Source organism: Anas acuta, chromosome 2 (genome assembly GCF_963932015.1).
Source record: "Anas acuta chromosome 2, bAnaAcu1.1, whole genome shotgun sequence".
In the NCBI taxonomy this organism is placed as follows: Eukaryota; Metazoa; Chordata; class Aves; order Anseriformes; family Anatidae; genus Anas; species Anas acuta.
This window is the reverse complement of record NC_088980.1, coordinates 8920478-8992566: the sequence shown is the minus strand read 5'-3', so window position 1 is coordinate 8992566 and position 72089 is coordinate 8920478. Positions and strand designations below refer to the sequence as shown.

General features: G+C 42.1%; 1 protein-coding gene across 1 annotated transcript; it reads left to right on the top strand.

The window, feature by feature from the left end:
• The first annotated feature begins 52419 nt into the window (after positions 1-52419).
• SHH (sonic hedgehog signaling molecule) lies at positions 52420-67058 on the top strand. The gene is made up of 3 exons (XM_068673443.1): positions 52420-57792; positions 62399-62660; positions 66079-67058. The coding sequence occupies exons 1-3, from the start codon at positions 57484-57486 to the stop codon at positions 66783-66785; spliced, it is 1278 nt and encodes a 425-aa protein (XP_068529544.1). The 5' UTR covers positions 52420-57483; the 3' UTR covers positions 66786-67058.
• The last annotated feature ends 5031 nt before the right edge of the window (positions 67059-72089 follow it).

Sequence of the window (72089 nt, the reverse complement as noted above, 5' to 3'; positions counted from 1 at the left end):
TGCATACTTTATGATCCTAGGCTTCATTTATTTGTCCTTGTATTTTCTTAAATAAAATGCAATCATAAAAATTACCATATAGTTTACATGGCAGAAATACTGTTTTTTAAACCCCAATTGGAACTCTGGTTACTATTATATTGTTGCATACTGTGCTGCAGCCTGTCAGACTGATGCTTTCATGGCATGAAATGGAGGCTGTAGGTATACAGCGTGGTGATGGCAGAGAGCTGTGTAGTGTTGAACCATATCTGCTGAAGTCCTGTCCCTTCAGGTCATCAGGACCTTCAGGACTGCCTTTCAGGTCATCTTTCCCCTGAAACATGCCCAAGAATTGTCTAGAGGAGTGCTACCCGGCACACACAGCAAACCTTTCAGGGACAGCCATTTAAACATATGGATGATGTGACCCATCTTAGATGTCCGGCTTGATGTGTGATCGGTGTTGGTGCCTATTTTTCTCCATTGACTATACAGAGTTTGAAAAGTGACTTATTTGAGTTTAGACTTTGTAGGTTTCAGACAGATAAGGAGAGCAGATGAAGAATGCCCTTTACTGCTTCATTGATACCAAGTGGGTGAGGTCAAGTAAGCAACTGCAATGGATGTGGAATCATGCATTACAAACGATCTGTGTCACAGTAGGTGTTGCTGAGGATTACTAGGCAAAAATGTATGATTCTTACCCTGAACAGCTTGGGATCTAAGTGAACAGCTTATATGCATAGTCCTTGGTACATTTTATGACAATAAATTAGTATACAGTTGTCTGAATGAACTGTTTTTCAATAAAAGAATTAAATTAATATGTGGGAATCCAATCATTTCCCTATAAGAAAGGAATAAAGATCTAAGTAACACATTGATCAGGAAATGTTGATTGCCGCAATTGTTGCAAACCTCGTTCTCAGTGGGCCAAGTTAGTCAGCATAGCAATAAAATTTGCTTTAGCATCAGCAAAGAAGAGCAGGAATCTGATGCTACCACTTTCTGATGCAGCAATCTTTGGGGCCCAACTCCCTCTGGAGTCTTGGACATTGCATCCTCATTTATATGAGTGTGTATTGATTGCACAATGGCACAAAATGGAAAAGTGGTGATTCATACTAGATCTTCATCCATTTGACAAACTGAAGGGCAGTAGCAGACTGTGGTCCATAGATCTCTGGCAGAATTGAAGTACTTCTGCTGGATCCAGGAAAAGTAGCTAAGGAAAATGAGACTGCCTTTTGGGCTTATCTTGCACTTTGAAAGCAAATCTTGAGGAGTCTACACTTTTCACTAGGAGGCATACCGAAGTTGGTAAGTCAAAAAAAGGTGAAACACCACTGCAGTAGGAGTTGGGGACATCTAAGTCTGAGTTACTGGAGGCCTGGAATGCTTTGCCTAGAGCAAAAGCCACTTCACAACAAGCAGACAGGTTGTGCCAATTTATTGATGCTCAAGTGCCCCAAGCCCACGCCCTTGACCAGCACGCTTGAATTTACCAGTTCTTATTCTAGCCACCAAGGGGGCTCACACTTCTTAAGGTCAAAAGGAATATTCTGGGGGATGATGGAAAAGTTCATCCTTTTTTTAAGGATAAAGGCAAAAATATTATCTTAGAGAATGCTCAGATCAGGATTGGCTTGCACAGAAGAATCTGTGATAGGCAGTCCTGATTACCGTTTAATTAATTTATTTGCCATTTATTTGTGCTGAGATGCCCCAGTCACTCAGCACGTGATAAGGAATAAGACCAACAAACTTTCTACCACAATAAAAGCCTTGTTGTTTAAGTTGTCTTGATAAATTCAGGGCATTTTGTGTAACAGGAGCAATGACATACAGGATACATACAAGTGTACATGGACAGAAGGGGAGGAAGATTGTTATCAAGCATATTAATAATAAAGCAACTCCAGCAAAACTTGATCTTATCGCTAGATTATGCAGAGGTGATAAAGGCTGAGTGGGACTTACAGATATTATTTTGGCCACCAGAGGGTTCCCATATTTTTCCATTTGTGCAACTGAAGCATTGAGAGAATGAAGAGGGTAGAAAAGACACTTTAAAGAATGTGTGAAATCAATAAAGATCAAACAAAATACATTCCCAAAGTAATGCCAACAATCTACCTGCAGGCGCAATTTCACTACTGAAAAATTCAATGACTGCGTTTTGCAGAAGGAAAATAGACATTTTCTGTACTGGTTGCAGCACCTTCATTCTTATTTGCACCATTGCAAATGAGATCAGGATTCAAGCAGCTGACAATAAATTCCATGTATGTAGGACACCTATTAAAGGTTTCATGTGATGTTAGAGTGAGTAGGTTAGTACAAAAGAAACCCCACAAAGTAAATAAGATTTCAAACGTTGTGGTATTGTCAGGGCAAAACCCCAGATTCCAAGTCAAGTTCAATCCTGCAGAGCTAGTAATGGCAGTGCTATTTTCCTAACTTGGCTTCAGTCACTACCGTGACTCTCGATTCTCAAATAATAGGTGATTCATCTTAATGTTATTTAGGGAAGGAGTCACAATGGCTTTGATAAGTCAAATGATGGTCAGATATTTTTCTTACAGCTCATTAATTTTCCCAAGAAACAATGGGCCAAATCCTGCTGTCAGTTATGCTGCTGAAGTCAGTGTACTGGAGATGCTTTTTAATCTATGCTAGATCTTGATCCCCCTCTGACACACATAGGATTGGCTCTTGGGTTTGCGCTTTCTGACATGCTTCATCAGACCTCTTGAGGCTCTCCTGAAAATGTCAACCAGAAATTACATTAGCTGCAGCAATTTGATGAAATCTCAGTCTGGACAGTGTGATCAGGGGCAAGCCTCAGTCTGAGTGGGCACATGGGAAAGCTTTTTATAGTTTCATGGTTCTACCACAAACCCAGAGCCCCAGGGAGGGGAAAAGGTTCCTTGATGCCTGAAATGGTGTTGGTGGAGCTCGTAGAACTGCAACATCTTCCCTTTGGGTGTCAGACATCATTGCTCACCCCTCAGCTTATTGGTAAACACAATGACCAGAGGAGGCAGTCCTTCAAGCTGTTCTTTCAGCTTTCCTTTAATTTGCCACCAGAAGGAGGAGTTTGAATGGCCCAAAGAGCAACTGTTGAAAGGGACTGACCATTCTCCTTCTCAAGATAACTCTGAAGTCTTCTTTGTTATGTAGGTTTCTCCTTTGTCAGCATTACCAGAAACTTGTCTGGCTTGTGCAATATGGTCCAAAGGTTCAGTAAATCAAAATCTCTTTCCTTATTTGAGGTCAGAGCCTTGTGCCTTCCGTCATGGCAAGGAAAGACATACTGCACAGTCCACTGACTTCAAGGAAGCTTCTCATGAAGAAATGTATTTATTCAGCTTGAATAATGGGCACAAGAGTCTAGCTTTTGATAACATGGGCATGGCAGCTTTGCAGGTGTTACAGTGTTCGGTATTATTCCAAAGTTTCCATTTTTATTTCTAATAAGATTCTGACCTTCTACACTTTGTATGATGCATTATAATTAGAAGACTTATTGAGAAGCCTAATATAATATTATACCCACTGGGGAGTCAAAAGTGCAAACGGTAAAAATATCAAATCTTAATATTTAATTAATTGAAACAAATTAAATTTCAAGCTATTTCTCATTTCTGTCATACAAACCTTAAAATATATGTAGATTTCCCCACAGAGTGGGGATTTCAAACAAGTTTGCCATAAGCCACAATTATAGCCACAATTCTCACCTTTTGTAAGACCTCCTTAACCAAGAGTTTCCCAGGCTCTTTGTGGGAGTAGTTCTTTGCATATAGTTGCTCTAGTTGGGTGCCTAAATGACTTAGACACTTGAAAAAATCTGGCCTTTCTTCTTGGTGCAGAAGACTTCTGAAGTGCTATCCTTTAAAGCTCCTCAATAAGGCCATTCTCAAATGTCATCTTTGCCCCAAAACATAGACAGAAGACAGAAGGAATAAAAAACAGGCTGTTCAGATGAGCCAGTTGAAGGGTGAAAGGCAAGAAGAATCAACTTTGACAAAAACCTGGGTGATTTCAATTTCTGTGTCATATCCAACCTTTACTCAGTGTACATAACGCCTTTCCTGTAGAGAAATGGAGTACTGTAAAAATGACTGAAGAGTTATTGCAGGTAAATTACCAAATCGCAGCAACAGTCTACTTGTCTTCATGCCTTGCTGTTATCACTACTGGGACTACATTCATTTTGCTCACTACTTGGTATTGGTTTGCTAAAAATAAATAAGTAAATGAAAACAGACATTCGGTAAATGAATTACCAGTGATAGACCTGAAGCTCCTCTGAGAAGTTTATTACTGCTAGATAGTCAGCACGGCTGCAGCTCATCTAAGGAACTGCCATTCTACAATTGCATTTCTCCACAGTAAAGAAAATTTACAGTGCTCAATCATGTGCCACAGGTCCTTTGATTAAATGTGGATTTACAGTACATGACAGCCCACAGCAGCTTAAGTACTGTACAGTGTGCTACATAAATGCACGTTCAGGATTATTACACATACCGAAATAGACATGTACTTGATAGAGGTTATTATGGTTTACAGTTCCCTTTTCACTTTCCTCTCTGTGGTAATAACTATACATGTATTGGCCTTAAACACCTACGTGTTTTAAGCACAGGTTAAATTATAAAAGAGATTGCAACATCTTCTTTGTCCATCATCATCTAATAAATCAACAGGTCCATTTCTGTGGATTGATGTAATGGCATTTATGAGCATTGGCAAAGTCATATCCACTTAACTGATGCAATTAAGTAGTGCCATGCTCTTATTATAATAATAATGGATTGACTGATGAGTAATTTATTTCTTTCCAATGTAACTGACAAAAATAGATTATATTCATAGACAACGCAATGTATTTGGATCATAAAACTGCTGCCTTCTCAAATCCACCATTAGCTTAGATTTATCCCCACCAGAGAGCGGTGGAAAACATTTTAAACCAAGTACCACACTTAACGAGGAATCCCAGCCCCAATGCCAGCAGCTTAAGTGTTAAGTCCCACAGAGAAGGTGAATATTTCACTAGCTGTTTCTCATAAGAGAAGCACTGCTAAACACTGTCATAAAGAACCAACTTTTAGAGCTGCCAGCTGAGCTATCTCCTTCAGGGAAGGAGATAGTTGTGTTTGGTTTAATTTTAATTGGGTTTCCAGAAAAAAATATTTCCTTATTGCCACTTGTTACTCCACACATTCTCTCTGCCACTCCTTTCCTATCAATATTGCCTAGAGACCCGTGCAAGTCAGTGCTTTCATCACCCTCAACGTGACCTTTTGGACTATCTTGTTATTTCCCATGTTTACGACTGTCATTTACGCATGTGAAGATTAAGGGCCAAATTATCTGCTGGCTGTGAATTGGCATGGTTTCACCAACTGCAGCAGAGCTGTTCCAATTTACAAGCTGCAGGGGGGCTGGAGATGGGCCAGAACCAAAACCCTACCTCCAGAAACCCCAGAGTTTCTGCACGGCAGCTTGTCTCTGCTCATTGCCCTTACTCTATCATCCGTTTGGGGCTTAAGATCTCAAGGGCATATCACATCCATTTTTCCTTTACATTATGGCAGCAACAGCTCTGTCTTCCATTGAGTACAAGCCAAATATTCTAAATTCTTATTTCACAGTTTCACAGAGTTCAAGGACAAAAGGAACCACCACGTTATCTCATCTGACTTTTTGTATGACACTCAAAGAATAGAAAATAGAACCTGAGACTCCTGCATTAGGAGGGAACTGATTCATTGGGATAAAACCAAATGATCCCAGCAAGATTTCAACTTTTGGATGAAGAATGGAAGAGGAAGGATCCTGCCTTTTGCAATCTGACTTCATGGAAAACCTGGAAATCAGTATGACCTTAGCCCATGAGCAAGGCATGCCAGTCAAGACTCAGTCAAGGACGATTCAGCGTGTAACCTGGGAACACTGTGCTGTCCCATCCAGAGGTCTTTCTTTACCTGTGGAGCATATTCTTTATGTTCCAGAGTGTCCTTATGTGTGTGTATACGTGCATGCAATTTGTCACAAAGGAGAAATGTATTTCTCAGTCCCTGAAGCCTGAGGTCCGATATTTGTCATTGTTTGAAAGCAGTTGTATTTGTTAGAAATAACACAAGGAACATTGCAGAGCTTTCTGTCCTCTGCATAGGTTATGGATGGAAAGCAGATTTCACAGCCTCCAACACCAGCAGAGATCTCCACAACCACCCCATATTTCTGACCAAGATGTCTGTGACACCCTGGTGAGGGGTGAACAGCTCTGTTGGTGAGGACAAAAGCCTTCATTGTTCACCCCTTTCCACCACCACCACCACCACTAGCACCTCCGAAAAAAAAAAAAAAAAGAAAAAAAAAATGAGATGGATCTCAATGGATGATGACAAAGACCCTAAGTTTCCCCAACACTGACAATCTCATCCTAATTACTATGCTAGGAAGTTAATGAGCTCTTTTGAATGCACAGCATGATCACTGACATAAAAGTAGAAGATGTGGTTAATAGTATTGGCTGGCCTAAGAGGGAGCGAGAGAGATCTACAGAGGTTTATTTACTGCTGTGTTAAGAAATTTTGAAATCAAGGTGTTTTATGACTAAAGGCAACAAATAGGCTAGTTTCTGCTCACTGTATCCAAATTTCTAATGCAAGGTTAACTCACTGCCCTCACCCTCAAGGCAATATGTATTTAATTTTCAGTCACAACTGCACGTTACATGATGACCAAGAAGATCACCAGTGCTGGCTTTTATTTCTGCTCTGAAACCTCTAAAAGAAGAGAAACATCTTATCTCTGAGAAGGTGTGATCTATGCCTGCAGTCATGCACTCATATATTATTTATCTTGATCTACAAGTGATGTCTTATAAAGGGGTCCATGGAGGAAAATAAGAGCCATTTGTGCTACCTTTCATCAGAAATGTTTATGTAGAGTCCTCTCTCTCTGACCACAGAGCAGACATCTCATTCCTGAAACTACACCTCCTCACAGGAAGAAACACTAATTGTTCTCACCACTGCAGAATGTCTGATTCTTGTTGTGGACCTAAACTTGCTGCTTTAAATGCACCTTCCTCCTCGCAGATTGAGTAGTCAAATAACCTTGTCAGACCACTGATGTTGGATCTCAAAGCATGAACCTCCTAAGTCCTTTCTTTGGATTGATCCATTTGAACAGAACACAAAATCTTTGTTATCAGATAGCTGTTAAAACTGGTTACATTTCTGTGATAAAGCTCTTTGGCACAGGAGAAAAACAAATGTGAAGGAACACTGCAGTGTTAAAGGCACAGTGCTAAATGCTGAGTTGTGAGAAATTCCCAGGTAACAAACATCCAAGCATGCATCTTGTAGGTGCAGTGCCAAGATGTCGGCCTCTGAAAGTTCAGTGGAGTGGATCCACTCTACTGACATGAAGCAGGAAAATGATAAGAAGGACAGAAATCCTGAAGTCTGTGGGCATGTATTTGATCCAATGAAGAGAAGATTACAGTTTCTGGCTCATTTATGGCCCAGCATTTTCCCCTGTGCTTCCTGGAACCTGAAGATCTGTTGTGACACTGCAGTCACCATACAGTTAAGGTCTGGAATGTGATGTGCTGGTGAGTTAAGGAAAAACTTTTTGATTACCCATGCTTTGCATGTGGAATTTAAACCAGAAACTGGATATGAAACAGTGCTGGATGTGCTTTGGAGATAAGAACTCACTCACCATGTTAATAGGGTTAATTTTTTGTTGTTTATTTTTCTTGTGGCATTTATTCTGATTCCATTACAATAATTGAAGTTAATTTTAAAAACATATTTAGCTTATTAAAACTTGAGACATAAAGATACTTGGCAATGTGTTTAAGGTTTTTCTGAAAGAAGGAGGACCAGTCAGTGTACTGTAATCAAGCAGTTTCTTACTATATGGTCAAAGGGAAGACAAGAATGGCCATTCCTGAGAAAGAAAGGTTCATTTCTATTTGAGCAGAAAAAAAAATGAGAATGATATGGGGAAATGCAGCATAATTATTTCCATGATCAGCTAATAGTATCACAAGGAGAACCGTGTTCCTAGCCTGTGAAAAAATAATGTTTTGTTGGTTTTTTATTTGTTTGTTTGGTTCGTTGGTTACTTCACCTGGATAAGCTTCTGTGTCCCAGAAAACTTCATAAGCTGGAGATATAGGAGAAAAAAAGGGAAAATTCCTGATTCTCTGTCCACTTTTAAAATTCCGTCCCTGCTCTTTCAGTTTAGTAATCATCTCTAAGAAGGCCTCAGGGATCAAAAACCAAGGCAGCCGTTGCCTAGATCTGTGCTCAGAAACAGGTCAGGCTTGAAGGATCAGTAAAAGAAGTTTACTGCTGCAAGATGCTGCTCCTCTACATATGGGTCCTGGAGATGAAGGCAAGCCAGACAAGCATGAATACATTGTAGCACCCAGAAGAAGGCAAGGAATTTAGAGGGATTTTGCTCTTCATATTTGAGGAACTGTGTTGAGATAAACCCTGCAGGTTTTGTCTATTATGTCTATAGCTGGAGCAAATTAATACAGGAAATACAAACTAGTTCTACATTGCCTTTTTAGCCATGCCCAAAAGGACCTCTGTATTTTCCAAGTCAAGTAATGTGGGTTCTCTCCTGCTCTGTCAGAGATCAGAGTCTTTCAGGTTAGACATGTTGCATCCATACAATATCATGTACCACAGAACAATGCTACACAGATTCATGGATCTGTGTCCATGGTCTGTTCTGGTTCATCCCACTACCAGAAAATTATGCTAGATATCAGGGCTATGACCCAACTCCTCCTTTTGCTGTCTGAACAGTCCGTGTACTCCTCCTGTTATTTCTGCTGCTGTAACTGGTCATTCTCACAAGAGCCAGACTACCAAGGATGTAGGTAATGAGCATCCCTGTTGGATGAAAAAAATCTGTCCTACAGTGGAAATCACAGTAAATCCTTTAGTCTGGTATTAAGGACAGGTGGGAGATTTTTACTTACAGTCTTGGTTCAGATACTGGCTGGGGTCCCTCATCTCTCTGTGTTTGCTAGTTTTGGCAGAAAGAGACAAGTAGCTATGTGTTGTGCTACCTGGTCCTGAAGTGCAAGGTCCAAGAGCAGCGGGCAAAGTTTTCCCATGAAGAAGCACATACTTCACAGTCCTGTGTGAAGAGTTAGTATCCTATTGCTAGCATCTACACATTACCTCATGACTCAACATCCCTGTGAATAAGAAAACAGTCTTCATCCTATGCAGTCTGAATGTCTGAAATGCTGCAAATTAGTAGGCAGTTTGGGATTAGAAAATCCAGTGGTTTAATTGTAGCTGAGATAAGCAAGAGCATCCTCCATATCCTTTATCACTACATCTCATCAGCAACACAGTGATTGACAGGGGATTTTGGAGGTACAGATTCAAGAACAGAAGTTCAAGAGAGAAAGGGATATTTAATTTATAACATCATTTCAAAGAGGTATCACTTTCTGGTCCTCGTAAGCCCCAGCCAGTTGTTAAGTAAGATGTCACCATAACCAATCTACACGGACTAAGGCCCAATGTCCATGTGCAGCTGGCACTTTTCCCTGCAAGAGACAGCATCATCAACAGTGCTAGGAAAACACCTGGACTGTGGCTATGCTGTATATTCCCTGTCCTCTTGAAGCCCAGAACGAATAACCAAGACTCCATCAATGTTTTTAGCCAAGCCCAGAATTCCTTTAGACTAGAGGTGAAGTACAGCCTTTGATTCATTCCAAATGAGCTGCTGGAGACTCAAGAAAAGGCTAAGCGGCAAAGTCTCCAGTACCATCATCATCACTGTAGCCTGCTGAATCTGCCACAGCTTGTGGGGTCTCTCCATCAGTAGCACATACAAGAGGACACAGTCCTGCAGGTCACTTTCCTGCAGCCTGATACTGACAGTCCTCATGCCCAGAATGCAGAAGAAACCTAGGAAGGTTTCACTTCACACCCAAACAAAAGCAGAAGAGAGAAAACAGCATTATACACACACACAGAAGCTAATGCTTGGGCCCAGATAGTCTCTGCAGTACTCCCCTCCCTTGTTCTTTGAAGAATTCTCTTTCTTTGCCTCCTGATCCATACCTCACACCCTCTTTCTTCCAGTTAATTTTTCTTCTGCACCATCATAAAGTGTCTGAGAAACAACGTACTGCTGTCTGGCATGTTTTTAGGAGGCCCCTTTCAACCCTATCTTGTTCTTATCACAAAGACACAGCCTATCTGGCAACAGTCCCTTTTCATGGATATTGCCTTTCCAGAACTGTTTCTCACTAAATGGTGTGGACCTGAGAACACTTTCCGTAGAAGGAAAAGCCTGTTGGGAGATGAAGAAGAACACAATTTGATTATAAAATGTATTTATTTCACACTGAAAATAAAACAACCTTGGTTGGGTCAACAAACCAGAAATTCCAAACAAGCATGTAATACTTACACTAATAAAAAGGAAAAAAAAAAAAAAAAAAAAAAAAGAATAACACAAAGACCTAACGTCCAGCAAAAATACCTTCAGAGTGAGACAAGGAATCAGAAGTCCTACATGTCTTGCCTAATCCCCACTGGTGCAGTTGTCCATAAAGGATGGTTAGAAATCTAAGGTATCGGGGTATTGGGGAATCTGTAGTCAACAGCCTCTGCTGCCAGAGATCCTGGCTCAAATCAGGCATTGGGAAAGCTACTGCATAAATAACGACTAGCTGAGACGAAGCTTGAGAAGAGTGTTCATGCGCTTCTGAAAGTCTCATCCTTTTCCCAGTGCCTCTCTGCTTCAAGATAACTAAAATGGAGAATGTCCATGATATCATCCTGCATGAGACATGAGCTTGGTGGAACAGTGCCCAGTAACAGTAATAGAGACCACGCTGAGATGTAGCTGGGGTTATTTTCTGGTCTTTCCAAGTTCCTCTGAAGGACTTGCTGAGCACTGTGCTTTTGTTCAGGTGTGAAGATCAGAGATAGCTTGGGAGCACCCAAGTCTGAGATCTCCCTACTAAAAATGCCAGTTTGCCCCTACCTCTTGCATCCTAAGGCCAAACTTCACATGTGGATGGCCAAGTTAGACCCCAGATGTGAAATGAGTTGCCTGCAGTGTGGATTCTCAAGAGACCAACAAGAGACCACTGCAACATCACACTATGGCTTTTTCTGTACTGCGCTTAGATTCCTACTGTTTTCAGCAAGGTCCTTCACTAACACCATTTAGTGAAACTGAGCACAGGTGGATTAGGAAATGTTCATCTTGTACAGATGAATAACTATATATAGAGAAAACTATAATAGATACAAACTATAATATATATAAGCTATATATATATATGTAATCTATTATATAACTATAATAGAGAAAACAAGTGTAAGAATGGATGGACAGGTTTCACAATAGTAGAGATTATTACTGGAATTTCACAGGGATCTGTCCTGGGACCTATGCTATTAAAAATATTCATAAATCATCTGGAGAAGGAGATGAGCAGCAAGTTAACATTATTTTTTTTTGTAAAAAAAAATAATAATAATAATAATAATCAACAAAAGCAATACAAAACAAAAAGCAAAAAGAACACCAAAAGCAAAAGTAAAAGTGAAAGATGACTGTGACATGCTGCAGAAGGATCTCATATTACTGACTGAGCAGCTGATAAAAACTGTCAGATGAATTTAGTGTTGATACGTGTAGGATAGTACATATGAAGAGAAAACACCCTTAATATAAGAAAACAATAATAGATTCAAAATTAGTGATTACTACTCAAGAAAGTGTGTATCAAGAGAGTGTATCAAATAAAGTTATCAAGCCGCAGATTTAAAATGAAAAAAAAAAAAAGATTTTTTTTTTCACACAATGCATAATTAAACTGCGGAACTCATTGCCACAGGATGTTGTAGAGGCCAGAAGTATAAATGGGCTCAAAAAGCAATTAGAGAAATTCCTGGCTGAAAAATTCATCGAGCGTTACAAAACGCAAAGATGCAGATACAATCTCTGGCTCACGGTGCCCCAAAGGCACAGACTGCTGGGAGGGTGTGCCAGAATAAAGTATTGCTCTATGGCTGCTCTGCTTGCATACTCCTTCCCTAAATACCTGCTACTGGCCATTGTCAGAGACACAACAGTGAGCTGAAGGACTTCTGCAGTCGCCCTCATGGGAATATGCAGTTATGCACGGATATGGGAGTTTGTTTTATGGTGCACCTCTGATCAAATGGATGTAGTTTGATCCTTAGACCACTCTTTGCAACCGCATGCAGTGCACAATAACCAGATTTCAAAGTTTCCCATTCAACACAGACTAAGAGACAAAATAAATGTGCAAACTGGATCCGTGTAGGTGCTGCAGTATCTATGATTGCTGGAAAATGAAATGAGAGGATTTGACAGCTGTAAAGTGAAAGGGGAAAGCTGTCATACTGAAAAGCAATAGAAGGAGAATATCAGTTTCAGCATACAGGCTGACCTGCATGAAATAAAAGGGTATCAGCAGTCTTGGGCTGCTGGGTGGAGAAGAGGCTATCTGCTAAATAGCTTGTTAGGATTAAGGAGCCATAAACAATGTTAACAAACAAATTTTTGACACAATTGGTCTGTAAGACAGTGTTTGGTGACAGACATCAAACAATTCTGTGGAGTTAGAAATGGCACTAATTAAATTTATATAATTATTGAAACTTATTTTTCACCAGAATCCATAAGAAATCATTCACACATAAATGGCTGTAGAAATGATGAATTCTTTGATTTTTGGAGGTGAAAGAATGGCTTGCCCCAGTTTGCTACAGTGTTTACTAATTTTATCTGACCAGCCACGTAAATTTGCTGGAGAAGCTCAGATAGCAGGAGGCTGGCTGGGCACTGAAATTCCAGCAGAAGCCCGAAGTTAAAGAACTTCCATCCATGCCCAGACACGTGGGGCAGGGAGAGGTCCAGCCAGCAGCACCCAGCTGGCTTCCTCTGAGCCAAGCATGCTGACTGCATGACAAAGTGCCTCTGCACCCGTGGTCGCACCCCCAGGAGGTGCACAGGCTGGTAAGGAGCTGCCTATATCCATCCCTGTCTGAGCATGGTTCTGGAGGTTTTTCAGACCATCTCCCAAAGCATTATGACACTGGAAATGGTGTGGCATTTCTTCTTCCTGATGCAATCAATCCAAACTGAAAGCATTTGGTTAGTTCCTGGGTTTTAAAGCATCTCCTAGAGATTTTCAGCAACAAGGTATCTTCTTTTTACAGGTCACAAATCCATTACTCCCTTTACATTACTTAACTCTTCCCAAAGTTAGTAGATTTGAAGGCAGAAATACACCCTGAAGTGCTTGCCAATTCCGGTAAAACAGATAGTCTGTGCTCTGCAAATCAATGCATTAAAATCTGGTCAAACCTACAGCCAGACAGGCTGAGAAGAAAAAAAAAAATCCAGCAGAGGTTTGAAATTCTTTCATACATCTTAATAGGGATATTATGTTTAAACCCCTTTGGGGCCATTTAAGTGATGATACTATTAAAACAAGTAGCACAAACACTCCTCATCATTAAAATGTATTTCAAGTGCAAATGGATACAGTGTTAATGTTATCAACACCCTTGCACCAAAATTCACAAAATCAGAACAAAATGCATTGCAGGTTGTAGCTCATTGTCTAGGGACAATGTATGTGTATTGTTTTGTGTGTGGTTGCTTTTTTTTTTTTTTTTTTTTTTTCCCCGAGTTAGTTTTGATTAATGCAAAAACTTCTACACAGATAAGAATCTTGTGTTTACAGAGAAATGGAATATAACAGATTTTTTTTTTTTTTTCCTTTTTCCTCCTGCGTATTTGGATTTCTCCTGCTCACAGACTATGATTTTCAGCTACAGGCTATGACTGATCCCTTGACAACTCTAGTCTCTGCGATAAATTGTTCAAAGTCAGACCTGGGGCTGTGTCAGTTCCTAGAATATCTGGGTTTTATATCTTCTCTAGCCTCATTTTAAATTTAAATGATAACAAATGCAGTCTGACCCCAGATGGAACAGAACATATTTTTACATCAGGTTGGTGTTTCTACTAATACCACTTTGGTAAGCTTCTGAAACCCCACAATCATTTAATCTGAACCCCTACATGCTTTCTAAAAGGAAAACAGACCATGTGCCATCCTGGAAATGATGCTCAATGCCAATTACAGGCTGGCATTGCCTTGCAGGGATGTGGTGGCATGGTCTTCTGGGCACATCTATTCCCACTTTTGTCCCCATTTCATCTGCTTCTTTCTAAGTCGGTTTTAGCAAATGATTTATTTGTTTCTTGTACAAAAGGGGTGGGGGGTGTTTAAATATTTTGTTTTGTTTTGTTTTTGTTTTCTTTTATTTGCAGATGTATCTGTTGAATTTACCAGTGCTTTTGGAAATTTGCTGAATAACCTATGTTCTTCCTTGAATTGCACTGTAACAACCCAAAAGAAAAAGATAACCTAAAAAAGATAGGTTATTCCCCTTTCCTTCTCCTATATATATATATTTTTTTTTCCCTTAATTCTCTAAAATACTTTATAACAGACTTGCCCCACACCTCTGTGTTTTGGAAGAGGTGGCTATGGACAGCCTGAGGCTGGAGAGGACAAGCCGTGCACTGAGAGAACAAACCTTACCATGTTGTCTCTCAGGGGTTCCTCTGGTTTTGTGGGCAAAAGGAAAAGGTTTGTGGCTTGGGTTTTTTGGTAGCTGAGCACAGAACAGATGGTCTGAACTCCCATGAGCACTTTTTCTTCCAATACTGGTTGAATTTCCAAACCCTTTGCCCTGTTCTCTAAGTCTAGTTCTCACCTGTCAGTAATCCCTTTCCTGTTTTCAACCAAAGGAAAAACTTGTGCCATGAACAAAGGGGAAGGAGATGCCACATATTAGCAGCCAAGATAAGGTACCAGTATTTAAACAACACCAAATGCTCAGTTCAGACAAAGTGGGATATCTCTGATGAGTCCAGTGCAAATACACGCCTCCACATCAACTGTGGTCACCTACAGCACCCATTTTGGTTAGATTTTTTTTTCCCTCTTTGACCCCTCATCACCTCTTTACTCAGCCTCCCCTTGGAGCATGATGTCTGAGTCAAGCTTTTGAACTCTCTACATGTAAGTAGGTTTCAAAGTAAGCAAACAAGCTCATACATCCCTTGCCTGTGTAGGTGTGTTCACATATTTTTATTTATTAAAAACAAAATAAAAACATAATCTGATACAATTAAAGATGTATTTCAGAGAGTGGTCTGTGCTGAGAAATGCTTGCACCTGGTATTGTAATTTATAATGTTTAAGAAACAAGTTGGCGTTAAAAAGAATCAAATGACAATACAGACGGTAGGATCCAAAAGTCCCTCCCAAGTTACCAAACCCTAGAGAATTGGATAACATCACTCATGCTATGTTTTCTAATATTTTAGAGTAGTGGTTGCTTGCTATATTCAGGCCTTTGATCTCATAACTTTGGCAGCTGACAGTGAGATAATAAGTGTTAAGGACAATCCAGCAAGAATAAAAATCAGAGCATTTTCTAGGGAGGCACTGAGATGTGACGTGATTGGAGAAGCAAAGTGTACGTGAAGGGCAAACTTTGCTCTCAATTGTCTGATGTAAATGCAGAGTTCTGAGTATGGCCCCATTGCAGGAGGATCAGTTTGAAATGTTAATTCAGCAAATAAGCAAAAAAATATTTTTCAAGCTTTTTTTATTCCCTGAGCTGATAGGACATTTACTATGCACAGCCCCACACACCTCTTGATGTATCTGCTTGTTAATTGCATAATGCAGTTAATACTGCCAAAGGAGGACAGAAACTGTGTAACAAAGCAACTGAAAAACAGTCCCAGAAGAAAAAGTGTCAGAAACACTACACAGCCACAGCTGGAACAAATGTGAGTGGGCTTGTAGCAGGCCACAGAGAACTGGGTGGTCTCATCCAGAGAGGTTTGGTTGCCCTTTGCAGCACCTGGTGGAACAGGGATGTCCCCAGCTGTGGGGTGGAAAGGTCCCCATGTCATTGCACAGACAATACATGTAGCCTTTGCCTGCATCTGCTCTCAGTGCTTGCATGCAATTCAGAGGGAGAATTTGGATCACAACCTGTTTGTAGGCCTGAGAGGTGCAGAAATGCCAATAGTCAAGGTCACCCGTCTGGTGCTGCCTGGACATGTTCCTGTCTCAAATGATGCCACATAGATGAGAATGTGGATCTGCTAAGAGGGTATCCTTCCTTCTGCCCCTTCAGCTCTAGATCAAGGCAGAGATCATCTCACAAAGCCACTCAGTTCATCTGCTGCTCTTCTGTTGTTCAGGTCCACCAGACTTGTGTAGTGAAAAGAGAGATGCGAATCAGCAGGAAAAGAGCTGCTAAAACCAACTCTGCTCTCCTGCTTCACCGGTTGGTATACTAACTGGAGGCAACTGGCTAAATTAAATGGATAATATTGGACCCTTGATGTGATCTGTGGAGGAATATATTCTTCTGACCTACACCCTCAAACACGGACTCATCTTCTATACATAGAACTTTACAAGTTAAGATGAAATAGAATAGGCTGGAACAAATTCATACATACATTTTCAGTTGTATTATAAGGAAAACAAACTTTCCTTTTTGTCCCACCAGACAAACACCACTGACATTCAAAGACAATATCCAACCAGAGCAAAATGAGCTCCAAACACTGAAGTCCTAAGACCTCATTTTGCCACCTCTGTGGGATTTTCCAATGGTGTGTGATTGAACTTCAGCCTCAAACTTGGCTCTGGACCAAACCCAAGGCCAGCGGAGCCTGAGCTCGTAGTTTTTTAAAAGATCCAGTCCTGCCATATGTTTACCAGCGATATCCTAATTGTCTGTGCAATACTCAGTCTGCTATGGATTTTGCAGCAGCTGTCAATAGTGCTCATTCATCACAGGCCCAAGATAATTGAAGCGCTCCATCTGCTGCAGGGCCACTATTATCAACAGTGATACTTGTGTCAGTAACTTACTGAAGAAGGGCCTGAACTTGCTCCGAGTGAAAAATCAATGGGAGAATTCCTGTTGGCAGCAGTGGAAGCAGCCCTAACCCTTTCAGTACTGCTCAGCACCCATCTCCGCTGGGAGGAGGTGAGTGCAGGCACAGCTCTGCATCACTTACCAGGATGGATGGTTCTGCTAATGGGTCCCACAAAGCATGCTGGAGCACAGATCCCCACCAAGGCAGAGCACAAGCAGAAGAATTAGGACTGATCTGAAGAAAAAAGTGATGTCAGCTCACATAGACGAGAGGCAGAATTCAAGTTATGCGCCCAGTGTAAGGCCCCTGACTGTACAAACAGCCAGGCATGTTTACGGGAAAGTGCTAAAGGAATTAATCTGTTACTCAGCAACACTAATCAAGGCTCCTACCCCATGCAGTTCATAAAGTCCTACATCCATGCATACCTTTATGCTCATGTTCACAGTCCATTCCATCTTCTGTCTCCTGTACAAAGGAAAGGAAAAAAAAAAAAAGAAAGAAAAAAAAAAAGCAAGGTCTGTGCAGTAAAACTAGTTATTATAATAAAGCATTATTTTTTTCTCAGATAAAACATTTTTTTTTCTCATTTGCAGTTCACTTTCCTCCTATTTTTGTCTACTTAAAAAAAAAATAAATAAAAATAAACTTTCTTTTTACATTTTCTTCTAGAAAAAGAACAAACTTTTGAAAACCAAGGCAAGTTATGACCTCCTTAACAAAGAGGGGAAAACAGAAGTTGTTGTCCTGCTGTTGCGAGTGCAGATGAGATCAAGCCAGAACTTTAAATCAGAACACCCTTGAACTTTCAAGGTCAGGTTCACGTCTAAACTTTACTGCTAAGGCGAGTCAAAGCCTGTGCTCAGATGGATGTGGATAGCTCCTACTGAGTTCAGTCAGCATTCGTTGATTGTAGCGGTAATATTTTTGTTGCATTTGTTTACTTCAGTGCAGATTCTCAAGGATCTGACTCCATTTTCATTCTTTCTTGTTCCTACACTTTGTAAGAAAGGCTACTTGTTTGAATACGTTTGGGTGCTCCTTATGCACTGAACTATGTGAGATTATGAAAACCAGAACTTTAGTGAGAGCAGCCGTCCTTGCAGTGTCACTTTGACAATGAAAAACAAAGAGTGCCGAAGGTTCACAGAAGATAACGCTGCGTGGTCTCAAAATACAAAGCAAAAGCATGATTCCACTTTTATTAGAGGGGGACAGAAAGCACGACACACTTGTACTGGGCAATGATTTAGATGTTTTTTAAAATATTTTGTTGCTTAGTATGTTGTAGATATGAATGATTTTAAGGAGTAGGTAACACCTTTTATTGGAGCAATAGAAATAGCTGGAATGGGCTGTACATGTTTGAATTCCATCAGTGAGGGACTGATTCCCCCCAATTATCTGACAGCACAAGATGGAGGAAAGTCATGGGACACCTCTGGATTGAGGTGACAGGGAAAACTGCAACGGGAGTTCCCCATGTTGTTGTCTTTACCTTCTGTGTAAAGACAATACACAAGGAGTCAAGATAGCTTTTTTTAAAAATATGTGAATCAAATTGGTAAGGAGGAAAGGAAAGAAGAGAAGGCAAGGGTGAGGCGTGGTTTGAGTGAATGGCCAGAGTCAAAATAGAGATGACCCCAAGAAGCACAGATGTATGCCTACACTAAAGAGAAGCAGTTCATACCAGAAGGAAGAGATGAGTATTTTTTGATAATTTTTGATTTTTAGAGGGAATTAAATATCCTACCTAAAAAGATACATTTCTTTTCAATATTTAATGAGCCTTTACTTTTGTCCATCTACTTTTAGTACATGAAAACAAGCCTATAACACAGGAACACTCTCTCTAATCGTAGTGTAACAGATGTGCAAACCATTAGTATCTGCTACCCATTCCAAGTCATTAAATCTAAAACCCTGCAGGAGGAGTCAAAGGTGCCACCAGGGGACCTGTGTCAGTTATGGTGTTTCTACTTAGCTGATTTCACTGGGAGAGCCATTGCTTTACCTTGAGGCATACCGGAGAGAGAGATCTATATTAACTGTGGACAAAGTCGCTATGAAAATGTGCATGTTGAGTCATAAGATCTTTTTCCTGAGGCCTTCACCACAGTGTTGGGGAAATTAATGGTGCCTCACTGACAAGGGAAGGTGTAAATAGAATCCAATGAACTTAAAAATTGAGTTAAAATAGAGAAGATAATTGGCTAAAATGCTTAAGTGTTTGGGGAAAAAGGCAATACCAGGATTTTGATTCATGAGAGGCCAGCTTCAATGGTGAGATAAAAAGCTCAGGTTGGGCACTTCAACAGAGCAACAATGGAAAGCAATACAGAAAGAGGTTAGGGTCCATGTAGGGTCTTCATCCCCAGCATGACAGGTGTGTAGATCCAGGACTTGGGAACTGCCTTGTCATTGCATTCAGTGCTCCTGAAATGACCAGCCCATCTCAATATAACCAGCATTGCAAGGGGACAGTCCAAGGGCAGGAGAGAAACTTGAACCTTCAAATAAAGTCAATGAAAATATAGGCTGGGGAGATGAGGTGTCTTCTCCTTCAGAAGTCCTCCTGCCCCCTGCCCACTGTGAACACAGGTGGCCCTGGTAGGGGCTGAAACTGGGCCTTGGCAGAATAGAACTGGCTGAACAAGAGCAGAAACCTTATGCATCTTCTAGAAACCCAGGCATCACAACGTGCCTCAGGCACACAGATTCCTCTTCCCTGTTCAAAAGATGCTGATCCTCCTAGGAGAGGATTTGAAGGCCTTATACGCCCCAGATTCACAGCATTTTTGTAGCCTGCATGGCATTCCAGCACCCAGCTGACTTTCTGATGTTGCATGTGGGTGAGCTTTTGCTCACTCTCTTGCCATCTCTCCATGAGCAGCACGAGCCGAAGCAGGGCAAGTGTCACGGGCAATACGCAGAAGCAGTTCCGGAAACTTTATTGCTCAGAAGTGGCACTCGGCCAGCAGAGCAGAAAGAGAAGAGCTCATAGTTGTGTGCTTGCACACACTGACAAAACTGCTACTGATGAATCAGAAAGAGAAATCTGGAGAGGTGACCTTGGGAGGTCACAGAAGACTAGTTTTTGCCAACAAATATGAACATTTGCAATCAGACTGTGGCCTGGTGCCAGTCACTGTTTTATGTGCTATCTCATCAAAACATATGAATTTTCAATAGCTGGTTTGGAGGCCTACTTGCTGCAGCATTATATCTCTCTAACTCCTACAGGTTTTGAATTGTACAGATACAAAAGCAGGGTATTGAGGAAAGCTGGCGCTTGGATTTTCATTGTTCTCAACGAACATTTTCCTGCATTCTGAAAATCGCCGAGTGGTCAAGTGCCGGAAGGTCACTAAGCAACGTGGCAAAACTGATGACAGAAGGGAGGCAAAAAAATCTCTAGAAAATGAAACTCCTCCATTGTCCGGTCTGGAAGGTCAAAAATTGCCATTTTAGATTGCTCGTGCTAATGGAGGCTCACCCACCCTAGGTGTCAGCCCTTCAGAGAGAACTACTGTAAATATCGCCATCTGTGATGTTCCTGGTGAAGGACTCTGCTGATGTAAAGGTTATTACTCATTTATAAACATATGGCTATTATAATCATTCAGTTCTCTATTCATAGTGGGATTTTTGATTTGATGGAGATCAGTTTCAAACCAAAAATATTTTGGTTTCTTTTTTCTACGATTCAGCACTAAGGGGACATTATCAATATGATTTATATTAATAAAACAACATCCCACTGTGGCAAATTCTTAAATCAATAGATGTGATTTGACATCCAAAAAAAATCCCATTGAAAGCAGTCAGTCTGAGTGAGCACCACCCAGTGCAGTCTGAAATCAAATTCTGCAGCAACCGTGAAAAAGAGTGTGAACAAAAAGAAACTGTCCCAGCTAAACAATAAACTAAATAATAAAACTGAATAATAAAAGTTAACAGAGAATGTATGTTTGCCTTTTTGGCATTATTTCCGTTTTGCAAATCTAGTGAGATAAAATACTGAAGTTTACAGTGCTTGAGCTGACAGCACCTTTTTAGCGATGTGAGATGGCTCTGAAAGTGGGTTTTTAAACTATGGATTTTATTGCTTGTGTGTGTGATGTGTGAATATTTGAGCATGTGCGTTTGTGCATATACATGCCTTTCAAGTGAGCCCTTTAGATCTAAGATCCCATTTCCTCCATATAGTCAACAAAGACCATAAAGCAATTTCTGTAGGAGCAAGAGTTCACCTAGAAGACCTGAAAGCTAAAAATTCCCACCAAACCAGTTCAGACACAATGCATAGCTTACCTGTTGTCTGTCTGCTTCCAGAAGCAAAGGGACCGGTTCATCGGACTTATTGTAAATGCCTAGCTCAGGCTGAGATGAATTGCTTCCTAAACTCCATTGACTTTGTTGAGAGTTTTTATTAGGCCCTTGATTAAGAGTTTTGATGACAGTAGAGCCTGTGTTTGTACGGTTGTCCCTAATATTATGCAAACTCTGGGGAAAAAAAGTATTTTATCTTTTGCTCTATTGAGATATCTTGCAGTAAACCACACCCCCATCCACAAATAGGCATGGTTGGATTCCACATACAAAACCATCTCTCTCCCTACTTTTCACCAGCACATCAAATAAAGTAAGAATTACCAATACATCATCCTGTTTCCTGAGAAGCATTTTTCCTGGGAGGAGAATCTCATATGCCATATTTTAAATAATGTGGGAAAAAAAAAAATTGTTACTGGTATTGCCTTGGATTACTCTAACAAAGTACTCTAACACCCAGCCCTCATTTCATCTCTAATAATGTTTACGTAATGCAGCTGCAAAGCCAAGCAGCATATTAGGTCATCTCAGCTGAATGAAGAGCAAGTTGCACTTTCTAGGTCTTATGCCAGACATAGCAGGCATAGTGCTGCAATGTTTGAATTACAAATGTTAAAATGCAGTAATGAAAATATAAAGGTAAGAGCAAGGTTGGCTTTGGTATTTGTTAAATTAGGCTTGGGGAATGAAGATGATGTACTTCAGTATCAGCTGCTGATTTTTTAAAAACTTTTCTTTGTGTTTAAATCAACCTTAAAATCCTTTCATTTCCTAGTAGTTATTTCTATATGCATATTTAAAGTAGAACTGACATTATAGCCCCTGAAGAGAATCCACTGGAGAATACTCATGTTCATGAGAAACCTTCAAATAAGGAGATATGATTTTTTGTGAAAGTGGGTGAATATCCCTGTTTTATGACATATACCACAGAGGATTCTGAACACCGAACCACAATGGTTCTCCATAGTGAACCGAGGCCAACGTTTGCTCTACTATAGAACTGCCTGCACTTTCTTTTAGCAAATCTAAACATAGTAGTGATGCAATTACACTTCAATTTCTAACAGAATGTGTATACATTCCAAGATCTGGATTTTATATTTTTAATGATAGAAACTAGCATGTTGGAAAACATCACCTGTACATGTTTAAATTTTCCTTCTAATACAAAACTATGAGTTCAGTCTCTGAGCAAATATTATGTTTTCACCTTTGCTACTAGCCTAGCAGATATATATTAATAATGTGTATTTGAATGAAAAGGAATAGAAGCACAGAGTGGATAAATGACTTGACAGAGCCAGAAATAGAATCAAAATTTCCTAAAATCCATTCTACTGCCTCTACCACAAGTCTGTTTCTGGGAAGAGACCAGGAAGTTTACCATACATTGTTTTTTTCCCCAATTTATTCCATTAGGTCACTGCAAAAGGTCTGTGGACATTCTTGCTACAGTTTAAATAGTAGCTTAATTAAGTTTATCTTGAACCTGTTCCCAATAGGCTTGAGATAAACTAAAGCATCTGTGCAATGCAGCTATAAGTTTTACTTTTAAGCCTATTGTTTAACTGTTGTTGGTGTTTCCTCATAGAGCATAGACTTGAGATATGAATCTGAACAGAAGAAATACTCTTCAGATTTTGTGAAATTCAGAAATAGTTGGATTTAGGCAATTTTGTTCAATTAATAGTTTCAAGCTAGTATATATATATAGTTACACTTGCTACAGATCTCCTTCCTTTCAAATTTTTAATTTTAAGTTTCTAGATCCAAATACTCTTCCAAAAGCCCAGAAAATTTTTTATTGCTTAAAAAACTGTTTAGAGTCATTGTTTAAGTTTTTACAAAACATTTCCAGAGGGAGTTTCACCATCCTTCAGTGCTGGTTCAGGGCACCATGACTGAGGGAAATACCTGCAGCACTTATTTTACTTTTCCCCAGAAAAATTCCATAATAAACACTACAAGTGAGTTTGCAGAGTCTGTACTTACAGGCGTAATCTCCTATTGACACATGTATAAACTACAAGGGGAGAAGCACTATCCAGTCACAGCGTAATGCTCTATCAGCCAGATTTCTGGGATTTTTGAGCAGTGTACTCTGTGTATGGCAACTGTGGGCTAGTGTTTGCCTATTCTTCACTGCTTAAAGCCTCTGGTTTTGTCTTGAGGGTCCACGTAAGGTCAACTTCCCACCCCCCAACAGTGGCATAGAAAACTGCACTGAAGGTGGAAGAAAATGCCTCTCCTTACTAAGCAGCCAGTGTTGATAAAACAGCTCTCTGTTAGAATAGCTTTAAGGGCAAACAGTGAGGAGGTTTACCCATTCAAACAAAGTTAAGAGCAAGCAAATTCTCTTAAAGATGTACCTATGTCTGAGATCTTTGTTTTGTTTTCAGTTACTTGATAGAAAATAAAGATAAGAGCAGGCTGCATTGAAAAATCCTCTGTGCTCCTGAAAATGTTTCTTTTGTGCTCAACTGAGAAACATAAGAGAAGGCCACTTTAGCCAAATGGGAATATTATTTTTAAAATTCTATATAAGAATAACCTCTTAAAGCATTTTCTTTTTCTTTCTTTCTCTCTTCCTTTCCTTTCCTTTCCTTTCCTTTCCTTTCCTTTCCTTTCCTTTCCTTTCCTTTCCTTTCCTTTCCTTTCCTTTCCTTTCCTTTCCTTTCCTTTCCTTTCCTTTCCTTTCCTTTCCTTTCCTTTCCTTTCCTTTCCTTTCCTTTCCTTTCCTTTCCTTTCCTTTCCTTTCCTTTCCTTTCCCCCTCTTTTTGTTTTGAAACCCTTTTTAATTTCTGGTTTCTCATTCTTTCTGGAAAAGAAGAAGCATGGAGAATGCACATGTTTTGCCCTGTCTAATCGACTTGTTTTTATGTACTCAGGGCTTAAGAGAAAGCGATCAAAGGTGAGGCTGTGTGGTTTGTAAACACCAGGCTGTGGTTATATTGCGGAATTTGCATATAATTCTGTCACTAACTTCCGCTTGCTCGTCCTCTCGTGGAGCTTCAGATGGCATCTTGACAATGGCTTCCCTAAAAACTTGTTCATTAGTAAAGTAGGACTGTGGGGTTTTGCTACTGTTGTCTGGCTTGGGGATGGGATTTGAGTGGCTGGTCCAGTTTCAGATTTAGACAAGGGCTGAACTGGAAATTCAAGATGCTGTTAGGACAGGACCACAAACGAGGAAGGAATTCAGCCCGAAATGTGGGGGCAGCCCAGAACTCTCTTTGCCATGCTGACCAGGATCAAACAATGACTCAGAGCTCCCTGAAAGAGATGCAAGCTGGGAGCCTGCACCACACGAAACATACCTCCTCCTCCTTCCAGGGGCACATCCTTTGAAGTAGATGTCCTGAAAGAAATGCATATGTCATCAGGGATGCAGACAAGGGATTCACATGCAGATCCTGCTTAAAGGGACGAAAGAGGAAGAGAAATCTCATTTCTCCTTCAGGTGTAACTTCAGCTGTTTTCACCTTTCATGGTCCTTGGAAGTGGAGGGCTCTTCACAACTGCCCATATTATCACTTCCATAAGCCCTGTCTTTCCTGGAGGCTTTGCTCTCCTCCTGGGACAAAGCCTACCCTAAGCTAACACAGAGACAAGTGGTGCTCGGCAGGACCACACTGTAGACTCTTCATCCTGTTATCTGCTGGCTAAATGCTCAAACAGGTGGAGAGGTGGGATTTTCTGTGGTGTGGAGCTCCCAAGCACTGCCCTGCTCCATGAGAGCAGGATCACATCAGAAAAGGCAGCCCAGACAGAGAACTTCACCTTCTCAAGAGCTATGAGATCATCTGCACAGATAGAGCACTTAAAATGAATTAGTGTATTCCACCACAGCAAAAACTATAAATAGAGTGCTTATAAATAAACCAGTTTTGTCCCTCGCTCAGGCACCAATTCAGCATTCTCTCCTTCTGTGTCTAACACAGACTTCCACTTACATACCACTGATGATTTCCATGGAATACGGTTGCTTGCTTTCAGTTATGCCATGTTTTGCTGAATTTAAGCCATAGTGCTAAATTAACCAAGGTATGAATCCCTCTTTTCTTCTAAATCAACAGTGTTTGGTAGCCTAAACCTCTCTGTGAATCCAGATCTTACATTTCAGGACCACTTTGAATGCTTTATGAATGAGAAGTTGGTATTTCCTCTTCCCAAAGCTTCTGTTCACCATTTTGAAGTGACTACTGCTCCTTGCATAAGGAAGCTACAGTTTGCATAGGACATCTTGCTTATTCCAACACATAAGCAGCCTCCTTATGTTGTGAAAGGGAAAACACCACAACTGTTACAAATTTTCTGAAACACAGTTTAATTTGAAAGGAAATGTGTGCAGTTTTCGCGTGTAAGCAACACTAAACAGACAGCATTATTATATCAAACACAGTTTGATTCACCAAGCCAAAACCCCTGAACCTTCCAGAGATGTGCATTTCTGGATTGGCTAAAAGAGCTAGATTATATGGTTCAAACACATCTGCTCAATCAAATGTCCTGAGGACAGTGGCGGTATAGTCAAGGGAGTGATCAAAAACTTGATATTACCATGGGCAACTTGATACAAGTTCATGCTGCCAGTTTGCACCAGTATGTGAAATCGCCACTGACCATGATGATGTTTAAGATTTCCATATTGATCTTTCTGAGCCTATGAGCAGGTTTTTTTGTTTTTTTGTTTGTTTGTTTGTTTCTACAGCTGACAAGACTGCAGTGACTCAGGGAGTGTAGCATAAGTGGACAGCATTTGTATGGTTTCTGTTCTAATATACCAGCTCTGCCAGCAGTGTCTGAGCTCACAGACTAAACCTAGCTCAAACACTTACACTGACACACAGAAATACCTCAGGTAATAGATTAGCTTAAATGCAGCCTTTCCTTACCTGCAAATTGCAGCATGATTTTGCCCTGGCAGTGTTTGCTAGCTCAAGAAATGTTGTGTGGATATGTGAGATGCCGCTGTGTGCCTGCCACCAGGTCACCAGCCTCTCTGATGAGCCTCGCTGCCTCTTTAACCATTTTCTCCTTGGATGATCTTTACATCTGAGTGCAAAACTTCTTTCCTTGCAGAAGTGGTATATGTTCTTCTTATTACCCTGTATGCATTTCAGTTTATTCAAATTTAGCTGCTGGTTTATTTTCTTTGCTTATTTTTACATGTTTTCTGCACATGCACACAAGTGCTTTGTTTTGTTTTTAAATGCAGCATCTAGTTTCAGTATAAGTTGAAAAACATACCCCATTTACATCAGCAGGCCCAGAGACTGAAGAAAAAGTGATACCCAATACCTAGATAAGATACCGGTTTATGAAATTTGAGTCTTTTTACTCGACCTTCAAAGTTAGCTCCTCTACTTGAACCATAGCACTGGGAAAATTCTGTTTCTTTAAGAATTCTGGCATAATTAATGCCATATATTAAGCTTAATGGAGGGGCTGACATTATGTATTACGAAGCCATGCATTTAAAAAAAATTCACTTCCTCTATTGAGATGCTAGAATATGTTGGTCTTTAGGATGAAGAGCAAGATTTTTGTCTCTTAACCTAGCCTCTAAGCACAGAAGACTTTGTGGAGCCCTTTTGTTTTCAGTATGATTTGAAGCAGCCATTAGGCCCAGCTGTGCACCCCACCACGGGAAACTGAGTACATCTCTTGTGATCGATGCTGAAGGTGGTTCCTATCCCTGATTAAAAACTGAGGCACGGCTGTGGTGTTCACATCTATGAGTCTTGTGAGATATATCTGGTCTGCAGCAGTGGTATAAAGTATTTCATGCACTTGGAGTCCTTGTTGATAGTGTCCCAGGATCTTGTTCTGTGCTCATATTCTTTCTGATAACACATAGTCTTCTAATTTCTCCTCAAAAGTTTGTGGTTTTTTTGTGTGTGTTAACTTCGGGGGGGGGAGGGAGGGCGGGGGGGAGGGGGGATTGTGATTTTGTTTGTTTATTTTTGTTTGTTTGTTTTTAAAGAAAAACAGTAAGAGTATTGAAAATAGTAAAACATTTCACTTGGTCTTAGTCAATGTTAAAAATCTAATGCTTTAAAACAAATTTATATTTTCATCCAGCTGCTGTGTCTGGAGCTGCTAAAAGAATCTACCTGGACCTTAAGAACAATAAATACGCTCATCTTGAAAGAAGACAGATTAAAATAAAGGGCCCACAGAAATTCATCCAACAGAAATATTTCTAAGGCACTGAACAAACCCTGCAGTGGCTGAGTCCTCAAATATTCTGTATTAAGTACTGTCTCTGGAGAGGTGCTTAAAAATTCATAATACGGTGTATCTATTGATGTATTTAACGGAACTCTGGAGTAAGAAAGTAGAACTCTCCAGCACTGTCAAGATAACACTGCCAAATTTTTCTTTGGATCTGTACACCTCCAGATGAAAACCTGAGCTCCCTTGGGGCCCAGATATTATAGTTGGAGCTGACAGCTTGGATCTCTATTGTGAGAAATTATTCATGATATTAGCAGTTCTTTCCTCTTAAGGTAAGCATGTGAAATATTACATCTTCACTCAGATTTCCTGCAATAACCTGATACATAACTCAATATTAGGGGATGTTCATCAGCAAGAACAAATGTGTAAGTGTCAGTGTGGCAGTATAATATAACAAAACTCAATACCAGGATGTAGCCGTTGAAGTGAACTTGCAAAGAATAGCAACTGTGTAGACAGTACATCAAGTTGGGAACCTTTTAGAGAAGGCAGCTAGACACACGCAGAGTGAGGCTTTCCCACTATATATCAAGCCTTTCTTCTGCGTGAGAGGAGTTCAGCTTCACAACAGAGCTACGCTCTCTACTGCATTGTGAAAATATTTACCCTTTTTATCTGCTACCCTAGCCTAACATTGTCAATAACCTATTTGTTGAATATATGGGAGTAAGCCATGTATTGCTATTGACATGCTCCATCTGAGAACTCTGATATCAAACATACAAGAAAAGAGGGAGGTTAAGCCCTGCTATGGAACAGGGCAGAGCTTCCCAATGAGTGTAGCTCCTTGGTTCATGGTTTTTAGCTTATGTGACTCCCAGTTCAGGGTTACACCTTTAAGGAACATTGATATACAGGGAGAGGACACATGCAAGAGACGTACATTATGCATGTCATAATGAATCCAAATTTAAGTCACATCAACTTGCATTATTCTCTATAAATTGACCAAAAACTGACATTGCCTTAAATACTCTGAATCTTGCATTTTTTTTTTTGTTTGTTTGTTTGTTTGTTTATAGTCAACTCCATGTTCTTGACATATAATCTCACTTTCTCCTGAGCAAATAAACAAGGATGTAGCTGATGATTTGATTACCAAACTTCTGTTTCAGGTTTCACTGTGTCATTAGCTTGCAGAGGGAAGGCTTTCTGCTCACTCAGAGCCAGGTTATGCAGACTATGAAACATAAAGACCAGAAACAACCAAGTGCAAAGCATTCTAAATTCAACACCTGAGTAACCTCTTTCTCCTTCTGATAATGAGGTGGAGGTACAAAAACAAATATTACCCTGTGGTCCATGTAATTTTAAGTAATCATAAGCACCTGTAATGAGCAGCTTTAAAATACTAACAATGAAACATTATTTTGCACCCAAAGCTGAACAGTTCTATAGTGCTATTTAATTTATATTTATTTATTTAATTAATTTATATTTTTATTTTCTGGACCAGCTTGAAAATGGGAGTTATAGTCCATTGCTCATAGCTGAACTGGATAGCTTTATATCCCATCCATATTTCTGGAATGCATTAATCCTTCAAGCACTGGAGCAAGTCTAAGTTCTCAAGAGATCTACAAGTGCAAAAGAGTTTGACCAAAACCAATCCAAAGTTTCTCAGCACCATCTTCAAAATCAAGTATTGCCAGACAAAGGGTGAAGGGCAAGAGCACGACAGAGGTTGGGATGCTTTTGCATGGGAAATAATTGTAAAGAAGAGGTGATGTACCAAAGATGGGAGAAGATCTGAGCTTGTTGATCTGCAGTGGTGGAAGGAGTTGGGGCAGTTGTGTCTGCTGCTTCTTGAGCAGGAAGGCTGTTACAGCCCAACCCCCTGTCCTGCCATCAGCAGTGGCAGCCAGCCTTTCCAGCACACTGGCACATGCAAAATGAGAAGTGAGGCCTTGGCAGTCCCGCTGTAGGCAAATGAATGCTTTGCTGACCCCAGATTAATTCACAATACAGTTCGGAAGAGAGTAACATTTTTTCTCTCTTTTTCACAAAATTACAAATGGAAATATTAAAGAAATTGCTTATGATTTATCTTGTGGCAAGTGGCAAGAATAAAATGTGCACTTCCTGCCTGAAAGCCATGCCTTTACCCACAAGGCCACCCTTGCGTCCCACTGACATAGCTGAAGAATTACATTGAATGAGTCACCAGTAACTATTTATATTTGGGGGCTTGGAGTACATGGTGTGAACTAGAACACAAAAGTTACACTGGGCTGCTGCAAAGAACAACTTGCAGATGCCCAAGGAAGGTCTCACTTGCATTTCCAATCCATCCTCCCACACTATCTTTGTCATAGGGCAACAAGTAGCACAGTGGCATTTTTATGTTTGGTTTTTTTCCCAGCCCACTCTGATTTCCGCCTCCATTTTGACCTTTTGTCTGCTGCAGATGTCCACTGCAAAGCCAACTAGGTTGCCACATGGAATAAGACCAGCCCTGACCCATTTCAATGGGCAGAATCTAGTCATCTCCAGGACACTTTTCTGCATCTTTTCTACTACAGCTCATAGATACAAAGAGGAGAGCTGGAAGGTTTACATGGCCCATTTCATACAAAAATGTCCAATGGACTCATGCAACTTCATGGTCCACAAAGAATGAATTTGGCAGGTTTCTGTTCTTCATACAACATACAACTTCATTAAGTGGTTTAAACAAGAACATGAGAAGCAATATATACATGTATATAAATATATAAGCATTGGCAAGACCTTTGGGTGGTATAAACAAGCATAATGTTTTGAAATTCCCACCACTGGAAATCCAGCTCTCTCCCAGTGTGGAATTTAGTGTGGCCTATTCATATAAGGTTAAAAAGTCCAGATTCAGATGGAGAAAAAATAATTGAGCATTATGTTAAAAGCTATAATAAGGCTATGATCGATTATTAAGATATGTTTAATAAATGGTGATTCAGTTGTTAGAGTCCAACAGGTTTCTTGTAACCAGAGCTTACAAACATCTATTACATTTCCCTTTTGATGTGCTTATAACCATCTATAATAATTATGCATGTAGCATACTCATAAATCCAATGACTCTGTATTAAACCTCTCTGAACCCTTCCTAAGTGGAATCTTAATACAAAGAGTGAAAAAGGTACTCCATTATGAAAATAGAGCCAGAAAGCTAGAAATCTGTCATTAACAATTTCAAGTACATGTGAGGGATACAGTAGTTTGATAGCTGCCTGCATAAAACATCGTAATCTTATCTGATAAAAAATAAGTTCAATAGTATTAGATATCTAAATGCTGCTCTATTAACATGTACCTCATTATCTATTCCTATTAATATATACCTCAGATTTGTTCATTTAAGGGAATGACATTTTCTGTTTCTCCTTCAAAGACCATATTGAAGTCCTTAAATCCATAAAATGAAATGTGCATTTCTAAACGGAAGTCAACAATTAGGCCAAATTCTTTACTGTAGTCTTTTTCCTGAAAATGAAATTTGAGTACATCATAGAAAAAATACAGTATCATTTTGTAGAGAAGTTAGCATGATAGTAGCCATGCAGCTTTAATAAAACACAAGTTTTGTCTCTCCCACATGCAAATTCATTCTTATCGACTTCAGTGGCCAGAAGCTGTATCACAAATTGAGTATGTTAAAAAGAAATGAATAGATGGATTAATGCAAAAGTGAAATGCTTAGACGCTGTTGCATGTGTGTTTTTTGTTTTTGTTTTTTACTGTACTGGACTGTCTACAGATGCATTTCACAATGTTTCTTAGTCCCTGACTGTTAGCAAGAAAGGAGACATTTTCATTTTTCAAAGATGCATTTATTCTGTGCAATCCTGTCCAAGATCACCTAAACTTGATTGTTTAATCATTTCTTTAAAACAATGCAAATGGAAGCCAAAGTTATTTTGATCACCACCACAGGCTGAAAGGCCTTGGCTGAGATTTCATACCAGACAATAGAAGAAAGACTGCAAAGAGATAACAAGGAAAACATGATTAAATCACAGAAGTGACATAAAATCAATAGAAGCAGGCAAGGATCAATAATTCTTTGCTCTGAGTAGCAGAGTAGCGCTTGTACTCATTTTCAGATTTTTCCAAGATTATTTCCTATTTGATTCATGCAGAGACAGGGACTTTCTTTAGAATATTGCTCTTTTATCATTTTCATTAAGATTATTCTTCTGTAGGTATTTATTGTTTAATTCAATATTTAATTTAATATTGTTTAATTGGCTTCATTTGTGCTGGCTTATAGAGAAGCCTATGACTAATCATGAAATAACAGTGTACTGCAGCTATTTAAGAAAAGTTGATATGAATTCACAGCCATAGTAAAGAGGAATTGTCAGTTTTTCATATCTGCATAGCTGGTTTCATATAGTTCTTAATTTAGTGTGTCATTTCTCATGTATTTTTATTTGTTACTAAAAATCCAGATGCCAGCAACAAATTTTTAAACCAAGACATTCTAAAACAGAGTAGCAAAAGCAGAGAGATTCACTACCATGGAGTCAGAGGGATCTATTGCATTTATGCTGGGTCAAAAGAGGAAAAGCAGCAGACAAATTGCATTTTGCAAATTGCCTGAATTGTACTAACAAAATACAAATAAGCGTTTGAGTCTTTTTTTAAAGTTATCCTTAAAATGTCTATTACAAAGCAGCCCAACCCCATACAATACTCCACAAGTAACCACAGCATGGATACAGACCCATAACACAATTCTAAACCTCAGCCCCTGAGAAATGTTCATGTAGCTGACTGCCATTGGATCTAAGGGTGAAACTGCCACCTATATTATGCCCTGCACTGTGGGGACACTGCAAAGAAGTCTCAAGGTGGTTGTCTGACATTTACAAACCCTAAACTGGGCTTGTTCTCCCACTGATGTGTATTGTCACAACTATCCTTGGAGATATAGAATCATGGAATGGTTTGAGTTGAAAATTACCTTAAAGCCCATGTAATTCTAACCCCCCTGCCACAAGCAGGGACACCTCCCACCAGACCAGGTTGTCCAAAACCTGGCCTTGAACACTTCCAGGGATGGGTCAACCATAGCTTCTCTGGGCAGCCTGTTCCAGAGCTTCATCACCTTCATAGTAAAGAATTTCTTCCTACTATCTAACCTAAATCTACTCCTTATTAGTTTAAAGCCATTACTCCTTGTTCTATCACTGCATTCCCTGACAAAGAGTCCCTTCCTAGCTTTCCAGTAGCCCCCTTCAGGTACTGGAACTACAATCCTGCTGTATTAGCAGTTATGAGTGTTTAAAAAAAATCACAGGTCAGGCTACAGAAAACATAACTCTGGCTTGTAATCCTCAGGAGGTTAAGAAAAAGTTCTTTTCTTATGCAATCTGATGTTTGTAATGGTAGGTTTCATTCCAGTTTTGTTCCTCTCTGCATCATCAAAGTTAATTATTTTTTCCTCTTAAAGGGAGGAAAAGATTAAGCTTTACACTTTAATGAATCTCTTGTGGATGATATTTAAAATACCATCAAGCCCTGCTGTCACATGTTTCAGTATTTTAATCCCAGTGGGGTGAGGACTTTGTCCCAAACACTTTAAGGCTTGGTAAAAATCATGAGAGCTGGCAACATCAGTCTGCTTTATATCTTAGGAGGATTTTGCCTCTTACATTTAAGACCAGTGAAGAGACCCCTCCAATCTTCTTGATAGCTCTCTCACATGACTGCAGAGTAATTGAGAGGGCTTCACATCAGTTACAGCAGTATGAGGCTGGTATGGCACCATTGCAAAGAAGGTTCCCACAAAGGAACGTAGTGGGTACAGAGGTTTTACATCATACATCTATCTCCAGGCATACTCTATCTGTACTAATCTACAGCTTTTAGTTCAGTTTTTTTTCCTCAGGTGCTTTGATTTTAACTACTTCCAAATACACCTGATAGATTAGCAATAAACTTACTTGAATTGAAAATTAATAGAGCTCATGACAGTTTGGACTTGATCTTCCAACCAGGTGAAACAGGTGCCTGTTGCCTCTTGTCCTGACACTGGGCACCACAAAGACCTTTGTTCCACCTTCCTTGCAGCATCCCTTCAGGTATTTATAAACAATAATAAAATACCCCCCAGAGCCTTCTCTTCTCCATGTTGAAGAGGCCCAGCTCTCTCAGCCACTCCTCATAATAGAGATGCTCCAGACACCTTCATAGCCCTTCATTGGACTCCTTCACTCTCCAGTATGTCCATAATTTTCTTTTACTGGGAAGGGAAGCCCAGAATTGGACACAGTTAGCATGGTAGCATACAAGCTGCACCTCTCATTTTTGTGTCATCTGCCGCCTTGCTGAAGGTATACTCTGCTCCATCATCCAGCTCATTATTTAAGATGTTAAACAGAACTGGAGAAAGAACTGACCCCTAGGATACACCATTAGTTACTGGCCTCCAACTATACTTTGCAACCCTGTTCACCACTCTCTGGGCTGTGCTGTTCAGAATGTTTTCAATCTACCTCACCGTCCACCCACCCACTCGATACATCAACAGCTTATGGGAGACAATGTCCAAAGCCTTACTGAAGTCAAGGCAGGCAATATTCACTGCTCTCCTCTCATCTACCACACCAGTCATTTCACTACAAAACCTTATCAAGTTGGTCGAGTGTGACTTCCGCTTGGTGAATCCATGCTGACTATTGATGATTTTCTTGTCCTTCATGTGCCTGGAAAAGGTTTCCAAAGTCAGCTGCGCCATCACCTTCCCAAGGATCACGGTGAGGTTGACCATCCTGTAGTTCCTTTAGTCATCCTTCTTGAAGACAGAAGTGACATTTGCTTTCCTCCATTATTTGGGCACTTCTCCAAGCCACCATGATTGTTCAAAGATTATTTAGGTTAGCCTCACAATGACATCTGCCAACTCCCTCAGCACTCATGGATGCATCCCAGTAGGGTCCATAGACTTACAAATGTCCAGTTTGCTTAAGTCTTACCTGACCTAATCCTCCTCTACCAAGGATATGTTTTCTTTGCTCCAGTTTTCCCCCACTTTCTGGGACCTGGGATTCCTAATGACCAGTCTTGCTGGTAAACACCAAGGCAAAGAAGACTTTCAGTACCTCAGTCTTTTCCCTATCCTGTGTAACCAGATTACCCATCTAGTTCAGCAGTGGGCCCGTGTTTTACCCAGTCTTCCTTTTGTCATGGAAGTACGTGTAGAAACCCTTCCTGTTTTCTTTGACATCCTTAGCCAAATTCAATTCTACCTGAAGTTTAGCTTTCCTAATTGATTCCTGGATGCTCAGACAATGTCTCTGTATTCCTTCCACATTACGTGTACCTGTTTCCACCCTCTGCGTGCTTCCTTTTTGAGTTTGAGTTTTGCCAAGAGCTCCTTGTTTATCCACACAGATCTTTTGACATTTTTTCCTGGTTTTCTGTTCACTGAGACGGACTGCTCTTGAGTGTCAAGAAGGTCATCTTTGAATATCAGCCACTTTTAGTGATCTCCTCTTCCCTCCAGGGCTTTATTTCATAGGGTTCTTCCAAGCAGAATCTAGGAAAGGCCAAAGTCTACTCTGATGAAGTTCAGGTGAACTGGACTCATTTTTTACCCTCCTCCCTCCCTTCAGGTCCCTGAGTTCCACCAGAATCACTGCAGCCAAGGCTGCCTTCCCAAGAAATCCCTTGTTGGTATGAGGTCCTGCAGAGTACCTCTCCTCATTGACTTTTCTGTCTCTTGGATAAAAATTTATCATCAATGTATTCCAGGAACCTCCAGGATTGCTTATGTCCTTCTGTGTTTTCTGTCCAGCAGAATCTGGGGGCTGAGTGTGGTGGTTGAAGTCCCCCACGAGGACCAGGGCCTGCCAATACATGAGTCTGCTCCTGTCTGTCTGTAGAGAAACTCCTTCACTTGTTCTTCCTGGTCAGGTGGCCTTTAGCAGACCTCATACACAGACATACTCATATACCTTTATGTACTCATGAAGAAAACACATGCTTAAATGGCATTCCTGGACTCTCTGCACCTGATTGCACTGCAAAACTCAACATAAAATTGTTTATGTATCGGTCAATGCAATCACATAATAACATACTCAGAAGCGTTTTGAAGGTAATATTTTTCATATACAGATGGTAACATCTCCAGCTAATGCCACACTGGGAAATACTACTAAAAGATAGAAATGAAAATATAGAGTTTAAAGAAATTAGCTTGGAGAACCCAAAAATAGAAGAAGACTGCTTCACTGTTTGTTTTCTTTTAAAAGATTTTCTTTCATTGCTTATTTAGCAAGGAACACACAGAGAAGGATTCTAGGTTCTTTTGTAGGTCCATGGTTCTTCTGAAAACAAAACAAAACAAAACAAAACAAAAAACCTTTCTTCTGGGCTGAGCACACACTGGGCCTGTAAATAATGAAAAAAAAAAAATTTGTAGCTGTTCAAGAGTAGTAGGATATGTTTTTAAAATTCTCCTCCTGAAAAATCAGCTTAAAATATGGATTTCTGGAAGTTTCATTTGCCTTGTAGTATGAAAACAGGATAAACAAAGAACTATTTCTTCTTTTTTTTTTTTCTTTTTTTTTTTTTTCTTTTCAGAATGCCAGATTCAGTCCTTTGCATTTTGCTGTGATGAAGACATTACCTTCAAGATGAAAGTTTTCATTTAACTGCTTTTTAATTGCAATCTGAAGTTTATAGTCCAACTATATATAACCCTGTATATCACCATTAAAATGCCTCTACTCATGGAACAATGACACAAACAATAATCAATGTGTATATATCAAAAGTGAGAGATTTACACTCCACCGAGACAATAGCACAACAAAGCAAATGTTTGCAGTCTTCGAGAATATCAATGTCATTTATAAAGTATGAGTAATAAAATTAATACTGTTGATACTAATCAATATCTGGGTGGACCTTGCACTTGGACTTAAGACAGGTTTTCAGATAAGATAGTTAGCTATTCATATCCCTTTTTAGTAAATAATAACATATTTCCTTGAAGATACGACTTTTCAGCTGTAATAATATGCTGGTATGCTGATGATTTATAAACATAAAATACAGCAATACAACAGCTGTGGTAATACAATAATCAGCCTTCCACCTCTCTGTTACATTAGGTTGAACCTTTTATTTGCCTGTAATGACAATAAAGAATAAATAAATACCCCAGTACCTGATGAGGGGGGTGAGGCTGGCTATTCCCAAGTATGTGATTTGCATTGCAATCAATGATGTGGAGGGAGGGAGCCAAACGACACATTTAACAACTCACTATTTATAGAAGATGTAGAGGATGTCTATTCCAGAGACTCTTACCTAAGCTGAACTAGAAAGGCACTTATAAAATTGAATCTGTTACCCAGAGCTTGGACTCTGCTGTAAATTACAAACTATAGCTCTGCCTGACTGCTGAGCCATGATGAGCTCACCAAGCTGCTTGAATCCTCGCTGAGGCTGTGGTTTCAGTTTGCATTTTATGCAACTATCCCTCTCTGCCAGATGCACACACATACAAGAAATAATATTCAGGAGGCAGAGGACTACGTCACCAGAAAAATAAAATAAAATAAAAAGTATTTTGCAAGAACAGCTTCTAAAAGGACATGTTACTTTGCCTTTACAACAGAGTCCTGTCTCAGCAGTCCTGCTGCAATCTTATAGTAATGCTGGTGGAATTAATCCAAACTGGTACCAGAGTTATGAAGAAAAGTGAGGAACTGTTCCTTTGCAGATCACAATCTTCCTCTCTGTTTTCCCTCTCATTTGTGCCTCTTTTATGGGGCTCTGTCACACTGTGGCATTTGCAGGTCACAGTAGCATTCACTGGGTGTAACACCTATTTAAGCTTATCTGCAGAAAAGAACCTGGCAATGATCTACCTGGAGCTCTTTTACTGCTGGAGAAGATCCAGGTTTTCCTTTCCTTCCTTACCCCCTCCCTTCTCATCGCACGAAGCAAATACTAACCCTGCCTTGCTGAGCCTGTATTTTACAGGAAGGGGATTGAAGGTCCAAGGTCAACAGAACATAACTTCCTTCGAGACAATGGAAATATTTGGGATTTTACTTTGAATTACAGAGAGCAAGTTTCATTCCCTTTGCTAGCACTGGAAATAAATCAGACTCATTCAGGTGTACAGCGAGAGACATAACAAAACAGGTAATTCAGCTGATTAGCAAGCTGCCGTGAATCACACAATGTGCGCCCCAAATCAAATTTGCATTTTTTGCTATTAAAATCTGTCAGAGAATGGTTTATTCAATTAAATTTGAAGTCTCATCGTGGTACTTGCATGCTTCCTACTTTCTGATTAAAGTAACTAAGAATTACCCACATTGTGTGGAGACTAGCTAAGCAAAACCAAAACATTAAAAACTGTTTTGTCTGCCAAGCACAAATAAGTGTTAAGTTGGCACAGCTTGGAGCCTGCCAGAACCTCATGATTTCAGTGCTTCTGTTTGTCCAATAAAAAGGATTCTGAACATTTTAGATCTCAACACAGCAACACACAGCATAAAAATAGAATGTTTTGGGATATCAATTTTGCAGGCAGATATGCACTTTCACAGAAACCAGCTAGATCCAGCAGAGCTGGGACTGCTTGTGCAAAAAGTTCATGCTCATCTGAGTCCAGCAATCCAGAACACATGCTTTGAAAGCAATAATCTCAGTAGCAAGCTTTTTGTCTTATCTCACCCCACTGAAATGGGAAATACTGAAAATAAAGAAAATTGCTGATTGAAAGTGTAAGTAGGCTGATTTAGAAAGAAGTGACACAGGTCAGACTTTTTTATTGATGTACACTTAGAAAAACATGATATGAGGTATGTGTATCTCTATACACATATGTACACACGCATGCGTAATGCTTCTTATAACCTTAAAGGTACATTACTGATCATATGTCCAAAGTCTTTTCGATACAGAACTGTCTTACAGCTAGCTAGATTTATTATTGTCGTTGTTATTCCTATGAAGACAAGTACATGCTTATCTTGTACTTCATTTTCCCTTATCCAGGAGAGATGATAAAAAATAGCGCTTAAGATCAAAAGGACAAGAAGTTATAAGCCAGGTGGAAAATTAGGTATGACAAATCCAGCACTATGTCCATGAGCTGGCAGGAAAGCGACCTCTGAGGATTTTCCACCACAATTACCTTCTCTTGAATAATTCTGCAGCATGAACTCCATTATCTCAGTGAGACGGACAGGTTTCTTCCTAGCTCCCCCTAGTGAACCCAGTGACTGGCTCCTGTTTTATCCCACAGAGACACCATCAGTGTAGGCCATGATTTTGATATTTTCCTTAAGTGTAGGTATTTCTTGCATGTAGACATGGATTATATCTTTTTTACCTGACTCACTGAGGGAAGAAATTGAGACTTTGGAAATTGAGGGTGGAATTGACTTATCTCTAACTATAGCTCATGAGAAGTCAGACATTTACTCTAAACCAGTTATCTGGGCTCCACCTATAGTCAGTGCAGAGAGACAAACACCTCCAGAAGGCTATTCATTGCACTTTATCTCTTTTCTCTGACAATAGCAGGACCCTAGACAACACATTTAGATTAGATTGCTAAGTGTCAAGTGGATAAATTTAGGTGAGATGAATCCCTTGTAATCTGACTTCTTAGCCTTGACAGTATCTTCAAGACCTATAAGTTTGGAAAATGTATATATTTAACTTGACATGTTGAAGACTGGCCTTCTGTTACTCTTCTTGTTAAAACATATTCTTCTGAACAAAGCTTATTCCTTGTGTCAGTCCAGAATCATGAACAATTTGATTGAACACAGCAGAAAGAGGGAAGCCCTCTCTGATGAGACCAGCACCATCACAAAGCAAGTGATAGGGTACCAGCATCTCTCTCTCTCACAGAATATAATTACTGGGTGAAAATACAGAATGGTTGAGTCCAGTGCACGTTCAGACAGACTCTGAACCATTGACGCAGAAGCGTGAATTGCCAAGAACTAAGCAAGCAGTTGCTGGGATGAGCTCATCCTTTTTTCTTCTGTGAAATAGCCATACAGAAACATTTTCTTGAATATCTTCTCGCTTTCAAAGATTGGGTTTCTACATGTACCTAATAGACTATTCATAAAAAAATTTCACTCCGAGAATTGAAACAAACCAACAAATTATTAAAGGCTGCAATGCAGCAGCACCCAAAGGCACTGACCGAAACCAAGGTACCACTGAGTGAGGAGGTGTGTAAGCACCTTGGGGCCAGACTCACGTACTTTTGCTCCCATTGGACAGTCTGACAGAAGCCAATGGGATTGCTCAAGGAGTATGTTACTCAATGGGAATAGATGTACCAAGATTTGGTTTACCCTCAGGATCCTGCAAGACTAAAGAATACGGATGAAATATTTGGTCCCATTAAAAAGAATGGCAAAGAAAACAAAACAAAACAATTAATTTCAAAGCGAAATATTTCACCCAAAGAATAAGCAGAAAGAGGACACATCATCTGCATGATGCAGTCAGAGTGGTAACAAGCATAGTTTAACTACCTGGTTTCCATTCCCAAGGAGATAAATACAGAAACATAAAAAAAATGTGTGGAGAAACAAGCAACCAAAATAGCTAATAATATTAATAATATTAATATACCATACATATGCACATTCATAACTCACATTATATACTTGTTTTGCTTGTTTTCTAATTTGAGAATATGGATTATGTTGGTTAATCAGGTTGCGTGGCATGGCCTTATTCCTTTTTCCCAACTGCATAAACCTACTCATAGTCAGAGGTGGTTTTGATCAAAATATTTTTCCATTGGAAATTTCCAGATAGTTGAAACCAGTACTTTTGAGGGAAACAAACAAACAAACAAACAATATAAAAAAACTTCATTTGGTGACAATTCAAGTCTGGAGCAGAAGTTCTAGTCAAAATAAAATGTTTATGTGCATGAGAAAGACAGAGGAATAATCTTAACTGACTAATGGCTAGGACATAATGATTATTTAAAGGATTATTTATTAAAAAAAAAAAGTGGGATATTATCATTATGGTGTTGAATTATTTATACAAATGATCAAGTTCTCACAAGAAAGACTGAGAAAATCTACTTCCAAAACAGCTAAAGGATTAGGACATACACTGGAAACATGGGAAAGCCATGTCTCTGCTCTCCAAAATGGAAAGCAAGGCTGTCCTGCAGTCTTCTATATCCTTGGTGCAAATGGAAACTACTATTGAGTGTGATTTTGTCTGTTTTTCATAAAAAATCTAGTGGCTCTTGCTTTCAACCTGGTGCAAAAAGAACAGAAGTTCTTGCCATGTTTTATGGTGAGAAAAATTCAGGTTATATTCTGCCACTGAGGACTCACATCACTGAGGCAATTGGGCTGACATCTGTTTGGGGAGCCAGCAGAAAAGCAAAATGACTGAATCTGGGGAAGAAATTGTACCACTCTTAGTATCATACCTTTTAGAAAAAAAAAAAAAACAACCCTAAACTCAACCACATAATGGCTATTTCCTCATTTAAACTTTCATCGGGGCAGGTAGGAGCAGGGCCCGGGAGTGAGCAATACACACTCTGGGTCATAGGGTGGGGAAAGGACAGAGGTGCACTATTCCAGGAAATACCTGGAAATTATGGGGCTCCTTTGAATATGAGCACTGTCTGATTGCACCATTTCATCTGCCAAAAACCACCCTGGCTCTCAAACAGAGTGATGCAATTTTCTGTGTGAGTGCTACAAAGGTACCCTCAAATCCTTGCCTGGGTTAAGCACCTTCACATCAGGACTCTTAAAAGAATATCATCACCCTAACAGATTTCTGCCACATGTAACATATTCCACTTACAGTGGAAGTTAGCATGGGTGGGAAGAACATAACTTTCTTCAACAATGGCTATATGAAATCCCGGTCCCTGAAAATCAACCAAATATTTGCAACTGAACATAAAAGGGACACACAGAACATAGCTGTTCTTACGCTTTGAATCTTGGTGTGTTGTTTTGTTTTTCAGCATTCACCCAAAGTCCCGCAGTTCATTAAGATGAAGGTGCTTGATCTCAATTTACCAAGCAGCTGGGAACACGTTGTGAATGAAATTGTCAGTTTCACCTCTGCGTGTGTCATGCAGCAAAATCTTCTGAACTTTTCAATATCTAGTTTTATTACAGAGAAATATTTTCTGTTAATGGTAGCATTAAAAATATATATCAGATTGCAGATTTTGATTCATAAACTGCAAAGCTAATGGAAACTTTAATCAGAAGCACAGTAAGGGAACACCTAGAAAGCTATTGTTTAATTAAAGATAGTTGACGTAACTACAGAGAAGTCACATGTAAGCAAATCAGAAATCTTGACTTTAGGATATATCACTGTGCAAAAGCACAACCTATTAAGTATTGGTTGGAGGGCATGCCACAATAAAGAATTGACCTGTAGATGTAGGATGCAATGCAGTCCATATACATATAAGGCAGGTCAGGATAGGAGTGCAAAATTCAAACAGCTTAGCATGCAGATGAGAGTTGTTCATATAGGTATGTCAGTGATCTTAAAGAATCAGTGAATCAGACAGTTAAATTATCCAGACCACGGCTGCTTTGGAAGATGCTCATTAGAGAGTGCTCCAGACCTGGGTTTCACTTTTTGAATTAATAACATGAGATTAATAAAACCAAATGTTATAAAATATTTATATGCTATGTAATAGAAACTAATACTAAAGACAAGAAAGAAGTATTAAATAGAAGTTACTAAGTTTTGAAAAATATTCCTGTTGGTCTAAGTCTTCCTTTTCAGCCCAGGGTGAATCTTACCACTACCTTCAGTGGCAGCAGCCATCAGTGCAATGCCACATTAGACAAAGCAGGACCAGACTGCTGTTGGTGGCTCCAGACTGAAGTTTAAAGACTGAGTTCTGCAGGAAATTGGACAAATGAAAAATAAGAAATAAAATCCACATAGCTCCAAGCCCTGAAGTCAAAGGATATAGGATTCAAGAAGAACAAAATGATCTACAGTAGAGGCCACAGAGATATATACAAGCTACAAAACCTTGCCAGCCTGGGACACAGTCACAGCAGTAACCACTAAAGGGGACAGTAAAGTCCCAAAGCAAAGGGAATATCACCTCTACCATTGCACAAATCACTTCTGCACTTGAGTTGTGTTGACAGCCTTTTCCTGTTTTATATGTTTAAATAACTAGGTAGAGAGTTGTTTGTCATTTCACATTTAAACATAGGCTATAATTTCATTGATGGTTTGTGGTTGTAAGTGTAATAATAGTAATAATAATATTCATTTAGTTTTAAAATAATGTGGTAGAGGCAATCAAGGGCACTCATCAATAAGTTCATCTACATCACGCACTCAGAAGACAGAAAAAAATGAGAAGAAATGCTGGAGACACCCTCACCTAGACTTCTTTTGACAGAGCAGTTGTAAACAGGAGCTATAACTCAGAAAGCATGGATCCAGATGGGTCCTTTGGCTTCCTTCCATACTAAAATCTTTAATTTTCCTAAAGAAAATAGTTACTTCATGAAGCTGCTGCTTACTTCAGAGCAAAACTTGGTTTACAAACTCAAGTAGTTTAAGGATTAAAAAGTTTAGTCTATTTCTGCAAATGAACTTTATCAAAGTGCAGGCAAAAATCGAGCCTTCAGGTAAACAGGAGCATTTGCCAAGTGGAAATCCCAGCTCTTTGTATATTTAGTAATGAGTGAAGATAAGATTTCTTTTTTTGACAGCATGATGGATACAATCATAAAAGGAATCATGCTGCTGTAACAGAGTATACTTGAAGAGTGAATTTGATGGCTACGGCTTTATTCCCAAACATGTCTTACCTTTCTTTTATTTAAAGTACATGAAAGCCAGTTTCTCTGGCATGTGAAAATGTTAAGGTTTTGGTGTGTCTCTTTTTTTTTTTTTTTTTTCACCCTCTTTACATTCCCCTCTCCGTCCCCCAACATAGATGCATTACTTGTAGTTGTCAAACTCAAATCTGCTTCCCAGTTCAATATTCGCTGGCTCATTTAAGCATTTATATTTATATATTAATAAGTAAGCAAAGTAACACAAACTCTTGTGAGGACACTGGCCAAAATCATTGTATGTGCTTCTGCTGCAGTGGGTTAAAGGTAGGAGACAGCACTAATGTGAAGCCAGCCAGTTTGAACCCTGGTCTTTCAGTATAAATGCCAAGTTCAAATGTGCCATACATGAAAAATGAAATGAGTTTACTGGTCTCAGCCCGCTATGTTTGTGACGCCTAACCACATTTAAAAAAAAAAAAAAAGTCTCAAATCTGATGACCCCATTCTAGTGGAAAGCTCATGCAAAGATCAATTCCGATGTACCTCATTCTAGAAGTATATCATCAAGATCTTAAACTATCTTTAATTAATTTTATCATTCACCCAAAACTTGAAGGTGCTTGAAGCACTCAGACAGAGGAAGTAGCAAAGCATAGGTTCCAAAAGCACAGTGAACTTTTGTCATAAAGTATGCTTACTGATTTGTGTGAGACTCTCCTTCCCCTCAAACACATGCTGAAAGTCCAGGGCACATCACTTTGTAACACGAAGCTCACAAATTGCCCAGGTAACAAGGGCACCTTCCAGCCTCCTCCATGCAGCCTCAGCACATCGCGAGGCCTCTGCAGAAGATAAAGCATGAGAACAGCTTACCCCCAATACAATCTCAGTAATAGTCTCTTGTTCCAAGGTTGTCCTCAAACTGAGGTGGTGAAGATGAAGCTAAAACTCTAGCTGATGCCAACAGGCTGAGAGCTCAACTTACCTACAAGCCTAATTTCCACAAAATCCTACAAGCCAGCACTTACTAGACACTGCAAGGATCAGCATCTGACCTTGTGTTCACCACATAACTTGCTTATGAGACAGACCACCACAAAAGTTTACACTTAGCAGTCTGATTATTTTTACTTAATTATTTGAGTAAGCAAAAAGATCCCACGGGACACTGCCACCTGTGTCTTGTTCTCTGCTCACAGAGGGAAGGGAGCCTCTTCCAAGCCAAGCCATCCTTGTGTGGCACAAATTATGCCAAAGGCATGTTAAAGGTTGAACAGCTCTGTGTTTAACCTCTGACTAAAAGTAGTTCAGGGTCCCAATATAAAAATTAAGCCTATTGGCTTAATAGTACCAAACTCAGTCCCAGCTGAGGTCTGTCACAGCCTGGCAAATGATGGTTTTCAAATGAAAGAAGGGTTCTCATATAGCAGACAAAAATGACCCTTTCATTCTTCAGCAGAGAGGTAACAAGTAAAATTTTCTGTCGTGAAGTGAAATACTGTGTGTGTCATATTTTACTATATATTTTTTAAATATCTTGAGGTTCACATTCTGTGCATTTCTCAGTGAGAAAGATTGTAATAGAGTTCTCAGACAAATGATCCACAGAGGAACCTGACACAAAGGCTGGTATCTACAAGCCTCTGTTGCTTCAGAAACAGTGGTGGAGGGCAGACTGGCATCAAAAGGAGCACTAGTAGCAGCACCCCAAGTACCAGGGAGAAGTTGGACTCTCCTCTCCTAGTAGGAACAACTCAGGAGATCCAGGGGAGAGAGAGAGAAAAAAAGATGAGTGCCCCAAAAGCCAGTTTAGAAGACATCCCTAATATTTTCTAGCCAAAAAATAATAATAATTAATTAAGTTTCTCAGCTTCTCTGCTGTCAACATATTGCTAAGTTGCCTCAATTGAGGATAGCAGCAACCTCCTCGTAAGAGAAAGTCCATGATGAGAGACCAAGCAGACACCTCCTGGTAGACACAGCTGATGGAAAGAAGCCAGAAGAGCTAGCAATTACCTAGTAACTAATTACAGCTACCATGAAGTCCTGATTGCCTATTTAAGCCAAGGGTGAAGTAACAACACCAGATGATTTTTGATGACTTCCTAGGGTGGTAGATTTGGTTAAACTGATCCATGTTGTGTATTATTTGAGAGGTTTTTGTATTTTGGGGAGGGGATGAAGTAGAGAAGATCTCAGATATTGCCTCTAAGAAGCAATAACACTGAGAGGATGAATTTGTCCTCATATATTAAACATTAATAAATATTTATTCCACTGACCACCTTATAATGCTGGCCTGAGCATGTGCACAAGACCTCAGAAGTGTAGCTTCTGCAAAATGCAGACCCCTCTGGCAATACAGGTGGAGCCAATTGACTAGCCTAAAATGCAGTGGCTCAGGAGATAAAAAATCATGAGGGGAAGGGTTGGAGATGAAGTTGTTGTTAATTTATATATATATATATATATATATATATATGTATGTATATTCTCTTCAGATCCATATGTCCTACTTTAAATGTTTATTTTAAACTGAGCAGTTAGAAATTCTGGATTTTTATATCATGAAAAAAAAATGTAGATTTTGATTTTTTTTTTTTTTTAAAAAAAAAAAAAAAGGTTATGCTTTTACTGTTTAGAAATAAGGCTTTTGAGTTGATGATCTCTCGTAAACAATGTTAGTCTCCTGTAACATTCATGGGGGTATTCTGTGGGCTGTTCATATACAGAAAATTTGGTCTAACAGAGTCCTAAACAGGTACTTGTATAGAGAAGTTTCCATAAGTTTCAGTAGACATCTGTCCTACAGAGCACTTCCCTCACAGAGCGTGAAGAAAACACTACGTTTTCTCTCCAGTCTGTAGAGAAACAGGTTCCCTGACAGTTTTTCATTCATCTCCCTTGATCTCAATCCCTAACACTTTTGTACATATTTTATAGAAAATCAAGAGTAAACATAACATGACACATCTAATATACCTTAACACAGCTCTTTGACACTACATATTTTTTAAGAGAACCTCTCCAAAGCCACTGTGATATATTACGGAAATACACAGCATAGATAATTTGTCAAGAAGAACTCTGTCTTCCTAGAGCCTGTCAATGAATTACACTAACGTAATCAGAGGCAAACCTTTGAAATTATATATTATGTGAATATGCCAGGTTAGGATATTACTCTTCGAATTATTGACAGTGTATGAACTGAACATGAGTTCTAAAGAGTCATTCCCATGAACTCTGCCAAAGCAGATCAGGAATAGTGTTTGCAATGCATTCTTATGAAAAATATATGAATGTATAATCCTCAACTGGAGGTTGCATGGAAAAAAAAAAAAAACCTCCTTAAATTCAAGGTGTGAAAACCGGTTCATTTATTCAAAGAGCTACAGTTAGAAGTAGCAACAGAGGGCATTCCAGTATCCTAGCCAGCTGAACCTTGCTTTGCAGGTCTCAGACTGCACGAATCCCAGCAGAAGTACATAGGTATAAACAAAGACAGAATTTAATTACAAGTGCATACTGTATTGCACAATACTCTCTCAAAAATACCTGCATGGTGTAGAAACTTGATGCTTAGTTTGATCATTTGTTCAAGGCTCTTTGTTGAACAGAATGAGTGCAGTGTAATACTCTGACATTTTATGGGTCTGACATTTACTAAGGTAATAAATTAAAGTAATTATGTTAATGCATAATAAATGCATTCAACAGGAAATAAAAAGTGTGCAGTGCAAGAACAAAAAAATCTTGTTTTCTAAATGACTGTCATATAGAAGGCCAAGGTCTTAGTAAAGGGCTTTTGGAGGCTGATAATGTCTTATAAGCATAACTTGAAATAATCCTTAATTCTAGTAAAAATATAATTTCACGTATTGAACTTTATGATATCAGATTTGAAAATGCCATTATAATTTAAAGGTATCCATTCTCTGTTTGGTGTTTGGAAACAGAAGAAAGCAAGCTGCGGGTTCTTTTTTTTCTTTCCTCTGTAGACTTGTCATCCACAGTCTGATTCCTGGTTTAATAAACAACTTGAACAACACTTTCATACCTAAGTGACATTTTCAAAACTGTTAAGACACCTGTGGATCTACAGGATTTGAAGAAGTACTCAGGTGACGAGGCTAAATTAGTAACCATGCTGAAGCTTACCTCACATAAATAACCACACATGCTCTCCCAACTACACCTACCAAGCACCATGAGCTTGCTTAGGCTGTCCCACAAACTCATTGAAGGCAAGCACCACAACCAAGAGTGCACCCTTGGATACTCACCATGACTTGTGAAACTGCTGTAATTGGACCTTGTTTGTGAGCCCACAGATGCACAATTCACTTCTTAAAAACAGCATCCGTGCTACTAAATCACCACGTGTCTTTAAAAACTTTTCCCCCTTGGCTCCAGCTAGGACTAGTGACTACTCTTGGCTGACCATCGGAATGGGTATTTACACAACAAGGTGTTTAAAGAGAGAGTTTCCTCTTGGCACCAGATAATTAATAGAACTTTCTGTCCAAACTTACTAAAGCTCCCACATCATTTAAAACTGTCTACTCAGCTTAGCTACTCTAATTATATAAGCATACAGTCCTTTCTGAAACACTGCAGAGATTTGTCTCAGCAATTTCTAGAGATGTGGTTGGCCAGAGAGCTTGGAAATGTATATATTAGACCCTCAGCCAAAGCAAACGAAGTATTTTTCACTCTGCATCCTATTAACAGCAGATAAGGACTTTTATGAAGTTTCATTTTGCTGCATCACTTTGGAAAAATTAATATGCCTCATTCTGTAAATTGCTCTATTACTTCAATGGGTCTTCACACGAATAAGGTGAAGTACACATAGTACAAATAAAAGGGTAGGTTCTTTGAAGAAGAGACCTTCTTGGATTTGTTTGGATAGAGCCAGGCAAAATGGTACTTGTTCTCTTCTGGCTTCTAAGCTCTGCCACAATAGACAGAAATGAATAAAAATAGAAATACCAAGCTGCACCAGTGTCTACAGCCTATTTGACTTGCCCCTGGATTTAACTGGATAATAATAGCTAAAAAATACTGATTAAGGCTGACTAATTTTGCCCCAAATTGAATTCATTTTAACAGTATAAAGGAAAGAGAAATATTATCCTGCTCTTTGCTCAGCAGATTTAGATATAATGACATAATATGAACGCATTCCAAAAATTGCCTGTCTTCAGGTAGTGCATTTTGGAGTGATTTCAAAATTCCCTTAGGTTATATCAGTGAAATGTTTTACCCTGTCTCAAAAATCACTAAGCTCTCAGTGCCCAATTGCCTGTGTCACTTACGTTGTTTACGTGCTGGGTTATTTTCTAGCCTACAGTCTGTGCCTTATTTTGTCAGGCTGCCCTTACACTACTTCGTAACTATTTTGATTTTCAGGCTTCCATGCATAAATTATGATTTATTTTGCTTTCTGAACGTAAGGCTGAGTGAAGTAATAGAGTGAGGTGGGGTTTTTTTGTTTATTTATTTTATTTTTATTATGAATATTGTAAGAGTGTGGATCTTTTTTCTTATGAAGAAAACTCCACGCTTAATTTTTCCTCCTAGAAAAACATACAGAGAAGAGTTGAAATAAACAGAAAAAAGGTTATCTTTTCTTCAAACTATAAGAAATTCTACATTCTAATAGCTTCAGCATTGGAGAGAGATCATACTCCTCTAAGGCTGATGTTCTTGGTCACTAATGTTATTTTGCCTATAGGTGAGGGTACCTTGCCCTCATCAGTGTGCTGTCACTCCATGCTCGGAGAGAAGCCATGTGTAAGACACCACAGTTATATGGATAAAATATGCAACTGCATCACCACTGCCTGATTTTGAACATGAAGGTAGCAAGCCTTATTACTCTTCAAAACTTATTCAGATGTCTTTTTGATAGCGAGAGCCAAAAGATGAGGGCATCATTGAACTATTGCCCAAAGGCAATTACTGATTAAAATTGATTAATTCTACAAACAAATTTGACCAATAGATTAGTTGTCACGTTACAGCAGATTTGGGCAGTACTGCCACAATTGCTAAGGAGACATAACTGTCTAGCATGAATAGTTAATAGTTTGTTACACTGTAGAGTTTCTTGTGGAGTTACCCAAAGAAATCTCACCAGGGAGCTGAGCAGGGCATGCTACTTTGATGCTGTAAAACCATTGTGTTACCTCTCTGCTTTTATGTATGAATCTGAGGAATTGTTAACAGCACCAAGAGCAGTTTGCTCTGAGCAACACAAATGTAACGGACTTAACATCAAAGCGATTCAAAATCCACTGAAAACAACAGAAAGACTCCAGCTGAATCCAGAGGACTTTGAATCAAGGCCTACCAGGGTCAAGTCAGCTGTCCTAATGGGTTTTCTAAGGGGATCCTATGGGAAATTGGAAAAAGGATTCCAGTTTCTTGAACCCCGGGATTACTGAGGTTTGAAGCTACTGCTTTTTCAAATTCATTGGTTCAGCTTCAGCTTCTTTGCTGTCCCAGCCCAGGCCACACTGGCACAAGAGCAAAGGACCTCGTGCGCCCATGTACCCTCCCTCCCTCTGTTCCCCCAGGAAAGATGCTTCAGAAAGCAGTTTGAGGTAAAAATGATCAATGCTGTTACTGCGTGCCCAGAAAGAAGCAGCACTAAAGCAGCGCTCCATCATCAGCCAACAGAGGACTGTAATATTTAGATATGAATCTTTCTACAATAATCCAGACCTTCCATGCATGGAGATTAAGATGCTGAAATGGTCATTTTATTAATCTTAAAGCAATATAGAGGATGAAGATGGTCCAGAGTGTGGCAGCCTGCTTCTCGTCCTGGTTTTGCACTAACTTCACAACTGCTGTTGGTGACTCGCTCTGGTTTGCCTGGGTTTCTGCATAAATTCAGGCTTTGGTTTCTGCTTAGAAAGCCTCATAAGGGTTGAGACCAGTGTCCAGAAGACTTGCTGAGCTGTCATACAATTTGGCTCCAGATGAATTTCATGAAAGATGCACTTCTGAGAACTTCTGGTATTGACACAAGTAACTTCAGTGGTTGACTCTGCAGGGATTGGGCCCTTCTCAGTTGGTGAGGATGTATTAGCCGATGGAGCATCCCCACAGAATTTACTGAGCTCTCACATCTGCTTCTTCTCTTGGAAAGGATGGTGTTTTGTTAAGCTTTCAGGAACATTTCAGAGCCCTTTTTTCCGCTATCAAGGTGTTTTAGAGGGAAAGGACATAAATGAGCAATATGATAGATATAGGGAGCTCTTATTTTGGTTGGGCAACTGACGAGGCATATGGGAAATTTATTGCACTATAATTGTGTTATGTGATATCGATGCTGCAGTATTAATGACTGCAAAGTGCCCAGATTGATTCAGATGGCCATTTACTGTCATTATTACAAATCTAAATAAATAAATAAGAGCAATTGAATTGATGTATCTAAGGAGTGTTTCAAAGTCACCCGGTGACATATATGTAGGCGCTTGTGAACAGAGAGCGACTCAAACAGTATCGGGGACATTTTTTATTGGGGTCAGAAAGAAATAGAACAATTAAGTCATTTTCAGTCATATACAATATATTAGGAACTGTTTTAACAAGCACATTGCTAAACTGACTGGCATGAACAAAGCGTTTTAAAAAGCTGGGGTGTAAATATGCCAGGAAAAAAGAAAGAAAACATGTAAACTATGCTCAAAAATAGTCTGCAAATGTAAGGAAACAAGAAAAACTAAGACAATCATGCACATACCTCTCCTGCTGCCATGGCCCAGTGAATACAGTGGTTACCATGGCTGGATCTGGCTATGAGGTGGACTTTAGAGGGCAAGCTTTGTTTCTGATCTCTGCCCAAACAGAAAGCCTTGATCCAGTCTGTTGGTTTGTGTACTTTGGGCAAGCCAACCTCACACTGCAAGAGCCAGCAAGTTAAGTTTGAATTTATCTCATGCCTTCAGGTTTCTCTTAGCATCCCCTGTCTGGCTGTCATATCACACGAACTGGGAGATGTATTAATATTTGGTATTCTGAAATATGACTCGGCACTTTTTCCTAAACTGCAGTAGCAGTACAAGGCAGACAGCTAGCATTACTTGCATTTTGCAATGCTATTCATGTATCAGCCTTTTTTTTTTTTCCCCTAAACAGAAATCAATATCTTAAGATGTAGGTCTTACTAAAAAAAGTATGTCTTCCATTAGCCTTTTGTGGACAATAATTATATATATCAAGCATAGACTCCCTTTTTATGTTAAACTTACACAATTTATTAGCAGATAGTATCCTCAGAAGAGAAAGCCATGAGAGCAAACCTACTATATATAAAATAAATAGCTTCTTCAAACTCAGAGATACATTAGAGAATAGGTGGGACCCCAAGACAGCCAAGTAAGAACCTGCTAGTATTGATCTGCATGGAAAAAATCTATTTTGGCTCTTCATACACCCACATCCTCTAATGATCATTGACTCAGTTGCCCAGATAAATTCCACAGATAAACAGCCAACACCCAAATTAACATACTAACCATTAATACTCCAGTTAACAATTTTTATAACAACAAATATATAGAGATAGATAATTTCCTTTGAAGGTTTATTCCTAGCAATGTTTATATGATGCAAATATTGGTTCTAAGTAACTTGCCAATGACCAAGAAAGCAAGTCAACATAACAAGTGGGACTAAAAATTAAATATTCTTGTACTCATGGGTGGTGTTTAAGAAGCTATATTTCAATATCTCTTATTTATATGGGTCACCAGGAACTTAAGAAGTATGTGCCATGATAACTTCTCACCCCTGTGCACTTGATTATGTTCACACCCACACATATATGCACACACACCAATTCAAGGTATACAGAGGGACAAAAAGAAAAAAGGCTTTCAAATACTTGGTTATAAAATTATGTGCTATTAAAAAAAAAAAAAAAAAAAAAAAAAAAAGGCAACAAACTAAACGAACAAGTTTTGGAGCTTATTACTTTTTTTTTTTTTTTTTTTTTTTTTTTTTTTTTTTTTTAACTTAACACCTGCTTTCCAGCTGCCTCTGCTGGGGACTGCAGAAAGCTGTGCAAGCCGTGAGGAAGATGCTCGGAGGTTGCTCCCAACGTCGAGCTCCCCTAGCGGCTGCTTCCCTCCCACCGGTACTGCATAGATTAAAATGCCCTGTTTGGGGTTTTCCCCCACTCATGACCAGAAGGAAGTGGCTGAAAAGTGATGTGGATAACAAACCAGGAAGGGAAAAAGAAACGATAACAATTCCTAACTGGGGCTTTCGTATGGAAAAAAAGGCTGAGTTACTTAAAGAGAAAAGACCCGGAAGAGAAATCTAAGGATTTCACTGTATATGTATAATTAGACAGCATGTATTGCCCTGACAAGTGCGTAAGAAATTCTGTGGGAAACTCTGCTTCAAGAATTGGGTTAACAGAAAATACACACACACACAATATATATATATATATATATATATATATATATATATATAAAATCCTTATGAATAATGCTGTCTATATTCTTTTTAGAAGGCTTTATTGACCAAATTCAAGCTGATGCATTAATATACAAGCAGATATATATAAAAACTGCAAAGTCAATGTCTGTAGATACAATTATTCTGAAAAACTTGGTTTTGTCTCTCTGTATACTCATAATGTTTTCTCCTGTGGCAGAAATGCCTACAGACTATTGCCAGACTAGGGGTGTATTGGAGCAGATACCAAGCTTTGGCTGTATGACTCCCCGACTTTTGCTGACAAACTAAAATGGGTGGTAAAGTATGAGCTTAATTTGTCTCTTTGGTGCCAGGGTTTTGGCTTTGCTGGGGTTTTGTTGTTGTTCTTGTTGGGTTTGAGTTTTGTAGGATTTTTTTTTTTTTGGAGGGAAATTCCTAAGAATAAGACCTCTTCTGCTTTTCACTATAAAGGAATAGTTGCCAGCTAGCCTGTAACTCTAAGGTGAAATTTTTAAGTTGATTTTAAAGAGAGATATTGCAATACCACCAGGATAGGCAAACAGGGATGAACAACTCCTTTAAATAAACTAGTTTAGCATCTTTATGAAGGAGGGTGGGGTATATAAAAGAAACAAACAAAGTTTAAGATGAAAAGCCTGCCTGATTCTCCTGCCACTTACACCAGTTTTACTCTATCGTAACCTCTGTTTTCACTGAAGTTATTCAGATTTTCTTCTCTGTAGATGGGCATTCAGGTCCCATATATCTTGGGAAACATCACAGGTGCAAAAAAAAGGCTATCAGAATGAAGCTTTAACACTGTAATAAGTGGTAGTTGATTTCATAAGTCATATATTAAAGGTGAGCTCTAAAGATGGCTGTTAAGGGTGATAAGTAATTGAGACCCATTTAAAATCTGCAAAGATCTGCCTCTCCAGTTTTCTGAAGGGAACTTCCTGTACTTTGGAATTAATCAAGAAAAAAAAAATACATCAGTGCAAGAAAACTCAGAGAGTTTGGCCAACGAGCAACATCACTTGTGAGGTCTGAGCCCTTCCCTGGTTTAATGCAAAGTGAACAGCAGACAAGTCCAGATTTCAAAATAAATAAGTAAATAAATAAATAATAACTGAGATTCTCAAATGGAGATATTGCTGGATGGCAGCAAGGGCTAATGACGTGAAGTGCACATGGGGCACTTGAGTAGACATATCCCCAGGCCAGCACAATCCCATGGCCCCGTGTATGGCCCCATGGGCAGGGGGGAAGCCTCTGAGATGTGATGGGTTGGGCAGAGCCACTGGAAGAGTCCAGAAGGAAGTGAGGAAAGCTAGGCCATGTGGTTGTGGCACACAAGAGCAAGAAAAAGAGGACTCTATGGGATTAAGGTTGGATGTGTCCATGGTTCCAGTGCCTGCTGCACCCAGGAGGACCAGGGTTCAAGATGACCCAAGGGGCTCCCCACCACCCACCAGGGTGTTGGAGGCCCAACGGGGAGCCCAGTGGCACCTCCAAGAGGGACCCAGTCAGGAACATCATCAACCTGGGCAGCCACAGGGAGGCTCTGGGGGCCTCTTTGTGAGGACTTTGGTGTGGGAGGGCATGGGAAAGGGGTGCAGAGCATCTCACTGCCCCCCTAAGGGCCTGGACAGGCCCTGACCTCCCTCCTCAGAGAGCAAAAAAAGCGGCCTGCAGGTTTTGGGGACAACAGGACAAAGCATTGATTTTTATAATCCAAACTGAGGCATTAATTCCTCTAAAGAAGACATCAGTGCCCGACCTGGTGGCTGGTTTTGTTGCCCGGTTTGGCGTTGCTTGCCAAGAGGTGCAGGCAGAGATGTGTGCGGCGATGCTCCCCGCAGCATCCCCCTGCAGCAGGGGCAGGAGGCAGGTCGGAGGGCTGTGTGCACGATGCTGGGAGTCTCTTGGCGATTGCGAAGCCCCCCACAACCCCCTCCAGAAGCGGGGGAGCTCGTCAAAGCCGGGAGAAGGCGAGGAGGAGAAGCGGGGCGCATCCCGGGGGCCCGGCCCCGCTCCTGCTCCCGGCCCCGGCAGCCGCAGCCTGCGCTGAAACTGAGCAGAGCCACCCCCAGCTCTGCTTTCTTTCACATCTAATTTGATAGGAGGGTGATTTCGAGCTTCCCCCAGTTCCAACTTTTCCCGATTTCTCCCTTTCCCCCCCTCCCCGTGCATTTATTGCTCGCATTTAATTAATTCCTTCTTTGCGTTTCCTTCCCTGTTAATCTTTGGGTGACTGCTTTGTACATATGGCAATCTGATAATGAGGGAGTTTATCCTTATTCTCAATACTTCTTCGCTGCAAAGCCTCCCTTTCCAGCGGCCGGCATATCGATCATCTTTCCTTGGGGAGGGGGACAAGGTAAGAGGGGTGATAAAAGATTTGCAGGATCCCACACCATTAGGAGTAGCTTTTATTCCTTGGCACTGTTTAATCAACTGTTATATCAAGTCATGCTGTTTAAGCAACCACATCAAAAGAACATACCCTCTTTTGTATAAATTATATATTCCTTGTATCTGTCTTCTCACATGCACGCAGACGGGGAGATAAAACTTCAGTTTGTTTTTTAATAGCATGAAGCAGGTATTTAGCTGTTATACAACTTGTTTCTGCAGCTCAGCTGGTTGATAAAAACCTAGAAGACAAGCTACTGGCTTTCTAACTTTTACCCATTCCCAAGTTAAAACGACCAAGTTTAAAGTTGGGAATGATAAATCAATGATTCACTCAAGCTCTACAAAGAAGCATAAATAACAGAAGAAAAGAATACGCTGCACAAGGGGGAAGAGCACCAGTCAGAGTCGCTTTGAGAGTTTCAGACCACTTCTTTCGGCTTTTTCCTGAAGTTTACGTGAAAAGATCACTTTGTCCCTTGAAAGTCCGTGTTGTCCTGCTCGTTGCAGTTTGCGGATATACAACTTTTTTGTACTTCTTAAAAACTAATTTTAAAGTCCATTTGCACGTGGTTTAAGTTGATTACGACTCAGCTCTATATCACAGACCGGAAAACTCCCATATAATTGCTTGCCCCAAAGAGCTGCATTTTTTTTTCCTTAAATAAAGTAGATTTTTTATTTTTTTTTCTGAAAGAGTGGACTTTGAATTACTTCAGCATGTCATCTTGGTAATTTTAAGAACTCTTTAAAAACTTGGAGTTTCTATAAATTGTATGTCCTTTGGAGCAAAGGCAAATGAGCCCTTTACAGGAACAGAAGTGTTTGTTCATAAGGGACTCTGCTTTTCTGTCTAACCTGCTCTATCAGCCCCATCTCTGCAATTTTGTTCGTCTTTCAACACCTTTGTCTGATTAGTAGCTTTTGGAGATCGGGATAAAGACATCACTTGCCACGCTGCATGAGATAACAATTAATTTAACATTAAACTTATCCCCTTTCCATTCACTTTGCTTGGATCGATCTCTGTTAATTGTGTTTGCGGATGCTTTCAACACTACGCTTTTCTTAAAAACTTAATGACACCCCGCGAGGAGGTGTAGGAGTCTAAAACGCTCCTCTTCGACTTCGAGCAAAGAAACAAAGAATACAGCCCCAGCGTGCTCAGGAGACCATCTATTTTTAATCAGCTGACTTTTCCTGCACTTCCCAAGGTACTACCTTATTTTAAACCGGGTGGTAGCTCTGGTCTTTGAAGAAAATGCTGCTTGGGTCCCTCCACTTTGCAGTTGTGGAATACAAAGTCAGACACGCCAACTTCACAAAGCTGCCGTCTCCTATCAGACTTGCTTGTTTCTCCCCCCAAAGTAGCCATTTATCAGCTAAAAGGAGAGTGTGTTTTAAAAATGCGTGGCTTTATGAGGGAGAGCAACGTCTCCTTGCAGGGGGCAGAAACCTGTTACAAAGCCACTTAGGTGGGATCACCCCTAAATGGCATTATGCCTCCCCTGGGCTTTATTAGTTCCCCAGTACGTTTCTATTTGCACTGTTCCCCGATAATTCGGCATTTTATCTCCCTGAAACTGCCCTTAGAAACTTGCCTTGCACCGAGACAGCTCGCTAATCTTATTTATTTCTTTATTATTTTTTTTATTTCACAGAGGCATCTGTTCCTCTTGCTGACAAATGTACCATTCTGCCAAGAAAGTTTTTTTTTTTTTTAAGAAAAAAAAAAAAAAAACAGCGTGTAATTGATGTTATCCCAAGAAAGCGCAATCTCCACCCCTTTCAGCTCCAAGCCCTTCAGGTAAAAGGAAAAAAAAAAAAAATCTTTCAAGAATTTGTTGCCTTTTTGAGGGTTAAAACATCAGAAGACAAGCTTGTCTCGCCTTGGCCAATCAGCTCTCGGCCCTGGCAGCTATAATATAGAACTAAAGGCAGACTCCTCTCACAAGCGTCTTGCTTTGCTACCATTAAAATCAGACCCTTTTTGTCTCTCGCTTGCTGTCTCCCGACCAAACTCCGATGTGTTCCGTTATCAGCGACCTAAAGCCTGCCATTCCAGCACCTGTCTTGCTAGGGATCGGTGGATAGTATACGATTCAGAAAGCAGACAAGGACATAGGAGGAGAGAGAGCTCTAGAGAGACAGCCAGGGATAGGCACAGAGAGCTTTGAAGTAATTGGATTCAATGGACGAAATGCTGCTGTTGACAAGAATTCTCTTGGTGGGCTTCATCTGCGCTCTTTTAGTCTCCTCTGGGCTGACTTGTGGACCAGGCAGGGGCATTGGAAAAAGGAGACACCCCAAAAAGCTGACCCCTTTAGCCTATAAGCAGTTTATTCCCAATGTGGCAGAGAAGACCCTAGGGGCCAGTGGAAGATATGAAGGGAAGATCACAAGAAACTCCGAGAGATTTAAAGAACTAACCCCAAATTACAACCCTGACATTATTTTTAAGGATGAAGAGAACACGGGAGCTGACAGACTGATGACTCAGGTAGAGCCACAGAGATACCTGTATTTGTGTTTGTTAACCTCTCTGAGCAATCCTAAAGGACGCATCTGTCTTAGTATTTTTGAAAGCCCCCCCTTTCCCTCTCCCCCTCCTCCCCCCGCCCCTCCAAACTCGGCTAGTTTCCCCCATTGAATGTAAACCCCATCTATCCAGGACAAGTTAGCAGGGGCTGGAGCTGGAGCTGGCTAGATATATTTGGTGGGGGATCTGTGTGATACTTACAGTCATTACCGTGCCATGGCGTTCCCTGTAACTTGGTTTAGCGATTGCTGTTTGCATTTGTCCCCAAGGATGCACTTTGATCAAACGAATTGCATACAGCTCAGAGGACCCCAAGTGTATAGTGACCGCCAGGCCACTCACTCATTATTACAAGCGTAGTCCTCGGTTGGTGCGCCTGCTGACTTGATCTTTTTATTTGATTTATTTCTTTTTTTTTTTCTTTCATTTCATTTTATCCTTCTTCTTCTTCTTTTTTTTTTTTTCTTCCTCGCGAGCATATTCTAAATTTAGTAGGCATGCAGTCGTGCACTCACAAAAGGCAGCTGAAGCCGGATCGACCATTCCTCTCCTGATTCCGTATTATATAGCTCGTATTGCAATACCATCATTTGCAATTGTGCCCATCAGAGCGTAAATATATTGATATTTCTTTAAGGATGCTCGCCGCCAATGCTCTGGTACTTCCATAGGGGAGGGACTTGCAACTTATCAGCATTGCATCACCTTCTGTTTTAAAAAATCTGATGGCACAAGGTTTACAACTGGGTAAATATTGGATCTCGGGTGGAATCAGATTGCGGAACCATTTTATGCAAAAAGAGAGAGAGAAAGAGAGAGAGAAAACCTCTCAAAGAGTCACCTCATAATTATTATTCATGCTCACCAGAGAGCTCGGTGAAGTCAATTGCTCTGCCAATCCCGGAGTTTCTGAAACTACATGCAATCTAGGCACTGGAAATGGGTTTCCTCCAAATATAGGTCAACAGCGCTTTTTTAATATTAATACATTTAAGCCCCACCTTCAGCGCTGGAACAGGACTCGCCTGGAAGGACTAGGCGGGGAGTGGACGGCGAGGGGGTGTGCGTGTGTGTGTGTGTGCCGGGGCGGGGGGGCCTGGGGAGGGGGGGGGGGGAATTTCCCAAACTCTCCCCGCTCCTCGGGCCTGATTTTCCGCACGTTTGCCGGCTCTCCGGGGGGCGAGGGACCGGCGGCGCTGGGCACCATCTCGTGCCGACCACCTTAAATCGGCCGGTCCCCGGGAGCGCGGCGGCGCGCCTCGGCCACGGCGCCACCGCCCGCCCCGCTGCGCTGCGCTGCGCGGCTGCGGAGGAGCGCGGAGCCGGGTGCGCGGTGCTGGGGGCTCGGGGTGCGCGGTGCTGAGGGCTCGGGGTGCTCTGCTGGGAGCTGGGAGCACGGCTCTCGGTGCTCGCTGCTCGGCTCTGGATGCTCTCCGCGCGGATCCCGGTGCTCGCTGCGCGCATGGCGCTGCGCGGAGCATCCCCTCCCCGGCGCTGCGCGCCCCGCTGCGCGCTCCTCCGCCCCCCTGTGCGAGCCGTGCGGGCGCATCTCCCGCATTTTCAGCTCCACTGAACTCCTCTCGCCCATCGATCGCGCCGCCTCGGCTTTTCCCCCTTCCCTCCGCAGGGAGGCTCCGCGGGAGTCGGGCGCCCGCCGGGGCACGGCGCATCCCTGCGCGGCCGCGCCGGTTCGTGTGTGCGGGTGGCGGAGCCGGGTAGGGGCTGTAGGGCCGGGAAAGTGGGCTATAGGGCCGGGAAGGTGGGTTATAGGGCCGGGGGGGGGGGCGGGTGGGCAGCGGGGCTGACCCCGGCCCCGCGGCTCTCCCCGGCTCCGCGGCTGGCCGCTCTCGGCTGCATTAGCTGGCAGCGGCTGAACTCCTGACCTTCTGTCAACTTCCCTCAGACGAACGAAACGAAAACAAATACTTTTTTTTTTTTTTTTTTTTCCTTCAGTGCCCGTGCCTTAGACACAAAGGGGGAGGCGGGCTGGGGAGGTGAGGTTGGAGGGGGGAGAAGGGATGGGGGTACCCCGGAAGGGTCGGAGGCGCAGCCGGGCCCCGGGTCCCCAAGACGGTGCTGGCAGGGACTGGGGAGGGGTCTGGGGACAGCCCCCGAGGTGCCGTGTCCCCTTTCCCTCTCGTTAAACCCCAGCCCTGCACCGCCCGCTTGGCCAGCCCTTCAAGCATGGAGAGATCTTCCCCGAATAGAATCGTTAAACTTGGAGAATAGCTGCCGAATGCATTAGCCGCTGGTTAATATTAACTCCGGAGGAGGGGGGGGGGGGGAGGGAAGGAAAAAAAAACGCAAACAGAGCTTGGGAAGTCAGGTTCTCAACTTTGCAGGTGACAACAGCAGTTTGCTGAAGGCTCCCCCTTCCTCCCCCCCACCCCAGCCATTGGCTGGATCCGGCCAAGAGATAAGGAGGCCGGGGCAGTATGATAAAGCTGGAATTTGTATGAAATAAACTCGCAATCTCGCGTAATGCAGGCACACAACCGGTGCGTGATGTGAGGAATTTAGAGATCAACTTGGCATTTAGGAAGCCCACCAGGTTGTTTACACTGACAGGTACCTGTTAAGTGTTTCCTTCAAGCAATTCATTTGTGAAGAGATTAGGAGCTGGCAGGAGAGGGCTTGTTGAACAACTTTGCCTCCACACAAAGCGTTAGTGGAGGCAGCCCTGCTGAGCTTCACGGTGGCTGAACAGAATTGGGCTTGATTTGTGGCACACGACCCAATGAATTAATAAATAGTCTGGGCTTCACGGCTTTTGACTCCGACAATCCAGCTCAGGCGGTATGAAAGGGAGGAAAAGTCCTTTAGGAGCTCCTTTCTGCCTCTTTATCCCTCCCGACTCCGGGTCCTTCGCCCCTAAATAAACCAGCGGAGGAGCCCAGCCATCCTCCAGGTGTGCGAGGGTCGGGGGGTAAAAAAAAAATAAGGGGGGTAAAAAAAGAAAGTCCAGCTCAACTTCCTCGTCCTGTTGGGCTTTGCTGCCGGGAATTGGGTTGAAAATCCCCAGACGCCCGGCTCTTTGCGTCAAGAGCCAGGCCGGAGAGTCCAAAGTGAAGCAGCGATTGCGCTCGGTATCTCGGCGGGAGACGCGTATTGCTGGCATGGTTTTTTTTTTTTTTTTTTTTTCTTTTTTTATGGCCGTGATATATACACACGGCAACTTTCTTGTTGAGCAACCTTGTCACGTCCCTAAAAGCAGTGTCGCCGGAATAATGGCCGGGCCCGGCCTCCTTTGTGGTGCTCGGCGGGCCGGGGGGGCTGCGGGAGCCCGGGGGGGAGCTGCTGGGGCCAGGCCGGGGACACCCGTGGGTTGTTTTCCTCTCAAATAAAAAGGAGAAGGAGTTGGGGGGAGTTGGCCACGCGTGATATATTTTTTTTTTTCTGATGTTGTACCTGTAGCCAAGCGCTTTTCAGAGCTTTGGGTGCTGATTTCCCGTGTCTTGGGGCTGCCAGCCCCTTCCCCTGCAGAGAGCTGCCCTGTCCCCCCTCTTGGCCAAGGCACGAATCCCCCTAACTTTTAGGGTCCCATTTAGAGCTCACCCCCTCCACTTCTGCATCACCTCCCTCCCTTCCCCCTCCCCATCTTCCCCCACCCTTTTCCACCCCCAAACCTCCCGGCCCCCCAGGGTCCCCCACGCACGGTGCAGCCCCGGGGAGGCAGGCGGCTCAGGAGGGGCGAAGGAAAAACCCTGCGGTGCTCCCCCACGGGGCCCGAAACCTTTCCCTTCCACACAAAGGCTCTCGCAGCCCTCGTAGCATCCCTGCCTCGCCTAACTTCGCTGCTTGGCCCTCCCTTGCTTTCCGTCTTCCCTCTATGAGCTGGTTTCTTTCTGCCGTGGGTTTGCTCGTATTTGGAGGTGAGCTCGGATGTGTGTTAAAGTGGGGTGAAGGCTCCCAGCCCATGCTGCTTTGGGGGCTCTAACAAGTGATGGCAGAAGGGAGAGAAAGAAAAAATAAAAATAATATATATATATAAATAAAAGCACGTCTCCCTTCAACGCATAATGACTGTTAACGTGTACTGAGACCCCTTTCAACACAGAATTAAGCTGAAAAGACTCGGGGAGACGTTCCGGGGGGACTTCGAGGTGGCGAGTGTTTGCTCTCGGCAGAAACTTTGCTCTCGGGAAGGGGACAGGGCAGTCGGAGGCAGGAATCTGCTCCCTACGGGTGGCTCTGAATCCACGCACCCACGGCCCGGAGCCAGCCGTGGGGCGGGGGGAGCCCCCGGCAGGTGCCGGGGAGGGGGCGGCTCCATCCCGGTCCCCGCTCCTGGCTTTTCACCCCCTCTTCCTCCCGTGCCCCCAAGTCTCACCCTCCTCTTCCTCACCTGTCTCCCTGGTAGCAGGGGAGGAGATGCTCAGCCCGCCCTGCGGTGTTTTTTTTTTTTTGGGGGGGGGGGGGTTGCGGCCGATTTTGGCTAGGGAAGGAGGGCAGGATGTGGCCTTGGGGTGCAAAGAGGGTTGTTTTTTTTTGGGGGGGGGTGGGGGGATCCGGGCTTGGCTGCAGCAGTGCCCCCGCAACCTTTCCCTGTGTGCCCGTGTCCCTGCAGCGCTGCAAGGACAAGCTGAACGCCCTGGCGATCTCGGTGATGAACCAGTGGCCCGGGGTGAAGCTGCGGGTGACCGAGGGCTGGGACGAGGACGGCCACCACTCCGAGGAGTCGCTGCACTACGAGGGGCGCGCCGTGGACATCACCACGTCGGATAGGGACCGCAGCAAGTACGGCATGCTGGCCCGCCTCGCCGTCGAGGCCGGCTTCGACTGGGTGTACTACGAGTCCAAGGCGCACATCCACTGCTCCGTCAAAGCAGGTAAGAGGTGGGGGGGACACCCCCGGACTTTTCTCTGTGCCTCCAGGCCCCCCATTTCCCCATCCCCATCAGTGCTGCCCGCCCCGTCGAGGTCCTCTGGGGGTGCGGAGCGGAGGTTCAGCGCCGGCACCTGCCTGCTCCCGCCTCCGAGCCCCCCTGGTATAAAAGAAAGGAAAAAAAAAAAAAAAAAAGCCCAGCCAGCTGCAGCACTTTTTGACAGCGTTTTCTTTCGCTTGTTTGTTTGGCCAGCCTTCCCACGAGCAGCCACACACCCTTCTCCTCCCACCGTGGGATTTTGTGCTTTCCCCATCCAAAGAGCGCGTTCGGCGCAAACAGCCGGTGGCCGTCTCCAGCTGCCCCGCTGGCTGCACGCCTTCCCCGCGATCGCTAATCTCGGAGCGAGAGCCGGCCAGGAAAATAAATACATAACGTGGTCCCCTGCCTTCGCCGGTAGCCGCTAGGAAATTCCCAGATGCAGATACAAACACTTTTTTTTTTTTTTTTTTTTTTTTCCTCCCCTGTGCTTACAACGCCACACGCTGTCTCAACCCGGGAACAGCTCGCAAGAAATCCCCAGCTTGCCGAGTTGCATTTTCTCTGCGCAGTTTGGCACCTTTTTATTTATCTATTTATTTACTTTTATTTATTTGGGCGAACCGGTTGGTGAGTGCCAGCCACCGTCGCCACCTCCTGCAGCTGGAGCGCGTTGTGACAGCATCCTCTGGCCCAACAGAGCGCTGCAAGTGCCAAGAAACACTTGGGCGCAAATGAATATAATGGGCTTTCTCTAAATATATCCATTTACCTTAAAATCTGTAGCCCCCATGTAAGGGAAACCTGGCTGGCCTCACCATACCTGTCTGTAAGTGGGGCTCATCCTCTCGGTGCAGCCTGAAGCTGCCCAAACCAAAGCGGGACCTCACCAGGCCCATAAGGGCTTTGTCCCCAGAGCCTGACACTGCTTTTGTTCATCTCCCCACTCCTTTCTAGCCCAAAGGGGTCCCCTCAAAGGCGTCAGGGTTGTGGTGGTATGAAACGTCCCTTTCAATAGCGAGGATGGGCTTTATAGCTCAAGGTGTCTGATTGTGGCGCACAAAATCCTTCTTGCAGGCGGCCACCCTAATCCACCTCCATGTATATTTCATAGGAGAGGAGCAACCCCGAGCTGCTCATTGAGATTCCGCACACGCGGACTTTGGGGTAACATTTAGTGCGTGTCAGGCAGGGTCGTGTGACTGTACCACGCGGGTTGCGAGGGAGCAGGCTTGAATTCCACCCGCTTGGTCTGGTTTCACACTGTGGAAACCTCGTTTCATGACAGAGCATCTTATGAGAAGATTAAACCCCCATAATGGCAGGCAGGAAGATTCTTTATCTAGATCTCTGTTTGCAAAAAGTATGATCCCGGAGACTGGAATGCAAAGAAGAGTTCCCCCAAGGCCTGAATTATTGTCACCAGGACAGAGGAGGGAGAGGCAGGGGTGGTAAAAAGGACATTGATAATGCGCTACAGCAAGTATTTAGAGCAAGCTTCTACATTTAAAATTCAAATACACATCTTGAGTGCCTTGGAAAAGTGGCTCTGCTGTGCAAATAGTGCTTGGAAGGTCCTGGGTTTTTTGGAGAGTATGTGTGTGAATTGGCACATAGGGTTTCTGCACCTGAACAAATAGGGAGGGGGAGAAAAGGGGGGGAAGAAGCTGGGAAAAAAATGGAAGTGTCCTCTCTTCCAAGAGTGTCTGCATTTATTACATGAATCAGAATGACAATGCTGATCCTTTATTGGATTTTAATTAGAGAACCCAAACAAGCGCTGCTCAAAGAAGCAGATTTTCACACCTCTGCCAATTCACTGGCATGTTTGTAGAGCTGCTACACTACTAGATCTATTCATCAAGTCCCTGAATATGCAAACAAAGCTCAAGCCAGACCTTTGCTGCGGGCTTGTACGAAGGTGTAGTTTGCTAGTGGAGGACTCAGCATAAAGCACATAGCTTGTTTGTTGCCATGTCCTCCCTGAAGAGGCCTTGGAGATCTCGCTGCTTCATTTCTGAAGGAGAAGTGATAAAGTCGTTAGCAAATCAATAACATTCTAATTTTCGCCCTTCCTGTCCTTCCTGAGAAAGTCATTAGGAGACACTCCAAGTGTTTATTTAAATCATAATAGCTTCAGCACCAGCCACAGAGGCAAAATATAAAATCCGACTGCCTTTAGGAGATAAATTACCAGGACTCTGAACTGGCGTAGTGAGTAACTGGGAGAAACCAAGTGAAGGCAAGGGAAGGATCAGGAATGTTGATGACTGTAGCAAAGGCACTTGCTGCAGTGACATACCATGCGCTACAGCCCAATGTAGAGAAAATGAGACCCCTCAGTCCCTAGGCTAAGTCTGGAAAATGGGAATGGTCCTTTCCAACCATACCACACAAAGCTACTTTCATAAGGGAATTTGCAGGAGACACTTTAAACCCTTGTCGCTATTTCTGATTTATTTAAACCTACAGTTATTTCTCCTGCTAACACTCAAAATCAGCAGTGGTGGCTATGGCATTTAGTGTCAAAACTAAAACTAGTAGTGTCAAACTACTACTACTACTGAGTAGTTCCAGCAACAACTGAGCACGTGAAGGAGGTGCTTGTGTTGGGCGTAGGCATGGGGATGCCCTGGAACCACTGCTCCAGGACAGGACCTTGCTTTTGGTGGGGTGGGAAGGTGAGGGAGAGGCTTCTGTTTGCGGAGAGGAGTGAACTGAAGTCTTGGGGACTGCAGGGAAGGGGTGTTACCAGGGATGGGGTGTGGACCCCAAAAACTGCTGTGCTGAGGGGGAAGGCAGAGAGAGCTGGGGCAGCGTGGTCTAGAGGCAGAATGATGAGGTGTGCTGGCCATAGGAGGAGGGTTCAGCAAATCTGGGGGGTCTCTCCCTGCTGCTTTCCATGGGAATAAAGCACAAACCAGCCCAAGCCACCTTCCTGTCCCGTGGTGTTCACTGCCTAGGAGATGGGCTCCTTTAGCATGAGCTCCCCGAGGGCACTGAGCACGGGGAACAGCCCCCTGGAGGAGGAGTGACCTCCTTCCAGCAGAGCCGCTCTGCTTTGCAGGCCCATGTGTTACCTGGCAGCAGCTGTCAGGTGCAGGGCAAACAGCACCCACGTGAAAAGCTCCTCCTGGAAAAATATTTATTCCGGAACAGCTTTTTCAGCCAAGGTGTTTGGGCCAGTTTGCCCAAGGAGGCGAACGCGACTGACAGGCTCCAAAGGGAGGCCCACCCGGACGGCCGTGGCATTGTGCTGGTGGAAGGGGACTTTTGGGGCTGGCTGAGGTTCTGGAGATGTTTGGGGTGGGTGGAACCCATGGGTGGGACCCACGGGTGGGACCCGTGCCCACTCTAACCCCGCTGTGCCTCTCTCCTTGTGCAGAAAACTCGGTGGCGGCCAAATCCGGGGGCTGCTTCCCCGGCTCGGCCACAGTGCACCTGGAGCACGGCGGCACCAAGCTGGTGAAGGACCTGAGCCCCGGGGACCGCGTGCTGGCTGCCGACGCTGATGGCCGGCTGCTCTACAGCGACTTCCTCACCTTCCTCGACCGCGAGGACGGCTCCCGCAAGCTCTTCTACGTCATCGAGACACGGCAGCCCCGGGCCCGGCTGCTGCTGACGGCAGCCCACCTGCTCTTCGTGGCCCCCCAGCACAACCAGTCGCAGGTTTTGGGGCCCGCCGGAGGCCGTGCCCTCTATGCCAGCCGCGTGAGGCCGGGCCAGCGCGTCTACGTGCTGGGTGAAGGAGGGCGGCAGCTGCTGCCGGCGGCCGTGCACCGCGTCACGCTGAGGGAGGAGGCATCGGGGGCTTACGCCCCGCTCACAGCCCAGGGCACCATCCTCATCAACCGGGTGCTGGCCTCCTGCTACGCCGTCATCGAGGAGCACGGCTGGGCCCACTGGGCCTTCGCGCCTTTCCGCTTGCTCCAGGGGCTGCTGGCCGCCATCTGCCCCGGCGGCGACGCCCCCGTCACCGCCACCGCCACCACCGGCGTGCACTGGTACTCGCGGCTCCTCTACCGCATCGGCAGCTGGGTGCTGGATGGCGACGCGCTGCACCCGCTGGGCATGGTGGCGTCGGCCAGCTGAGAGCGGCCGGAGAGGGACAGAGACGGAGCGGGAGGAAGAAAGAGAGAGAAAATGGGGCTGGGGTGTTTTGGTTGGGGGAGGGCGGGAGGGGAAGGAGGAAAAAAGAAAAAAAAAAGAAAAAAAAAAAAAGGAAGAAGAAGAAGAAAAAAAAAAGGAAATAACCCAAATGAAATGGAAAAAAAGGAAAAAAAAAGGAAAAAAATGCATATTTTTAAAAAAGAGCACGGATTAAGACTTAAAAATAATAATAATAAAATAATAATAATAAAGTAGGACAGTCCAAAGTAGACTTTAAGGGAAACAAAGACCCCGGGAAGTTCTGTTCCGTTTAGTTTATAAATATATATATATTTTTATTTGTGTTTTTTGTTGTTGTTTTTGTTTTGTTCATTGTTTTGTTGTTGTTGTTGTTGTTTTTTTCTTCCTCTCCTGGATATTTATTTCTTTGGTATGTTGAATAGATGTTTTAAATGATATGAACCGGACCTTCAAGAGCCTTAAATAGTTTCTTTGATAATTTATTATCATGTGAACTGTACTCACAGGGGAAAAAAAATTATTTTGTGAGGCCGAGCAAAACTGCGCAGAGTCTATTTTTCTACATGTCACGTGTGTCCTGACTTTCAGAAAGCAAAATTCTGTACTTTCCCATCTCTCCATTACATTGCTCCTTCATTTCAGTGAGTCTAGAGTAACAAGCAAGCAAAAACAAAAAGAAAAAAAAAAAAGAAAAAAAAAAGAGAAAAACTTCATGGGGGTCCGTAAATTATATTTTTATACACAGAATTGTAAATTAGATTTTTTTGAGAGATCAATACTTAACTGAATCACATTTCATTTTTTGAAATAGTGTAAAATATGAGAATATATTATTTTAATTTAAATAGTTTCAAATGTAACGTCATTTCCTGTATTGTTTTCCATGTCTCTTAAATATTTTGCTTTGTAAAAAAACCACCATTTGGCCACGTTCATGGAAGTCAAGACTGTTACACAAACTTTTTATTTGCAAAAACCGTAAGAAACTTTGTTATTTTTAACTTCAAGAAAAGTTTATTAGAAAATAATATTTTTTAAAAAGCGCACATGGCGGCAATTCTGTGACGATGGAGACGGTAGTTTGTACAGAGGGGAGAAAAGGATGTTTTGCATTAATAAATTGAGAAATAACTGCTGTAAATTTACTAAAATGTATTTTTGAATATTTTGTAATAGTTTTAATAGTTTTATAGAAATAAAATGTGCCATGCACAGTCTGGTTAGTATATAATAACTAAGAGTTCCTGGTGCATCCCATTTTTTTCTTTTTTTTATTTTTTCTTTCATTTTTTTTTTCTTTTCTTTCCTTTTTTTTTTTTTTGGCTTATTGGTTTTGGAAACATAATGCCTACAGGAGTGCCCATTATTTTGTTTAGATATATTGCTTATAACTTTTAATTTTGGTACATTGAATAAGGAAAGAGATCCATCACATCGGCTCGTAACCTGGAACCTGTTGTACTAACAGTAGAACCTCACTCATTCGCACTAACAACTGGGCAGATTTTTCCCTTTTCCCTCACCAGCACCCAGTCTCCCCGTCCTTGCTCAGGCAATGCTTCCCCTCTTCCAGTTTCAGTGCTGGGTCCTCCTCCTCCTCCCAGTCTGATCTGGATGCTGTGGGCATCTCTTGATGGATTTCCAAGGGCGCTAAACCCATTGAAGCAAATAACCTGAAGGCAGGCAGCTGCATTCACATTGCAGCACCTCCGTGGGTTTGATTAGCTTTAATTTGCATCCCCTGAAGATGCCTACCTGGGGAGCTGGCACTGGTTTTGGTGGATTAACTGGAATTCGTGTTGCTGATGCTGAAAGAAGGATCTGGCCACCGGATTTCAGTGGCCACCTTGCCTGAGTAAAGATGCAGGGCTTGGGGCCACCAGGAGAAGAGCAAAATGCCCTTGGTCAAAAAAAAAAAAAAAAAAAAAAAAAAAGGAATAAAAATTGCTCGTTTATACTGAGAGCCATGCCTTAGCTATAATGCACCCCCGTCAACCCTCAGCCATGGATTAGTGAATGCATTGGAGACATATTTTAGGAGGAGGGCAAGGAGGCCACCCCTGTGCCCTCCCACTGGAGCACAGCTCCAAGCCCCCCAGGAGCTCAGTTTGGGGGTGCTGATCAGTGAGGTTCTGCTGCGCTGTGTGTGACCCTCTCTCCTCCATGGAGGCTTTTCAGGATCCCTTGAAAAATTTTGCAAAACATTTTGTGTGTGCATCTGAGACAAGACCATGCTGGAAGGGAGCTTTCCTTGAATGTCTTCTCACCATTTCTTCAGTTTCCATTACTTGACCAGTTTAGGATGTTCACCCTTCGGGCAGCACTGTGCTCCAGAGACGTGGCCGTGTCCTCCAGCAGGATGGAAGGCAGCTCCGTGGTGTCCAGATGTCCTCCTGGGATGATGTGTGGAGGAGCAGTGTGCTCTTCTGTGCTCAAAGCCTGGGAGTTTCTGGAGCAGTGAAGGGAGGTGGTAGCCAAGCCTGGATGCGCAAGCAGCCTCCAACAGATGGATGAAAAGAGGTGGTCTCTCTTGTTCCTGGCAGCCTCTAGCTGAGGGCCACATCCTCCCTTGGAGCATCTGGGATGGTTCCTGGTGGTGGCCAGACGTCGGTGTGCATGCTGGTGATGCTCACAGCACAGCAGTGCTGTGCCAGGATGTGGACTGCTGGGATGAGAACAGAGCTGTGGCCTCAGGCAGGGTACAAAAGCTCTGCACTGGGACGCAGCTCCTGCTGAAGGTCAGAGGAACCTCTTCAACTTTAGAGGGAGCTGGATTTGTCCCTTGGGCAGGAGTGCTTGCAAGTGAGAAGTGATTTGGGAGCCTGAAGACTCTCTGACTGCAGACTGCAGCTGCAATCAGCTACTCCATCTCAGTAAATGCCATCCTCTGCAGTGCTCCAGCTGTCCCTGGGGTCACCACCACAGTGGTGGCAGTGGTGTCACCTCTCACTGGCATGGGGACTGCGCACTGCAGGTACCAGGGCTGGGACTCTGCCACTTCTGGGTCTTCAGGGGCTGCTGGTGCATTGGGGGCTGCAAGCACAGATGTAAAAATATGGACATGGAACAAATAAGTCTCTGCTTTTTTAAGAGTTTGTCCTTCCTATGGCAGTGTCAGGGCTTCTCAGCTCTCTGACCCCTGTCTCTGAACAGCGGCCATCATTTTGTAAGGCCTTTGCTCTCAGAAAATGGCAATGTGGAAGCCTACCTCCTCCAGGGGTTGTGCAGTGGAAGCATTCAGGGATTGAATGTCAGTGACAGAACGCAGTCCAACCGAGGTGAAAAAGACCTGCCAGAGCAGAGCCCATGTCAGGGTAGGGTACGTGCCCCAGAAGAGAAGATATCAGATCCCACCACATTTAATCTCCACCGAAAGGCAGAGCTTTGCAGTGTGAGAGCAGCTTGGATGCCGCCGTATGCCAGGATCAACCCGTTGCAACAAGTAACGAAACGCAGTGCTGTGCTCCATCGCACGCATTTCTGGTGACTGTACGCCTCCCTCTCACCGTATATTTATTACATCTCTCCCCAAAACCTTCGGCGCGTCACGTCTGGATCACATCTCCGTGGCACGCGTTAGAAGTGCTTTGTTAGATGGACCAATGCAACCTCTAGCTACAGCTCTCGTATGAAGGATGTACTGTCGTAACCTTGTGCAAAACGTCTAGGAGATGTCACCGTCCATTTTCAGGGTCTGAGTATGGCAATAGTTTGTATAAAATGTACACATAGTGGTGGCTACAGAATAGTTTATGACTAAATACATATCTATTACTGTTAAAAATAATGTATCAGAATGTACTTGAAGCTATTATCCTTGTGCTCTGTTGTCTGAATAATTAAAGAAATTACAGAGACTTCCTGAAATGTCTGTTATGTGACATTCAGCTCTCCAGCTCTTCTCCTGGTGACACCGAGATGGGAGCTGGGGCACAGGGTGCCTGTCTCATGGGGCTGCAGGGTTTGGCACGAGAGGAGCTTCCACGGCAGGAATTCTGCTTGGGCTGTTCTGTGTGATGGTCTGGTTGGTATTTACCTGCCAAATACCGTGTGGGTGTGCAAAGACAGCTCATTTGGCAGGGATTTTTGGGGAAAAAGGGACTCCCCGAGTGCTAGCCGTGGGAGGATGTGTGAGATTCCCAGCCTTCCCTGTGAAACCAGCATGAGAAGTGACCCTAAAGAGACTGGGGCTATTTTATATTATTTTAATGTGGTCGGTCTTTCACATAGTGCCACATGCTCATATGTCAGGTAAACCAACTGAGGGGAAGCAGGGATGTGGCAGTAAAGGAGGATCATGGCAACTCTGCAATTAAAATCCAAGCTGAGCACAAAAATGAGCCAGCTCCTGCACATCCAGGTAGCTCTCTGTGTTGTCACACACAAGAGTTTGCTTAGCTGTATCTTTATATATACATATATGTACACACACACATATATATAACATTATTACCCACATGTTAAGAGCTCAGCATATCCTACTGGGCTATAAATATGTTTACAGTGGCCCTCCTGAGCATTTCGCATCAAGCTGAAGTTGGACGGATGATTTAAATCAGCTGAGTTTGGCGATAATTGGGCAGCAGCTTTGCAGCTCCAGTATCACATATATTTCAATTACAGGGGGAAGGAAATCAGAATTAGCATTTGGTTTTACTCATTACTGCAGGCCATCAGGGACTACTAGGTTTCCTAAGCTTTTGAAATTCTCTCTTCAGCAGTTTCTGCTTTAAAACTAGTGCAAACTTCACCTTAAAAAAAAAGGTCAATTTTCCATTTACAGAACACTTCATAGCTTTCAATAGAGCTGTGTTAATGTGATCCTTGGCCCATGCAGGTTAAAATGGAAAAAAATAAATAAAAAAATAAATCATTCTTAAAAAGTGAACCTTTACAGAAGACAGGATTTTCTCATATTTTGGTGGAAGCAGGCACTGTTTGAGCCAAGAACGTTTAATGTCATTTTTAATGCTTTGCCTTTGAGGCGTTTAGTCTTTGCATTTAAATAATTTTGGTTTTCAGGACTGATTGATGAAAAAAGTGAGCAAATGTAGGAAACATGGGTTTAATAATCCTGTCCTGGTTGCAGAAGAATCAAGCGTGGCATTCAGAGCAGGTCTGGGAGCACAGGGAGCTGTGCTGTCACCCTAAAGCCCAGTGCAGGGCCCTGTGTAACTTTTTTGTTCCCATTTTTTGCAAGCCAACTCTCTGGCCAAATATTGTTGCAAATCAAGAGTGAAACCACAAGGTCAAGAAATCTGTTTG

Excerpts from the sequence above, each read along its gene's own strand:
- SHH (XM_068673443.1), top strand. The coding sequence starts at position 57,484 with ATGGACGAAATGCTGCTGTTGACAAGAATTCTCTTGGTGGGCTTCATC. Across the intron at positions 57,793-62,398 it reads CTGACAGACTGATGACTCAG|CGCTGCAAGGACAAGCTGAA; the intron begins GTAGAGCCACAG and ends GTGTCCCTGCAG. Across the intron at positions 62,661-66,078 it reads CCACTGCTCCGTCAAAGCAG|AAAACTCGGTGGCGGCCAAA; the intron begins GTAAGAGGTGGG and ends CTCCTTGTGCAG.